This window comes from Argopecten irradians, chromosome 11 (genome assembly GCF_041381155.1).
Source record: "Argopecten irradians isolate NY chromosome 11, Ai_NY, whole genome shotgun sequence".
Lineage (NCBI taxonomy): Eukaryota > Metazoa > Mollusca > Bivalvia > Pectinida > Pectinidae > Argopecten > Argopecten irradians.
Window position 1 is genome coordinate 3,915,156 of NC_091144.1, and position 72,089 is coordinate 3,987,244.

General features: G+C 37.2%; 3 protein-coding genes across 3 annotated transcripts; 2 read left to right on the forward strand and 1 right to left on the reverse strand.

Annotated features, from left to right (window-relative positions):
- Positions 1-2,239: 2,239 nt before the first annotated feature.
- LOC138335684 (uro-adherence factor A-like) lies at positions 2,240-3,586 on the forward strand. The gene has a single exon (XM_069284846.1). It carries the CDS (start codon positions 2,240-2,242, stop codon positions 3,584-3,586), a length of 1,347 nt encoding a protein of 448 aa, XP_069140947.1.
- A 49-nt stretch (positions 3,587-3,635) lies between these two features.
- LOC138335685 (uncharacterized transmembrane protein DDB_G0289901-like) lies at positions 3,636-4,577 on the forward strand. The gene has a single exon (XM_069284847.1). The coding sequence runs from the start codon at positions 3,636-3,638 to the stop codon at positions 4,575-4,577; it is 942 nt and encodes a 313-aa protein (XP_069140948.1).
- A 5,657-nt stretch (positions 4,578-10,234) lies between these two features.
- Positions 10,235-30,054, reverse strand: LOC138335686 (BTB/POZ domain-containing protein KCTD9-like). The gene is made up of 8 exons (XM_069284848.1): positions 29,936-30,054; positions 25,334-25,461; positions 21,442-21,485; positions 20,759-20,924; positions 17,669-17,730; positions 17,011-17,142; positions 16,598-16,665; positions 10,235-10,264 (listed from the first exon to the last, which is right to left on the reverse strand). Exons 1-8 carry the CDS (start codon positions 29,981-29,983, stop codon positions 10,235-10,237), a joined length of 678 nt encoding a protein of 225 aa, XP_069140949.1. The 5' UTR covers positions 29,984-30,054.
- Between the last annotated feature and the right edge of the window lie 42,035 nt (positions 30,055-72,089).

The following is a 72,089-nucleotide window of genomic DNA, read 5'->3' on the forward strand; positions in this document are numbered from 1 at the left end:
AAGGTGACAAAGGACTGTTCATGCATTTGTAGCATGTATACATGTATATGCATTTAAATATTTCAAAAAAAAAATCTAAATTTACTGTATTTGATTGAAAAGATCTGTGACTTCTACGATACTTACCCAAGTGTGTATCTTGTAGATTTGAGAGAAAAGTGGTGGAGAATTTACTGTTTTTTCAAAACAATTTAATGAAAAAGCCATGTACACTGTAATACTCATGCAAAAATGCTTCATATCATAAAATGACATCAATTTCATATTCAATCGGAACATTAATAATAAATACACATAGTGCACAATACGTTCAAAACATGCTGACTATTAATTGTCACATCAATAAATAATCCATCCAGAATTCATCACATCTAGCATTATAAACTTTGGTTCTAATACCAAGAGACAGTCAGAATTCATCACATCTAGCATTATGAACTTTGGTTCTAATACCAAGAGACAGTCAGAATTCATCACATCTAGCATTATGAACTTTGGTTCTAATACCAAGAGACAGTCAGAATTCATCACATCTAGCATTATGAACTTTGGTTCTAATACCAAGAGACAGTCAGAATTCATCACATCTAGCATTATGAACTTTGGTTCTAATACCAAGAGACAGTCAGAATTCATCACATCTAGCATTATGAACTTTGGTTCTAATACCAAGAGACAGTCAGAATTCATCACATCTAGCATTATGAACTTTGGTTCTAATACCAAGAGACAGTCAGAATTCATCACATCTAGCATTATGAACTTTGGTTCTAATACCAAGAGACAGTCAGAATTCATCACATCTAGCATTATGAACTTTGGTTCTAATACCAAGAGACAGTCAGAATTCATCACATCTAGCATTATGAACTTTGGTTCTAATACCAAGAGACAGTCAGAATTCATCACATCTAGCATTATGAACTTTGGTTCTAATACCAAGAGACAGTCAGAATTCATCACATCTAGCATTATGAACTTTGGTTCTATAATACCAAGAGACAGTCAGAATTCATCACATCTAGCATTATGAACTTTGGTTCTAATACCAAGAGACAGTCAGAATTCATCACATCTAGCATTATGAACTTTGGTTCTAATACCAAGAGACAGTCAGAATTCATCACATCTACATATCTTGTTTTACAAGACAGTCGAATCCACATTAGCATTATAACTTTGTTTTACAGAGACAGTCAGATTCATCACATCTAGCATTATGAACTTTGGTTCTAATACCAAGAGACAGTCAGAATTCATCACATCTAGCATTATGAACTTTGGTTCTAATACCAAGAGACAGTCAGAATTCATCACATCTAGCATTATGAACTTTGGTTCTAATACCAAGAGACAGTCAGAATTCATCACATCTAGCATTATGAACTTTGGTTCTATACCAAGAGACAGTCAGAATTCATCACATCTAGCATTATGAACTTTGGTTCTAATACCAAGAGACAGTCAGAATTCATCACATCTAGCATTATGAACTTTGGTTCTAATACCAAGAGACAGTCAGAATTCATCACATCTAGCATTATGAACTTTGGTTCTAATACCAAGAGACAGTCAGAATTCATCACATCTAGCATTATGAACTTTGGTTCTAATACCAAGAGACAGTCAGAATTCATCACATCTAGCATTATGAACTTTGGTTCTAATACCAAGAGACAGTCAGAATTCATCACATCTAGCATTATGAACTTTGGTTCTAATACCAAGAGACAGTCAGAATTCATCACATCTAGCATTATGAACTTTGGTTCTAATACCAAGAGACAGTCAGAATTCATCACATCTAGCATTATGAACTTTGGTTCTAATACCAAGAGACAGTCAGAATTCATCACATCTAGCATTATGAACTTTGGTTCTAATACCAAGAGACAGTCAGAATTCATCACATCTAGCATTATGAACTTTGGTTCTAATACCAAGAGACAGTCAGAATTCATCACATCTAGCATTATGAACGTTGGTTAACCAAGAGACAGTCAGAATTCATCACATCTAGCATTATGAACTTTGGTTCTAATACCAAGAGACAGTCAGAATTCATCACATCTAGCATTATGAACTTTGGTTCTAATACCAAGAGACAGTCAGAATTCATCACATCTAGCATTATGAACTTTGGTTCTAATACCAAGAGACAGTCAGAATTCATCACATCTAGCATTATGAACTTTGGTTCTAATACCAAGAGACAGTCAGAATCATCACATCTAGCATTATGAACTTTGGTTCTAATACCAAGAGACAGTCAGAATTCATCACATCTAGCATTATGAACTTTGGTTCTAATACCAAGAGACAGTCAGAATTCATCACATCTAGCATTATGAACTTTGGTTCTAATACCAAGAGACAGTCAGAATTCATCACATCTAGCATTATGAACTTTGGTTCTAATACCAAGAGACAGTCAGAATTCATCACATCTAGCATTATGAACTTTGGTTCTAATACCAAGAGACAGTCAGAATTCATCACATCTAGCATTATGAACTTTGGTTCTAATACCAAGAGACAGTCAGAATTCATCACATCTAGCATTATGAACTTTCGTTCTGATACCAAGAGACAGTCAGAATCCATCACATCTAGCATTATGAACTTTGGTTCTAATACCAAGAGACAGTCAGAATTCATCACATCTAGCATTATGAACTTTGGTTCTAATACCAAGAGACAGTCAGAATTCATCACATCTAGCATTATGAACTTTGGTTCTAATACCAAGAGACAGTCAGAATTCATCACATCTAGCATTATGAACTTTGGTTCTAATACCAAGAGACAGTCAGAATTCATCACATCTAGCATTATGAACTTTGGTTCTAATACCAAGAGACAGTCAGAATTCATCACATCTAGCATTATGAACTTTGGTTCTAATACCAAGAGACAGTCAGAATTCATCACATCTAGCATTATGAACTTTGGTTCTAATACCAAGAGACAGTCAGAATTCATCACATCTAGCATTATGAACTTTGGTTCTAATACCAAGAGACAGTCAGAATTCATCACATCTAGCATTATGAACTTTGGTTCTAATACCAAGAGACAGTCAGAATTCATCACATCTAGCATTATGAACTTTGGTTCTAATACCAAGAGACAGTCAGAATTCATCACATCTAGCATTATGAACTTTGGTTCTAATACCAAGAGACAGTCAGAATTCATCACATCTAGCATTATGAACTTTGGTTCTAATACCAAGAGACAGTCAGAATTCATCACATCTAGCATTATGAACTTTGGTTCTAATACCAAGAGACAGTCAGAATTCATCACATCTAGCATTATGAACTTTGGTTCTAATACCAAGAGACAGTCAGAATTCATCACATCTAGCATTATGAACTTTGGTTCTAATACCAAGAGACAGTCAGAATTCATCACATCTAGCATTATGAACTTTGGTTCTAATACCAAGAGACAGTCAGAATTCATCACATCTAGCATTATGAACTTTGGTTCTAATACCAAGAGACAGTCAGAATTCATCACATCTAGCATTATGAACTTGTTCATACAAGACAGTCAGAATTCATCACATCTAGCATTATGAACTTTGGTTCTAATACCAAGAGACAGTCAGAATTCATCACATCTAGCACATGAACTTTGGTTCTAATACCAAGAGACAGTCAGAATTCATCACATCTAGCATTATGAACTTTGGTTCTAATACCAAGAGACAGTCAGAATTCATCACATCTAGCATTATGAACTTTGGTTCTAATACCAAGAGACAGTCAGAATTCATCACATCTAGCATTATGAACTTTGGTTCTAATACCAAGAGACAGTCAGAATTCATCACATCTAGCATTATGAACTTTGGTTCTAATACCAAGAGACAGTCAGAATTCATCACATCTAGCATTATGAACTTTGGTTCTAATACCAAGAGACAGTCAGAATTCATCACATCTAGCATTATGAACTTTGGTTCTAATACCAAGAGACAGTCAGAATTCATCACATCTAGCATTATGAACTTTGGTTCTAATACCAAGAGACAGTCAGAATTCATCACATCTAGCATTATGAACTTTGGTTCTAATACCAAGAGACAGTCAGAATTCATCACATCTAGCATTATGAACTTTGGTTCTAATACCAAGAGACAGTCAGAATTCATCACATCTAGCATTATGAACTTTTCTTTCAGTCAGAATACCAAGAGACAGTCAGAATTCATCACATCTAGCATTATGAACTTTGGTTCTAATACCAAGAGACAGTCAGAATTCATCACATCTAGCATTATGAACTTTGGTTCTAATACCAAGAGACAGTCAGAATTCATCACATCTAGCATTATGAACTTTGGTTCTAATACCAAGAGACAGTCAGAATTCATCACATCTAGCATTATGAACTTTGGTTCTAATACCAAGAGACAGTCAGAATTCATCACATCTAGCATTATGAACTTTGGTTCTAATACCAAGAGACAGTCAGAATTCATCACATCTAGCATTATGAACTTTGGTTCTAATACCAAGAGACAGTCAGAATTCATCACATCTAGCATTATGAACTTTGGTTTCTAATACCAAGAGACAGTCAGAATTCATCACATCTAGCATTATGAACTTTGGTTCTAATACCAAGAGACAGTCAGAATTCATCACATCTAGCATTATGAACTTTGGTTCTAATACCAAGAGACAGTCAGAATTCATCACATCTAGCATTATGAACTTTGGTTCTAATACCAAGAGACAGTCAGAATTCATCACATCTAGCATTATGAACTTTGGTTCTAATACCAAGAGACAGTCAGAATTCATCACATCTAGCATTATGAACTTTGGTTCTAAATACCAAGAGACAGTCAGAATTCATCACATCTAGCATTATGAACTTTGGTTCTAATACCAAGAGACAGTCAGAATTCATCACATCTAGCATTATGAACTTTCGTTCTAATACCAAGAGACAGTCAGAATTCATCACATCTAGCATTATGAACTTTGGTTCTAATACCAAGAGACAGTCAGAATTCATCACATCTAGCATTATGAACTTTGGTTCTAATACCAAGAGACAGTCAGAATTCATCACATCTAGCATTATGAACTTTGGTTCTAATACCAAGAGACAGTCAGAATTCATCACATCTAGCATTATGAACTTTGGTTCTAATACCAAGAGACAGTCAGAATTCATCACATCTAGCATTATGAACTTTGGTTCTAATACCAAGAGACAGTCAGAATTCATCACATCTAGCATTATGAACTTTGGTTCTAATACCAAGAGACAGTCAGAATTCATCACATCTAGCATTATGAACTTTGGTTCTAATACCAAGAGACAGTCAGAATTCATCACATCTAGCATTATGAACTTTGGTTCTAATACCAAGAGACAGTCAGAATTCATCACATCTAGCATTATGAACTTTGGTTTCTAATACCAAGAGACAGTCAGAATTCATCACATCTAGCATTATGAACTTTGGTTCTAATACCAAGAGACAGTCAGAATTCATCATCACATCTAGCATTATGAACTTTGGTTCTAATACCAAGAGACAGTCAGAATCATCACATCTAGCATTATGAACTTTGGTTCTAATACCAAGAGACAGTCAGAATTCATCACATCTAGCATTATGAACTTTGGTTCTAATACCAAGAGACAGTCAGAATTCATCACATCTAGCATTATGAACTTTGGTTCTAATACCAAGAGACAGTCAGAATTCATCACATCTAGCATTATGAACTTTGGTTCTAATACCAAGAGACAGTCAGAATTCATCACATCTAGCATTATGAACTTTGGTTCAATACCAAGAGACAGTCAGAATTCATCACATCTAGCATTATGAACTTTGGTTCTGATACCAAGAGACAGTCAGAATTCATCACATCTAGCATTATGAACTTTGGTTCTAATACCAAGAGACAGTCAGAATTCATCACATCTAGCATTATGAACTTTGGTTCTAATACCAAGAGACAGTCAGAATTCATCACATCTAGCATTATGAAACTTTGGTTCTAATACCAAGAGACAGTCAGAATTCATCACATCTAGCATTATGAACTTTGGTTCTAATACCAAGAGACAGTCAGAATTCATCACATCTAGCATTATGAACTTTGGTTCTAATACCAAGAGACAGTCAGAATTCATCACATCTAGCATTATGAACTTTGGTTCTAATACCAAGAGACAGTCAGAATTCATCACATCTACATTATGAACTTTGGTTCTAAGTTGGCCTGACTACAGCATGTGGATCCTTCCAGTATATAATTATTTAAATCTAAAATCACTTTCTAAGTTGGCCTTGAAATATCAGCAAGGATTCTCATAGTTATAATATTTTTACTAACTATAATAAAGTCATCCTTCTAAGTTGGCCTGACTACCAGTGCAGTTAGCCTCATAGAATAGAATTTGTACTATCTATAAATTCACCTTCTAAGTTGGTCTGAATACCAGATGGATCCTCATAAGTTTGAATAATTATTTTATATATAATAATTACCTTCTAAGTTGCCTGTCTACCAGGCAGGATCCTGTATGGTTAGATATTATATTTATATATATTAATTCACCTTAATGTTGGCCTGGACTCTCCAGCAAGGATCCGCATAGATATAATTATTATATAAATAAAACAACTTCTAAGTTGGCCTGACTACCAGCAGGATCATCATAAGATATATTATTATATAATAAATAAATCACATTCTATAGTTTGAACTGAAATACCAGCAGGTTCCTTCAAAGATTAATTATTTAGATATAATAAATCACCCTTCTAAGTTGGCCTGATCCTGCACAGAAGGATCCTTCCTGTATAATTATTATATATATAGAATTCACTCTCTAAGTTGGCCTGACTGCCAGCTGGATTCCTCACATTGAATTATTTGTATATATATAAATCCGCCTTCTTAATAAGTTGGCCTGACATACCAGGTGGGTACTCAGAGTGAAATTTTTTTGCGTGTATTTTCGAAAATTGACCTTTCTAAGTTGGTAGCCTGAGTATTTATAAGATGATGTTTGTAATGCACCTTTCATTATGTGTGGACGTGATATGTACCTTCTCAAGCTACTTGACTACCACCGACAGGAGATCCCTACTAGAGATATGATTTAGGATTGTAGGATATATATCATCTTTCTAAGTTGGGTGCCTGGTGAACTACCAGGAAGGATTGCCCTCATGGATAATCAGATTATTATCATATATTAATCATCTTTACTAAAGTTGGTGCCTGACTACCAGTGAGGATCCTCACAATATATATAATTATTTATAATATATAATATCACACCTTACTTGGTGGCCTGACCAATGCCAAGCAGATGATCGCTCATGGTTATAAATTATTAATATTATATAAATCACCTTCTAAGTTGGTCTATCTGACTACCAGCAGGATCCTCCTCATAGAGTGTATAATCTTTATATATACATAAAACACACCTTTAATAAGTATTGGTATTGATGGGGGCCTGACTACCAAGCAGGATCCTCATAGATATCATTTATTATATATATAAATCATCATCCCTAAGTTGGCCCTGAACTACATTACCAGCATGGGCATAGCCATAGTTATATCCATTAATATATATAAATCCTTCTTATGTATGCCTGACTATTAGTAAATCATATACGATCTTTCTCTGAATAAAGGTTATGGTTGCCCTGACTATACCAGCAGAGATCCCCTCATAGGATATAATTAATTATATATCGAATAAAGTCACCTTCTAAAGAATGTATGGCCTGACAGCCACGCAGATCCCTATAGAAATAATTAATATACTATATAAAATCCCTTTCTCACCTTCAAAGTTTGGCACTGACCTACCAGAGGATCCACTATAGAATAAATTAATATAATATATAAATCACCTTCTAAGTTGGCCCTGACCTTACCAGACAGGATCCTCAAGTTGATTAAATTATTATATCTATTAATCACACTTCTCTATAGTTGGCCTGCACTCACCAGCAGGATCGCCTTGCCTGAGATATAATTTTATATATATATAATATCACACTTCTAGTAGATTGGCCTGACTGCCAGCAGCTGATCCTCATTGGAGATAATGGTCACATTATATATATAAATTCCTGTATAAGTTGGCATGAAAACTACCAGCTCCTGGCGGTTATGAATTACTATATTAAGCACACCTGCTATAAGTTCTACTGACATATCAGCAGGATCCTCATAGATATACATTATGTTGGTTTATAGTGAATAATCACCTTTTGTCTAAAGTTGGCCTGGATCTATCCTTTGAGGATCCTCTAGTTATAATTCTCTTGTAAACAGGAATCCTCAGAGTTAAGGATCTGCAGCAATCCTCATAATTTATTATTAAATTTATAAATAAACACTTGCATCTAAGTTATGCTGCTGACTAGCACAGCAGAGCCATCTCTCATAGATAATATAATTATGTATGTTATATATAAATCACCTTCTATGTTGAGTCTCTGACTACCGAGCCAGGATCCTCATAGATATAATTGTATTATATTAATAAAATCACCTTCTAAGTTGGACCTGAATATTGGGTCCAGACGTGACCAGCAGGATCCTCCTCAAGAATCAGATTTAATTCATTATAATATATAAAATCACCTTCTAAGATTGTGGCCATGCAGTCTCTTTGCAACCATCAGGCTAGAGGTCCATCATTGTGTTGTGATATAATTAGCTATTATATAATAAAAATCACTCTTCTAAGTCTGGCCTGAACTACCGTTAGCCGGATCTGTTCACAGTTATGAATTTATGTATATATATAAATCCACCTTTTAAGTGGCCTGATTACCAGCTGGGTTCACCAAGATAATGTTTAATTGTCTGGCTACTTCACTTTCCTAAGTTAGGCCAGGGCTGCTCGTATAGATTCCTATTATGTCTATTTATAATACTATATAATGACTGTCTTAAGTTGGCCCGGACAAAAGCCATGACAGGCTCTCCTTCCGTAGACTATTAATTGTACATTATATTATTATAAAAATCACCTTCAAAGTTGTGGCCTGACTACCAGCTAGGGTCCTCCATTATATATAATTAATATATATATAATACATCACTTTCTAAGTTGGGTCCGTCTACAGAAAGGTTCCTCATTAGTTATAATTATTATTTTATATAAAATCACCTCTCTAAGTTGGCACCACACCCGTCTTGACTAGCAGGATCCCCTCATGGAGATAATTTATTATATATATATAATTACAACCTTTCTAAGATGGCAGCTGAGACTTACGCAGGAATTTCCTCAGGGTGTAGATAATTTATAATATATATGAATATTTAAATCACACTTCTAAGTTGGTCCGGAGATGCTAGCAGGATCATCATAGATATTAATGTATCTACATTATAAATTTAAATCCACCTTCCTAAGCTGGACGACTGCCCATGAAGGATCCTCATGGATTATAATAGTCATTTGTTATATATAAATCACCTGCTAATCTCGTTTGGCCTGATCTACCAGCAGGGATCCCCTCATGGATATAATTATTATATATATAAATCATCCCTCTACTGTTGGCCTGACTACGAGAAGGTTTCCTTCCAGTTTATAATTATTATATATATAAATCACTTCTATGTTGGCCTGAATACGACGAGCCAGGTACCTACAGTTATAATTATTATTTATATAATATCACCTTCTAAGCTTGGACACCGAACCTGCCAGCAGCCAGGACCTTCCAAGATATAATTTTTATATGATATATAAAATCACCTTCTAAGTTGGCCTGACTACCAGCAGGATCCTCATGGATATAATTATATATATATAAATCACCTTTTAAATATTATCATAATATAATTATTATATAATAAAAATCACCTTCTAAGTTGGCCTGACTACCAGCAGGGATCCTCATAGATATAATTATTTATATATATAATTGGCCTGACTGCCAGCAGGATATATGGATACATAACATATTATAGGTTATATAACTTAATAAAGTTGGCCTGACTACCAGCAGGATCAATTCATGGATAAAATTATTTATATATATAAATCACAATTCTAAGTTGGCACGACTGACTACCAGCAGGATCCTCATGGTATATAATATGATATTATATATATATATAAATCACCTTCTATAGTTGGCCCCGACTACCAGTACATCAGCAATATCTTCATATAAAGATAATTATTATATATATATAATCACCTTCTAGTTGGCATACTGACTACCAGCAGGATCCTACAGCATGGACAATATCATAATAATAGTTTATATAACATAAATCACTTTAAGTTGGCCCGACAAGAGGTCTTTACCAGCAGGATCCTCTGGATATAGATATAATTATTATATATATACAAAATCACCTTCTAAGTTGGCCTGACTACCAGCAGGATCAATATCATAATAAAAGATATAATTATATCATAATAAAGAGGTATATAAATCACTGCAGTGTGGTACCTTCTAAGTTGACAAAAAATATATATAAAAGAGTTGGGCCCGACTGCCAATCACCTTCTTAGTTGGCATCCACGAGCAGGATCATAATAAATTCTACCAGTCCTATATAAATACTATCATAGTATACAGGTACAGCTAGTGTTACAATATCATAATAAAGAGGTCTGGTATACATTTTCATACCCAGCAGGTATACATTATCATAATAAAAGAGGTCTCTACTACAGTACAGCATACAATATCATAATAAATGAGGTCTGCAACAGTACAGCATACAGACAACAGCAGTACAGCTACAATATCATAATAAAGAGGTCTATATATACAGTACAGCATACAATATCATAATTAAAGAGGTCTATATACAGTTACAGACATACAATATCATAATTAAAGAGCGTCTGTATACAGTACAGATACAATATCATAATAAAGAGGTCTGTATACAGTAAATTACATATATCTTAAAGAGGTACACATACAGCGTCAATCAATAAAGAGGTCTATATACAGTACAGCATACAATAATCATAATAAAGAGGTCTGTATACAGTACAGCGTACAAATATCATAATAAAGAGGTCTATATACAGTACAGCATACAATATCCATAATAAAGAGGCTCTATATACAGTACAACATACAATATCATATAAAAGAGGTCTGTATACAGTACAAGCATACAATATCATAATAAAGAGGTCTGTATACAGTACAGCAATACAATATCATAATAAAGAGGTCTTATATACAGTACAGCATACAATATCATAATAAAGAGGTCTATTTACAGTACAGCCTATACAGTATATACAATAATAATAGAAGGTCTAATATACAGTACAGCATACATATACAATATCATAATAAAGAGGTCTATATACAGTACAGGGTACAATATCATAATAAAGAGGTCTATATACAGTACAGCGTACAATATCATAATAAAGAGGTCTATATACAGTACAGCATACAATATCATAATAAAGAGGTCTGTATACAGTACAGCATACAATATCATAATAAAGATGGTCTATATACAGTACAGCATACAAAATATCATAATAAGAGGTCTATATACAGTACAGCGTACAATATCATAATAAAGAGGTCTGTATACAGTACAGCATACAATATCATAATAAAGAGGTCTATATACAGTACAGCATACAATATCATAATATCTGTATACATAAGCATTACAATATCATAATAAAGAGTACAGTACAAGCATACAATATCATAATAAAGAGGTCTATATACAGTACAGCATACAATATCATAATAAAGAGGTCTATATACAGTACAGCATACAATATCATAATAAAGAGGTCTGTATACAGTACAGCGTACAATATCATAATAAAGAGGTCTATATACAGTACACGTACAATATCATAATAAAGAGGTCTATATACAGTACAGCATACAATATCATAATAAAGAGGTCTATATACAGTACAGCACGTACAATATCATAATAAAGAGGTCTGTATACAGTACAGCGTACAATATCATAATAAAGAGGTCTGTATACAGTACAGCATACAATATCATAATAAAGAGGTCTGTATACAGTACAGCGTACAATATCATAATATAGAGGTATATACAGTACAGGTACTATCATAATAAACAGTACAGTACAGCATACAATATCATAATAAAGAGGTCTATATACAGTACAGCATACAATATCATAATAAAGAGGTCTATATACAGTACAGCGTACAATATCATAATAAAGAGGTCTACAGCATATACAGTACAGCATACATAATAAAAGAGGTATCATAATAATCATAATAGAGGTCTGTATACAGTACAGCTACAATATCATAATAAAGAGGTCTATATACAGTACAGCATACAATATCATAATAAAGAGGTCTGTATATACAGTACAGCGTACAATATCATAATAAAGAGGTCTATATACAGTACAGCATACAATATCATAATAAAGAGGTCTGTATACAGTACAGTACATATCATAATAGGTCTATATACAGTACAGGCTCAATATCATAATAAAGAGGTCTATATACAGTACAGCGTACAATATCATAATAAAGAGGTCTATATACAGTACAGCATACAATATCATAATAAAGAGGTCTGTATACAGTACAGCATACAATATCATAATAAAAAGGTCTGTATACAGTACAGCATACAATATCATAATAAAGAGGTCTATATACAGTACAGCATACAATATCATAATAAAGAGGTCTATATACAGTACAGCATACAATATCATAATAAAGAGGTCTATATACAGTACAGCATACAATATCATCATAATAAAGAGGTCTATATAAGTATCAGTACAGCATACAATATCATAATAAAGAGGTCTATATACAGTACAGCATACAATATCATAATAAAGAGGTCTATATACAGTACAGCATACAATATCATAATAAAGAGGTCTGTATACAGTACAGCATACAATATCATAATAAAGAGGTCTGTATACAGTACAGCGTACAATATCATAATAAAGAGGTCTGTTACAGTACAGTACAATATCATCATAAGAGTGTCTATACAGTACAGCTATATCAATATCATAATAAAGAGGTCTATATACAGTACAGCATACAATATCATAATAAAGAGGTCTGTATACAGTACAGCATACAATATCATAATAAAGAGGTCTGTATACAGTACAGCATACAATATCATAATAAAGAGGTCTATATACAGTACAGCGTACAATATCATAATAAAGAGGTCTGTATACAGTACAGCATACAATATCATAATAAAGAGGTCTATATACAGTACAGCATACAATATCATAATAAAGAGGTCTGTATACAGTACAGCATACAATATCATAATAAAGAGGTCTATATACAGTACAGCATACAATATCATAATAAAGAGGTCTATATACAGTACAGCATACAATATCATAATAAAGAGGTCTATATACAGTACAGCATACAATATCATAATAAAGAGGTCTGTATACAGTACAGCATACAATATCATAATAAAGAGGTCTATATACAGTACAGCATACAATATCATAATAAAGAGGTCTATATACAGTACAGCATACAATATCATAATAAAGAGGTCTGTATACAGTACAGCATACAATATCATAATAAAGAGGTCTATATACAGTACAGCATACAATATCATAATAAAGAGGTCTATATACAGTACAGCATACAATATCATAATAAAGAGGTCTATATACAGTACAGCATACAATATCATAATAAAGAGGTCTATATACAGTACAGCGCATACAATATCATATAATAAAGAGGTCTGTATACAGTACAGCGTACAATATCATAATAAAGAGGTCTATATACAGTACAGCATACAATATCATAATAAAGAGGTCTGTATACAGTACAGCATACAATATCATAATAAAGAGGTCTATATACAGTACAGCGTACAATATCATAATAAAGAGGTCTGTATACAGTACAGCATACAATATCATAATAAAGAGGTCTATATACAGTACAGCATACAATATCATCATAATAAAGAGGTCTATATACAGTACAGCATACAATATCATAATAAAGAGGTCTATATACAGTACAGCATACAATATCATAATAAAGAGGTCTATATACAGTACAGCATACAATATCATAATAAAGAGGTCTATATACAGTACAGCGTACAATATCATAATAAAGAGGTCTGTATACAGTACAGCATACAATATCATAATAAAGAGGTCTATATACAGTACAGCATACAATATCATAATAAAGAGGTCTATATACAGTACAGCATACAATATCATAATAAAGAGGTCTATATACAGTACAGTACAATTTCATATAAGAGGTCTATATACAGTACAGCATACAATATCATAATAAAGAGGTCTATATACAGTACAGCATACAATATCATAATAAAGAGGTCTGTATACAGTACAGCATACAATATCATAATAAAGAGGTCTATATACAGTACAGCATACAATATCATAATAAAGAGGTCTATATACAGTACAGCATACAATATCATAATAAAGAGGTCTATATACAGTACAGCATACAATATCATAATAAAGAGGTCTGTATACAGTACAGCATACAATATCATAATAAAGAGGTCTGTATACAGTACAGCATACAATATCATAATAAAGAGGTCTGTATACAGTACAGCATACAATATCATAATAAGAGGTCTATATACAGTACAGCATACAATATCATAATAAAGAGGTCTGTATACAGTACAGCGTACAATATCATAATAAAGAGGTCTATATACAGTACAGCATACAATATCATAATAAAGAGGTCTATATACAGTACAGCATACAATATCATAATAAAGAGGTCTATATACAGTACAGCATACAATATCATAATAAAGAGGTCTATATACAGTACAGCGTACAATATCATAATAAAGAGGTCTATATACAGTACAGCATACAATATCATAATAAAGAGGTCTGTATACAGTACAGCGTACAATATCATAATAAAGAGGTCTATATACAGTACAGCATACAATATCATAATAAAGAGGTCTGTATACAGTACAGCATACAATATCATAATAAAAGAGGTCTATATACAGTACAAGCGTACAATATCATAATAAAGAGGTCTATATACAGTACAGCATACAATATCATAATAAAGAGGTCTATATACAGTACAGCATACAATATCATAATAAAGAGGTCTGTATACAGTACAGCATACAATATCATAATAAAGAGGTCTATATACAGTACAGCATACAATATCATAATAAAGAGGTCTGTATACAGTACAGCGTACAATATCATAATAAAGAGGTCTATATACAGTACAGCGATACATAATATCATAATAAAGAGGTCTATATACAGTACAGCATACAATATCATAATAAAGAGGTCTCATATACAGTACAGCATACAATATCATAATAAAGAGGTCTATATACAGTACAGCGTACAATATCATAATAAAGAGGTCTATATACAGTACAGCATACAATATCATAATAAAGAGGTCTATATACAGTACAGCATACAATATCATAATAAAGAGGTCTGTATACAGTACAGCATACAATATCATAATAAAGAGGTCTGTATACAGTACAGCATACAATATCATAATAAAGAGGTCTATATACAGTACAGCATACAATATCATATAATAAAGAGGTCTATATACAGTACAGCATACAATATCATAATAAAGAGGTCTATATACAGTACAGCATACAATATCATAATAAAGAGGTCTATATACAGTACAGCATACAATATCATAATAAAGAGGTCTATATACAGTAAAGCATACAATATCATCATAAAGAGGTCTATATACAGTACAGCATACAATATCATAATAAAGAGGTCTATATACAGTACAGTACAATATCATATAAAGAGGTCTATATACATACAGCGTACAATATCATAATAAAGAGGTCTATAACAGTATACAATACAGTCTATATACAGCATACAATATCATAATAAAGAGGTCTATATACAGTACAGCATACAATATCATAATAAAGAGGTCTGTATACAGTACAGCATACAATATCATAATAAAGAGGTCTATATACAGTACAGCATACAATATCATAATAAAGAGGTCTGTATACAGTACAGCATACAATATCATAATAAAGAGGTCTATATACAGTACAGCATACAATATCATAATAAAGAGGTCTGTATACAGTACAGCATACAATATCATAATAAAGAGGTCTATATACAGTACAGCGTACACTATCATTAACAAGATATAGATACAGTACAGCCTGATATTTCGCAAAAAAAAATTGTGAAACTAGAAAATTAAATTTTAGCAAATCAAAATGACTCTATATAGCTTTGAGGGTAAATATAATCAAGCTAATTCTTTGTATTTTAAGGATCAAAATTTCAAAACCATGCCAATGACCCTTGAAATTGTAAAAATATCATCCCCGCAAAAATAACTGGAAGTATAATATATGTGCAGAAATCTAACTAATCTGTATTTACTTTTAATTTTAGAAAAACATTTTTGCAGACGACCAACAAATCATACTTTCACAATGGTTATACATTGTACATATATGTATTTGGATAGAACTTACCTCTATGATTTCCTCTAGAGAATCCATCAGTGACGTCAAACCAAAGAACCGAGCCTCTTCTAGGACACCTAATACAATCAATGTGTTACAGAATTATCAGTATCAACAAGTCTGGCAGGAGTTCAATTAAACACTCTGTTAAACCTGTTTGTTCTCAAAATTGTAAACTCAAAACACAGCCCAATTAAATAAGTATGATATTAACTGCGTGTTCCCAGCATTAACTATCTAAAATATATTTCCATATACATGTATTGCAGCTGCAGAAGTGTTCAATCAGATATCAAACAGTGTCACTAATTGTCAAGATCATCACATTAATCTGGTAAGCTAATTATAATATTAGCTATTAAAGAAATGTAAATTTTCAACACTAAATAGAATTAAAACAGACACAAGATGTCACTAGTTACCTTGGGGGTTGATATTTTTGTCGAGGACAAGCTGTCCATGACGGAGGTAGTTTAGTATTGGTTCAAAGTATCGTGGACTGCGGTCTATGAGGTACGCCCCACTCTCATCCACACTACTGTGCCATGTCACAGCTGTAACAAGTCAAACATGCACTGATCAACTAAAACTGTAAGTTAAATTTCCTTTACACAGTATCAACTAAAACCATGAGTTAAATTTCCTTTGAACAGTATCAACTAAAACCATGAGTTAAATTTCCTTTACACAGTATCAACTAGAGAAAAAAAAATGTCTGAAGCAGTGTTCAAGGTATTTGGTAGCTAGTTACACATGTATTATCAGCTTTAGGGTTTCTATAAAGAAATAAATTTAATGTTTATCATAATTATTAGTAACTAGCACAGATTAAGGTGGTCATTATATTGCTGGCTGAGGGCTACTTCACATCTATGCATGTACTATTCCTACATCATATGGATATGATTGGAGATATTTATATATTCCATTGTATACTCAATATCAACATTGAATATGACTTTGACAGGAAAAACAAAACTCGTCAGTCAAAAGATTACCAGGTACAGTAAAACTATAATCTATTTCGTGCAAAGATAAAAACAAAGTCTTGGATATTAATTTTTTATCTCCATGACTTACTTTTTTCTTCTCCAAACATCCTTGCTAACATACTTCCAGAATCTTGTTGTGTCAAGGTGCTTCTGTAATCAAACAAACATCAAAACAATTAACAAATGACTTGTATTAACTACCTTAATCACAAACACATGTTAATCTTTGTATATTAAGGAGTTGTCTCCCTTATGGGATTAGGTACCTCTTACATGTATGACATCATTTTTTATTGTGTGTGAATCTCACATCATTTTTTCAAAAAAATATTGCATCATGTTCACAAATATATCACCAAAAAAATGTATACCCGCAAGGGCAGATAACTCTTTAATCAAAAAATGTTTTTGTCCTTTATCAGTCCGGGTCATTTAAGGACATGACAGCTAATATGAAGGCAGAGGAGAGCTGAGATATACAATGTACCTTGAAAAAAACCCACCAACAACATAGGTAAATGATCAGAATTTGGCAACTATATATACATGTAATGTCCCATATATGGGTGGGCTCAGGTGGTAGGAAGACTAAACACTGTAAGGCTTTGACCATTCAGTCACTGCAGCCCTTGTTTTTTGATGAATTTTTTCAATTAAATAATATTAAACAACTTCATAGAGCTCATTAGAGTTAAAGTTTACACGGAATGGTTTGGTATATAAGGCTTCATAAATGCGTCTTTGGATAAAATTTAGAATGGGGAAAGTACGAGTTTCATAGCGATTACTGTATTAGAGATAATGCGACTTTTCTCTAAAACACACCTGAAGCCCCAAGCCATTGACCCCGATTCGGGACCCCTGACCTGTGACGTCACGAGGACAACGGGACCTATTCTACTCGCATAAGATAGAGAGGCGATTTTTGGTGTCTGCCATCAAATATAAACTATCTGTTTGTAAATATCGATTTTGAAGACACAAATACCTGTGTTTATGTCCGATACCTATTTAATATTATCCTTAATCACAGATATGAGTTTGAAAAACGCTTGAAAACAGGGATTTATGCCATGCATACACGTATATTGATGTACCTGTCTTAGATAAATGAACATCTCTACGCAATTACTGCATAATTTTACACAATAAAATGTTCATAATAATCCGCTTATGTTGTATATCTGCAAGGTTGGAACCACATATATGTGAATATTATATCAAGGATTCTTGATTATGTTATCCAAAGCCTAACTGGGGTCTTTGAATGTCTACTTGTCAAACCCGCTTCACAGATTTCTGACTTTTTTTTTTTTATAAAACCTGCCCATATGATTAAGTTATGATTCCAAACAGAATTTTTTGCATATATGTAAATGCATCTACATCTGAAATCGATCTATTTGTTTTTTGACGAAATATAGTCAGCTTACATTATATAATACAGTACACTCGGCGACTTGTTGATATTTCGCTCAAGTTCATTCATTAGTGTCTTTAATTGAAAAATAAATCATGCACGGGTCAGACAAAAACAATGAGACTGAAGATGTCTAAGTGACAAGTCTAATCCAAGTAGCAGATATCAAGTACAGAACAAAAACAGAACTGTCATTCCGAATAGCCAATGTCGTGCTGCGTTAATCTCTATACCTGTATACTGCAGTAACTAAACCGTGTGGTCAACCGAGACTAATGAGGGGGCTACCCAAATTACGTAAGAAAGGTGTTTAGTGACCTGTCACGCTTTGTTGATAAGCTCGCGTCAGCTGTCAAAAGTAAGATCACAGGTAAGTTAGCGATGGACCATCATGTAATTGTTGTATAATGTAATATTTGTTTACACTTAAAAATCCCTGGTTTACAGTAAAATATACCGTTCTAACATAACATATAACAAGTGTATCAATTACTAGATGTACAGTATATATTTCAGAAAGACTCATTATACATTTGTCTTGTTTATATGTTCTGGTTACACGTAAATGTATTTTTATAACAAAAACTACAAAATTATTTACAAATGGCATGTCGAGAAAGAACAATGAAAATATAATGCTCAATGTCAGAATTTTGATATTTCTGATAGTTGCTAGATTTCGGATATCCATTTTTTACTCCCCTCCTAATTTATGTCTATGATATCTACGTGTATTGAACTATGAAATACATTTAAAACATTTTCTTTTCGTTATGTTGGTTCTTGAAATCAGAAACATATATACATATATATTTCTGTTGAAATCCATAGGCCTAGAGAGAATTTTTATTTATACAGAAACATATTCAAATGAATAATTATATAACCATCATTTTTCTAATTCGTCTCTTTTTAGATCACATTATGAAAATGGAATATGAAAATGGAATATTCCCGAGGTTTGATAATTTAGAAAGTTGTTAAAACAGAGATAACATCTCTAGTTAAATGTACCAGAAACATAATAACGTATACATGTTTCCGCTTATCTACATATGTATTTAGCCTGATTTCAGTTGTAATATTTCCTATTATATATATAATTAAATCGTCAACATAACTGTATACTGTATATATTTGTAAAATTCTCCTAACCCCATTTCAGGAATACATATATGTCCCCCTTTTTGCTATAACCCCACTACCAAACACCTCACTGCCGTTGTCCTCGTGACGTCACATCCGGTTATTCCCCAATTCAGCGTGAGCGGCCGATTCCCTGATTAGCAGTCGATATACAGGTAAAAATCGAGCACTTCGGAGGGCTGTATCTCAGTACTGAAGCGGCCGATTTTGATGCGGTTTTCAACATTCTTGTCAGGAGATCAAACAGAATAACATATCTAAATATTATTTTCCGTTCCGTGTACACTTTAACATATATATATAACTATGGCTTCATGATAAGCACATGTTGATCATGTTATAGTCACCAAAACATCAGGTACACTTGTATTTTTATAGTTATCTCCCTTGGACTGGACAAAATATTCATATGTACAAGCTGTATGATTAATATTGTATTTAATGTTTACACAGAAACAAGTTTTCCAACTGTATAATCATGGAAAATTATTTTCATGGTTTGACAGAAATTTCTTTTGCTAATTAACCAGGCTTTCAGAGATAAAACTGGTTAATCCTTGACTGGGTCGCATTCCAGGTAAAATATTCCCTGAGTTCTGAAATAGAACTTACCGTGTGGTGGTGAATATTTGTCCACCGACATTGAGCGTTACCCATTCAGTGGTATGGCATGCCGAGGTAGTTCCCGAGGACATTTTCCTTTCGTGGCCTTTTATAAACTTCTTAGTAATATCTGACGCAGGCTCAGAAACAGTGGACGCTGATTTTGACCCTGGTTCTAAATTAAAACAAAATTTTGTTTGTTCGAATTTATATATATATAGAAGCATTAAAAGAACGTTTCAATATTAAATTGATCTTTACAAAATGTGGCGCAGTGGTAGAAGGCGCAGCTATGTTTGGCTAGGCCATTGGTTGCTGTAGATCGTGAGTTCGAGGCCCGGATAGGGCACGAGTGAATAAATTGTCATGCTTTGTTAAATTGTGTTAAAACCTCACCATAACAGACATTACTCCATTTATCTGGCATCATATACTAGTACTATAATATGACAATTACATATTCTCACCAAACAGATGTCATAACCATTGTTACAGAAACGTTAATTTTTAGCAAGCAAAAAAGGGTCTCTCTGCTTCAATATACATGTACCTTCTGTATCTATAATCAATGTAACAAGGGGAAGGGGCCCTTATTCTTCTTTTCCATTTTTCAAAACTATGCATGCATCATAATTTTTAAATCATGACTATGGTAAATCAGTCTGGTCAAGGTTCAAGGGGAGATAACTTACTACGAAAAGGCTCCCCAGTGGATATATAGAACACATCTTCATCTCTGAAAAAGAAAACAATCACTAGATAACACAAACTACCCTCAAATGGAAACAAACAAATCATACAACAGATTTTATGAGTGTGTTTTTTGTTTAGCAATTAACAAATATTTTGACCCAATATGCACCCATGGTGCTTAAGAAATTGAAAAAAATAAGGGGAAACTTAAACGACCCATATAATTATGTACTTACCTTTCATATAATTATATTAGTAATTATATACATGTTTATAGTCATAAGTCAATTGCAAAAGAAATCAAATACAGAAACCTACAGTTTTTTATATTTTCAGTCTGCATTTATTTCAAAGTACAGAGTGCTGATATTGAGGTCTAAAAACAAGAGGCCCATGGGCCTTAACGGTCATCTGACTCATGGCACAAAACAACAAAGTCACAGTATAAAGTATTGGTTAACGATTAATATAAACAATACAAGGAACTCCTTAGTTGAATATGTAAGTTTCTGAAAAAGGTAAATGTCATTTGTTGAACAAACTTGGTAGCCCTTCATCCAAATATGGTCGAAACCCATTCAAGGATTAATATAAGGAGGAGTCAGATTTTAAAGCCATTTCAGCAAAGCTCCCATTTTGGACCTCGGTCATACTATCCCCATGGGTCTTACCTCGGTCCTTTATAAAATATGATTGTCCTTACCTAAAGTTCCCCCTTCTGAATCAATTAAAACCACTATAGACCAATTTTCATTGAGATCGGAGACTGAAACCTTAAAACAGGAAGTGGGCCAGCGGCCATCTTGGAATACCAAAATCTTTACGAAAATGTTTGCATGTTGTTCGGCATCAATTAAAACCCCTATAGACCAATTTTCATTGAGATCGGAGACTGAAACCTTAAAACAGGAAGTGGGCAAGCGACCATCTTGGAATACCAAAATCTTTACGAAAATGTTTGCATGTTGTTCAGCATCAATTAAAACCCCTATAGACCAATTTTCATTGAGATCGGAGACTGAAACCTTAAAACAGGAAGTGGGCCAGCGGCCATCTTGGAATACCAAAATCTTTACGAAAATGTTTGCATGTTGTTCAGCATCAATTAAAACCCCTATAGACCAATTTTCATTGAGATCGGAGACTGAAACCTTAAAACAGGAAGTGGGCCAGCGGCCATCTTGGAATACCAAAATCTTAACGAAAATGTTTGCATGTTGTTCGGCATCAATTAAAACCCCTATAGACCAATTTTTTTTGAGATCGGAGACTGAAACCTTAAAACAGGAAGTAAGCCAGCTAAAATTAAGAAAATTTGCCCTTTTGGGGCCCCACCCCTCAGTTCCTAGGGTTCAGACCAGACTCATTTATATAAAATATAATTGTGTTTCCCCAATGATGCTTCACACCAAATATGGATAAAATTCATCCAAGGATGGAGGAGGAGTAGGACTTTAAAGCTAAAATTAAGAAAATTTCCCCATTTGGGGCCCCACCCCTCAGCCCCTAGGGGTCGGACCAGGCTCATTTGTAATATGATTGTCCTTCCCCAATGATGTTTCACAACAAATATGGATGAAATCCATCCAAGGATGAAGGAGGAGAAGGATTTTAAAGCTAAAATTAAGAAAATTTCCCCATTTGGGGCCCCACCTCTCAGCCCCTAGGGGTTGGACCAGGCTCATTTATATCAAATATGATTGTCCGTCCCCAATGATGTTTCACATCAAATATGGATGAAATCCATCCAAGGATGAAGGAGGAGTAGGATTTTAAAGCTAAAATTAAGAAAATTTGCCCATTTGGGGCCCCACCCCTCAGCCCCTAGGGGTTGGACCACGCTCATTTACATCAAATATGATTATCCTTCCCCAATAATGTTTTACACTAAATATAGATGAAATCCATCCAAGGATGAAGGAGGAGTAGGATTTTAAAGCTAAAATTAAGAAAATTTGCCCTTTGGGGGCCCCACCCCTCAGCCCCTAGGGGTTGGACCACGCTCATTTATATAAAATATGATTGTCCGTCCCAAATAATGTTTCACACCAAATATGGATGAAATCCATCCAAGGATGAAGGAGAAGTAGGATTTTAAAGCTAAAATTAAGAAAATTTGCCTTTTTGGGGCCCTACCCCTCAGCCCCTAGGGGTCGGACCAGGCTCATTTATATAAAATATGATTGTCCATCCCAAATGATGTTTCACACCAAATATGGATGAAATCCATCCAAGGATGAAGGAGGAGTAGGATTTTAAAGCTAAAATTAAGAAAATTTGCCCTTTTGAGGCCCTGCCCCGCTGACCCTAGGGGTCGGACCAAGCTCATTTATATAAAATATGATTGTCCTTCCCTAATGAAGTTTCACACCAAATATGGATGAAATCCATCCAAGGATGAAGGAGGAGTAGGATTTTAAAGCTTAAAATAAGAAAATTCGCCCTTTTGGGGCCCCACCCCTCAGCCCCTAGGGGTCACACCTATCTCAAATATATAAAATATGATTGTCCTTCCCTAATGATGTTTCACATCAAATATGGATGAAATCCATCCAAGGATGAAGGAGGAGTAGGATTTTAAAGCTAAAATAAGAAAATTTGCCCTTTTGGGGCCCCACCCCTCAGCCCTTACGGGTCGGACCAGGCTCATTTATAAAAATTATGATTGTCCTTCCCCAATGATGTTTCAAACCAAATATGGATGAAATCCATCCAAGGATGAAGGAGGAGTAGGATTTTAAAGCTAAAATTAAGAAAATTTGCCCTTTTGTGGCCCCGCCCCTCTGACCCTAGGGGTCGGACCAGGCTCATTTATATAAAATATGATTGTCCTTCCCTAATGAAGTTTCACACCAAATATGGATGAAATCCATCCAAGGATGAAGGAGGAGTAGGATTTTAAAGCTTAAAATAAGAAAATTCGCCCTTTTGGGGCCCCACCCCTCAGCCCCTAGGGGTCACACCTATCTCAAATATATAAAATATGATTGTCCTTCCCTAATGATGTTTCACATCAAATATGGATGAAATCCATCCAAGGATGAAGGAGGAGTAGGATTTTAAAGCTAAAATAAGAAAAATTTGCCCTTTTGGGGCCCCACCCCTCAGCCCTTACGGGTCGGACCAGGCTCATTTATAAAAATTATGATTGTCCTTCCCTAATGAAGTTTCACACCAAATATGGATGAAATCCATCCAAGGATGAAGGAGGAGTAGGATTTTAAAGCTAAAATTAAGAAAATTTGCCCTTTTGAGGCCCTGCCCCGCTGACCCTAGGGGTCGGACCAAGCTCATTTATATAAAATATGATTGTCCTTCCCCAATGAAGTTTCACACCAAATATGGATGAAATCCATCCAAGGATGAAGGAGGAGTAGGATTTTAAAGCTTAAAATAAGAAAATTTCCCCCTTTGGTGCCCCACCCCTCAGCCCCTAGGGGTCGGACCAGGCTCATTTATATAAAATATGATTGTCCTTCCCTAATGATGCTTCAAACCAAATATGGATGAAATCCATCAAAGGATGAAGGAGGAGTAGGCTTTTGTATAAATAGTCTTACGCACGACGCACGGCGCACGGCGCACGGCGGACGGCGGACGGCGGACGGCGCACGGCGCACGACGACGGACGAAACACGATGACAATAGGTCATCCTGACCTTCGGTCAGATGACCTAAAAAGAAAGGGGAATGCAGATGTGTTATGCTTCTTACATTTCGCAATTATAAGTTTCAGTTTTATTCTTACATTTTTTTTTTATTAATTTCTGTTCAACTATCCAAGGTTGCATTGTATTAACATATCTTAATCAAAAAAGCATTGTACTGCATTACTATCCAAATATATAAATTTAGAATCTACAGACTAAGAGAAACATCTACTACAGTTACCTGATAAAAAGAACATCATCTAGGACTGCTCCTTTGGGGGTGTATATAAGCTGAGCGTCAATTCCAAGTTTTTTGTTGGCTTCTTGTAGAATGTCCTGTAACGTTGTACTATGGGTAACAGCAACAAGCTGAAAAAAATAATTCAAGGTAAAATTTTGTAAGTATACTGTAGAGGAATAGCGGAGCTCCGTCAACGATAATTATAAAAATGGAGAGGAATATTAACACTGGAGCTCCGTCAACAATAATTATATAAATGGAGAGGAATATTAGCACTGGAGCTCCGTTAGACTGGCTACCAGTCTCTAGAATATTAAACAAATCACTAAAAATTGGCTTGATTATTTTTGTCTCTACTACATGCCTAAGTTTTAAACTAGGGGGAGATAATCTAGTAAAGAACTCTGCTGAGAAAGTCTTATCAGCAACTTAGGGCCTGGTGGCCAGTCTAGAGCTCCGTCAACAATAATTATATAAATGGAAAGGAATATTAACACTGGAGCTCTGTCAACAATAATTATATAAATGCTAAGAATGTTGCAGTCACTTGTAACCACCTTGTAAACTTCAAATGGCCACATTATTCATATAATTTTGGCACCAATTTACGTCGAATTTTGCAAAAAGGTGAATTGCGGTACTCACTATTATATGTGAATCACGATAATGCATCTCAACATACCGGTACATGTATGTATGTTTAATGTAACAGATTAAAATTCCATGAGTACATAAAGATTTAAGATATAGATACATACAGTTGGTAGTAGACTAAAGGTTACACCCTTGTGCACACGGAGTGCACTACGTTTAGACTACAGGTAGACACGGAGTGCACGAGGTTTAGACTACAGGTAGACACGGAGTGCACAAGATTTAGACTACAGGTAGACACGGAGTGCACAAGATTTAGACTACAGGTAGACACGGAGTGCACTCCGTGTGAACACGGTGTCCACTACAGGTGGACATCGTGTCCAGGTACATTGAGACCTAGACAGACAAGGTACGGTGATGTGTTACAGTTAGGGATCGGGGAAGAATAAGTTCTTCAATTTGAAATAATACATAATTATAATTTTTTAGTGTTTATTTTTTTTTAATTACAACATCTACAATTTAATGTACAGTATATATAACTATCATGATATAACTATATAATACAATATTTTTTAGTATACACGAATAAAACCTTTTCACTGCAAAAGTAATAAAGATTGATTTATATTCATTAAGTATATATATATTATTTACATCAAGCATTTTCACAAGTTAAAAACAACTTTGAATTGCAGCAAAAACCAGTCCTAATGTGCTTTTGAGACACTTTTTCTTTTATAATAAGCTATCAGTAATACAATCATATACCGGGTAATACATAGCTTTTAAACAAAAAGATTTGGTGCCTATCAATCAGTTGTCTAGCGATACCCTTGTAGATCGTTTTTCATTAAAATATATACACTTTAATAATATTTTTCTTGCTATTTTTAGTTCTAAAAGTATTGTACGTAAAAATAGCTTAATTACATATTCTTTATTAAAAACTGAACGTCTTTAAAAGATCATGCAGAATTAAATCCATTTCAAACTATACGACGTCGGACGTCCTCCACATATTGGTGGCTAGTCTACCTACAAGTACCCAATTCAGCTTGTTTTGATTCTTAATTACCGGTACACACAATAAGTTTATGATCCCAACCCCGCAAGTTATCTTGATCGTATATTGCGTCATGGTTCAATAATTATAACTTGTCAAACATACAGGTAAGCCACAGTATCCAGCTATACAGGTGCCTCAAGGTGCCAGAGGCAGAATCGTTACCTTCTGTGTTTGCACGGCTTTATGAGAATGGGGGCAGTATCTTTATATAATATTTGATTTTAGAATTGTTTCTATGGAAGTTTGTTAAGACAAACAAATATACTTTACCGTTTAAAAATCATATAGGTTCATGAGTTTGAAACACACAAGTACCATTCTTATTAGATACTTAGAGTAGAGCCTGGGTAAACATGTACACGGGTTCCCGGGGGGAAGGGGGGGGGGAATTGGGATGAGGTATGAGGGTAAAAACTAGCTGGCAAAACATATAGTAAGTGATGCTGAATACACCTCAATTATTGTCATGACAGGCAGCCGTGAAGTGGAGCTGACGGTAGCTGTACAATGCGTAAATCATGAATGTCTGTCACAACCTTGAATTTACCAATAATACATGTATATATTATAATCAAAATTAATGTAGATTAGGCACTTATTCAACCTTGTAATATGATATTTTATATACATAGTCATGATAATCAGGTTTCTGATATATGTAAAAAGCCAGTGTACAAAATTAAATTAATGAAAAGATATTGGATGAAATATGATATTCCAATAATCTTGAAATAAATGTTTTAGTTAACTATACACTTGGTAGGCCTATTTAGATTATTTTTAATTTTAATATATAAAGCTTCATTAACAAATAAATTAAAATGCACTACCAGTTAAAACACATATCCCTATATTGACTTGCATTGTTGTATAACTGTACGTATTTATGTGATGAGTACAATGTATGTATGTAGAGAGGCTGCCACCTAAGTACAGCTATAAATGGACCTCCTGGGGTTGGGATAAGGTACTACATGTACATGTATACAGGTGTTGTTAGTCTGTGATACACTTGACTGAACATATTGAAGGGTGCACAAAGAAGGCCCCAGGCCCCTGGCCCCACTCTGACCAATGTTAGGTAATTTAGAATATCATACCCGTGTGGTTGATGGAACAGTATGAAGTCCAAGTGACCATGGCAACTGCAGTCCTAGCCTAGGGGTCTACCTTTCGAGCAGGCAAATTTAAGTGTACAATATACTACATGTATGGATCATACATTAATATATATATATATAGTTATCATATAACTCACGCGGTTTGTAAAAGAAGGTCAGAATAGGATATTGTCAAATTATCAAGGTTTCTAGAATTGAAATAATTATGACAAATTAAGAATCTAATCAACAACTATGAATCTACAGTTTAAATGGGTAGAAGTTGGATTGATTTTGATTCTGTCTGTTTGATTTGTTATCAGACATGTGACCTGCATTTAAGCGATCGGTCCTTTGAACAGTGTTGATGATCACGAGCAGCCACATGCCCGATAATAAATTTTTGCTTTCCTAAGCCAGTGCTTACAGGTTTCTCAATCGCTTTAGTGTAATAAAGTGTAATTTCTAATGCCGATTTTTAACGTCTATGGACGATTTCTCATTTTCCCAATGTTTTGCAACGCGCCAGGTTCCATGTAGCAAATATTATACAAACTATTTCGCGCACCTTGCCGTTTAGAAAACTATATTCCATACATACATAGTTAAACATTTTATAAAGAATTTAATTTGTTTATGTTTATATGTCCTTGCTTTTATTATGCCCATCAATATATTCTTTTTAATCAAAATAATTTTACTTTATATGTATCTATTCAAATAAACATTACAGTATGAATGATTTCCAGTAATTAACGGCAATTTTTATGTTGCAATGAAAATTATGTTTCTGATCGCAATAACTATTTCTATCTGTCAAAGTCCATATAGACTGCAGAATCAATACATATTTTCTCATATTTCTGTGGCACATCATCTAGTCTGTCTGTGGTCTGGATGTAGTGGACATTTTACCTGGACACGATGCATGTTTAATGTCCACCTGTAGTGGACACCGTGTTCACACGTAGTGCACTCCGTGTCTACCTGTAGTCTAAATCTTGTGCACTCCGTGTCTACCTGTAGTCTAAATCTTGTGCACTCCGTGTCTACCTGTAGTCTAAACCTCGTGCACTCCGTGTCTACCTGTAGTCTAAACCTCGTGCACTCCGTGTCCACTCGTAGTTCACACAGTGTGCACAATGTGTAACCTTTAGTCTACTACCAACTGTAGCTATTCCTCCATCCTTTCTCACACAATACCATAATATAACACCACTGTGGATATTTTAATTTATTTTGGCTACCAAAATGCATGTTTTTATAGACTAGCCATGGTCGCACATCAGCAACCAGGTATAGAGCTACATGTATCAAACTCTCAATCGGTAGAGCTTTCGGCTAGAGTTATGTTATGGGTAGTGTTTTTGATGTCTCATGAGGTTTGAGTCTGGCCTGCCCCACCCAGTCTAGCCACTACATTTTCTCTTATCATGATACACACACATATATACTCTATAACTCCAATATACTTGTGTAAAAGTATACATGTATGGAGAACACGATACACATATTATATACTCAATAACTGCAATATAACTGTTACGTATAAAATGTACACAGCTGTTCTTAGGCTACAGTATAGAATCTAAGACCATCGTATGCTGCTTAAATGTATGTGTTTTGAATATCGAGTTACAATACGTTTACAATTTAGGTCTATAAATGGTTACAATCAGTGCATCAATACATGATTACATGTACATCTCGCCATCTGTATTACACTGTAACGCAATGTAACGTAAACAGCCAGAATGGTTTTGCATGGTTAACCTATAACGTTACACACAATGCAAGTTTGTTTGCAATTGCGCTCACTAATCTATTTCTACAAACCTTTCCGTCGATATCAGATCCATTTCGGAAAAGGGTTACTCTCTTCATGATGGATTCATATCATTTCGGTAAGCTAAACACAGACTGCATTATTTAATGTATCGTAATTGAAGCGGATGAGCCGATTACGCATGCGCATGATATAAAATGAAAGTAAGTCATGTTTATTTTTAGAAATTCTATATTAGAAATTCTATAAATAGATTGAATTAAACCCTATATATATATCAACCATATGCTCCACCGCTGACAAATGGTATTTTTTCACTATCAAAAACAGGAGCAGACGATTTAGTATTGCTATTCAGTTACAAAAGTTACTTAATTAACACCATTACCACCATTGGAAAGTTTAAGCTTCTAATTTTACTTCAAGTTAAAATTACGAAAAATAATTAATTGCACCCCGGAAAAAATTCCTTGGCACTATATCCTATATGGAATGAAGTACTGATTGGGCATGCACCAAAGGCAAAATAAATTATTTTATGTAATATACACGATTAAACACCAATTATTGTTCAAGTGATGAATATCATTTTATGCTCTGTCGGCGGTACGTGGATTATCTTTATAGTACAATGTAGTATTCCGTAGCATAATGTTACTTAATTATTCTCCCAATTTTATCTACGTGTGTGTATAGCCGGTCTGTATTTAAAAGCGTTTACCTTAATTTGTGCTAAAACAATTGACATTTGCAGGAAGCTAGTGTTCAATCATTTCTTAAGAATGTCCATTCTGAAAAGCTGTAGAAATATATTTCAATGGATACCCCACCCTCACAGTCGGCTAGCCCGAGATACTCTGGTCCTGACACCAAACTTAGACATTATGATAGAAGATAAATGTCTGGTGTAGGGCCAGAGCCTGCGCAGTGCTATATCAAAAGGTGGAACTCGTCGACACCGTTTGGTATCGGGCCAGGTAATCTCCTTTTCAGACTGACCTCCGAGAAGCCCAACTTACCTTGGTCTTTTCAACAAATGAATAATTTATCTACCCAAATATAGCAATCCGTCGAAATTAGAGGCGATTTACATACTACGAGAAAATGGCGACAACGAGGAGAAATAGATAAAGTTGTGTAAAGATTTGTTTGATTAATTAACGTCCTATTAACAGCTATGGTCATGTGAGGACGGCCTCCCATGTATGCGGTGTGTTGCGTGTATGTTTTGCGAGTTGTCCGCTAAACCTGCCTATATTATTAGGCTTTTTTAATCTTTTTCTTTTTTGCCTAATATGTATGACTATATATTAGGCAATTTTTTTTATAAAAAAAAAGCCTAATAATATAGGCAGGTTAAGCGGACTAGTTTTGCGAGGTGTGTGTTTTGGGAGACTGCGGTATATTCATGTTGTGTCTTCTTGTATAGTGGAACTGTTGCTCTTTTTTATAGTGCTATATCACTGAAGCATGCTGTCGAAAACACTAAGCAGCAAACCCCACCCGGTCACATTATACTGACAACGGACGAACCAGTCGTTCCACTCCCTGTATGCTGAGCGCTAAGCAGGAGCAGAAACTATCACTTTTATAGACTTTGGTGTGTCTCGGCCAGGGGACAGAACCCAGAGCCTTCCTCACAGGGGCGAACGCTCAACTCAAGGCCAAATGTGAGGCGGTGCAGAGGGAGGCATTAGGAAAGATAAAGTCAGTTAGGAAAAAGAGAAAAGATAAGATCCTAAATTTACGATCATGCAATAGGGGCAGCAGGTACAATTCTAACGCCCAACCTGCAGGGCCAAAAGTAAAGGAAACTACCGTATTGACATAATATAAGTAACGTGCATCCATGATAAAATTGATTGCTATGAGTAGATAAATTAGTCATTAGTTGAAAAGACCAAGTTAAGTAACGATTCTCCGTGGTAATGTTTTGTAAGCAGCTCAATCGGAGATGACCTGGGGCCGATACCAAGCGGTTTCGGCGTGTTCCACCTTTTGATATAGCACTGGCCCTACACCAGACATCTGTCTGTCATGTTGTCTAAGTTTGGTTTCAGGGCCAGAGTATCTCGGGCTAACAGTAGGCGAACTAATGATCAACTTTCTAAATACCTGATGTTGCGTCCGCCGAAGTGAGAGACTTGTTTTGAAAACACAGTATGCATGTGATCAAGGTCAAGTTTTCGATACTTTCCCACGATTACGAATGTTAATTGTTGCAAAATATATAATAGTATAATATATGTAGTTTTAACACCTAATATAATAAAATATTATATACACAGTGATTTCAAACACCGCGATATATATATATATATATACATTATCCTTTGATACTAATTTGTACTTCTTCGAAAATGACACCTAGAATTACCTGAAAATAGATCGAATTATTGCCAGTAGTACTCTCAGTGACCGATAGTCTCGCGAATGGTTTGAATAATTAACTCGTAGGGACAATCACTGGCACTAGCAGTGTCCTGCTCCGAGTCACCTACACTACCTATATGTCACCGTGGTAATTGAGGTAAACCTATAATTTTTCACTGTAGTGACCAACCCCTGGCGCGCTTGCCAGTATGGAGTCTGACGGACAGTGTCCTGCTCCGAGGTAATGAATACAACCACCAGTACCAGAATGTTGCAGGTCAGGGCGTTTCAGAGCAGCCTTTTCAGGCGACCCCTTATGCAGGAGCTTCTGGCACCAGTAATTTGCACAGTGACTGATCTCAATCCCAAAGCATATTATTGTTTGTCAACGTATACTTTGAGCAGAATATCCAGCCCAACACAGGATTGATTGATTGATGGGGCTTAACGTCCTTGTTCCGGTTATGACCGAGCCTAGGACACTAAACCAGCCCCACACATAAGTTCGGAGCCCGCGAAGGGCCGTGAAAATATATTTATTAATTCGTGCACACGGATTAGTAAACCGTGTGCACGGATTCACAAACCGTGTGCACGGATTAGTAATCCGTGCGAGCGGATTGACAAACCGTGTGCATGGATTAGTAAACAGTGCGGACGGATTGGCAAACCGTGTGCACGGATTAGTAAACCGTGTGCACGGATTAGTAAACCGTGAACACGGATTCACAAACCGTGTGCACGGATTAGTAATCCGTGCGAACGGATTGACAAAGCGTGCGGACGGATTGGCAATCCGTGTGCACGGATTCTCAAACCGTGTGCACGGATTAGTAATCCGTGCGAACGGATTGACAAAGCGTGCGGACGGATTGGCAAACCGTGTGCACGGATTCTCAAACCGTGTGCACGGATTAGTAATCCGTGCGAACGAATTGACAAACCGTATGCACGGATTAGTAAACCGTGTGCAAGGATTAGCAATCCGTGCGAACGGATTGACAAACCGTGTGCACGGATTAATAAATATATTTCCATTTCCCTTCGCGGGCTCCACTTTTCGTCCTACATAACAAAAAATTTTCACCATACATAAAAAAATATTTCTTGTCTTACACAAACTGTTTTACGTGAGCACGTAAACGTTTTACGTACTCACGTAATAAGTTTTACGTGAGCACGTAAAAGAAAAAAAATATTGTTCACCCTACATAAAATCCTTTTTTTTGTCCTACATTAAAAAAAAAAATCGTGTCACTTCTGTGCCGCCGTACTCATATGTACGGAGCCCGCGAAGGGACATGGAAATATATTTATTAATCCGTGCACACGGTTTGTCAATCCGTTCGCACCAATTACTAATCCGTGCACATGGTTTGAGAATCCGTGCACATGGTTTGCCAATCCGTCCGCACGCTTTGTCAATCCGTTCGCACCAGTTACTAATCCGTGCACACGGTTTGAGAATCCGTGCACACGGTTTGCCAATCCGTCCGCACGCTTTGTCAATCCCTTCGCACGGATTACTAATCCGTGCACACGGTTTGTGAATCCGTGTTCACGGTTTACTAATCCGTCCGCACTGTTTACTAATCCGTGCACACGGTTTGTCAATCCGCTCGCACGGATTACTAATCCGTGCACACGGTTTGTGAATCCGTGCACACGGTTTACTAATCCGTGTGCACGAATTAATAAATATATTTTCACGTCCCTTCGCGGGCTCCGTACTACATTTCACTGTAAATTACCTGATATGATGATCAGTAGCTACATGTTATAGAAACAGGAAGAGCACACTAGATCGTTATAATCGTGACGACATTATAGAAACAGGAAGAGCACCATTGATCGTTATAATCGTGACGACATTATAGAAACAGGAAGAGCACATTGATTGTTATAATCGTGACGACATTATAGAAACAGGAAGAGCACACTAGATCGTTATAATCGTGACGACATTATAGAAACAGGAAGGACACCATTGATCGCTATAATCGTGACGACATTATAGAAACAGGAAGAGCACACTAGATCGTTATAATCGTGACGACATTATAGAAACAGGAAGGACACCATTGATCGCTATAATCGTGACGACATTATAGAAACAGGAAGAGCACACTAGATCGTTATAATCGTGACGACATTATAGAAACAGGAAGAGCACCATTGATTGTTATAATCGTGACGACATTATAGAAACAGGAAGAGCACCATTGATCGTTATAATCGTGACGACATTATAGAAACAGGAAGAGCACCATTGATTGTTATAATCGTGACGACATTATAGAAACAGGAAGAGCACCATTGATTGTTATAATCGTGACGACATTATAGAAACAGGAAGAGCACACTTGATCGTTATAATCGTGACGACATTATAGAAACAGGAAGAGCACCATTGATTGTTATAATCGTGACGACATTATAGAAACAGGAAGAGCACCATTGATCGTTATAATCGTGACGACATTATAGAAACAGGAAGAGCACCATTGATTGTTATAATCGTGACGACATTATAGAAACAGGAAGAGCACACTAGATCGTTATAATCGTGACGACATTATAGAAACAGGAAGAGCACCATTGATCGTTATAATCGTGACATTTTAACGTTTCAAAAGAAAGTATAGTTTATTAGTTACAACAATTCGATTTTAATCGTCTATGTGACAAAGGGGGGGAGGAAATGGCATGCATTAAGTAGTCTCCAGATCTCATATCGATTCTCGGTGTACGTATACTTACATGATGATTGTTACAGACCGTGTATGTAGGTGGCACTCAATGTCTTAGATTACGGAATGATCTTGAACTTGAAAATTGGAATCATCTGATAGAAGTATACACCCACATAATCTCTTGATTGGCGACGGAAAAGAAGACAGTGGTGGGCTGAACTCGTGTCCACGAACAGGCGTCGTTGTATAAAGCAATTAGATCCGCATTAGATGATCCACGTAGGAATTATAGTACTGTTGGCGACATTTTAATGCCACACGTAAAACGTCTGTCGGCCAATAGGGACGCATTTCTAACCCACGGTCTTAGGAGAGGTTACCTGTTACATCTACCACATACAGTTAATTATATAGAGATTGAACAGTGTTTTGATTGCGTTAAAAGTGGTATGAACGCAATGGGAAACAGACATATTCAATGTAGCGCGTTAGCCAAATCATACCATATTTAATTAGATATTATTACAAAAGGAAGTGAATGCCATTACAGAAAAACAGATAATTTGGTGCATTAATAGCAAGAATCAGCAAAATGAAGTTTATAAGGTCTAACAGAAAATAGTTCAAATAGAAACATATTTGAAAACATGTCAGGGGTATTGTTTCTTTTTTCTCAAAACCTAACAATAGTAGTTTAAGTCTAGGTCAGATTGAAGAATAGTACATTGTTTCATATACCTCGATGTCTGACATGAGCAGTTGCATATCTGCTGCTTATTGTGTTACTTATGCTAGGTTAACACTATGTTCCCGGCGGCCACGGCAGCCCCGTTTCAGACCACCGTGGACAAAACGTGGTGACCGCGAGACAACGTGAGACAGCGCAGAAGGACGTGATAGACAAACGTAAGCGGTCGTGAATACCGTGGATGCCGTGCCAGATTTTTAAACTGTCAAAAAATTTGCCACGGCAGTCACGGTAAAGATGGTGAACGCAACAGGACTTAATAAAACGGGATTGACGTAACAAAACGTAACAGTGCGTACGAGGCCGTAACAAAACTTCCAGACGGTCCGTGGTGGAACGGGCAGCAAGCACGATCCGTGGAATCTCACGGTGATTTCAAGTTTTGTGACGTTCTGTTGCGTTTCTTCCACGTTTTATGTAGATTGGCTGCACGTTTTGTGCCGTTTTGTCCAGGTTTGTTAAGGTATTGACGGCAAGCTAAGGTTGATGATAACCGTTTTGATGCGTTCTGTCAAGGCACATCACGGCTTGTAGCTGTTGAAAGCCCGACGTGATACGGCTTGTTACGTCTTATTACGGTCTTACGTTGCAAGTAAGACATGATGGAGTATCATTGTCTGGCCTGGTACATATTTGCTACTTCATGGAGTTATTTGTATTAATGAATAGAAATAGTCATTATCAAACACATTTAAACCATCAAATTACACCAAAGCTATTATTGCAAAAGGCAGCTTAAGTGAGAACCATTACAAAAAAAATATTTGCGTAGAAACACTTGGCTATAATAATTATAATTTTGTAATTAAAACATTTTGAAATGACATTTTCGCCAATAAATATTGTTTCATTTGCTCCAAAAGAGCCCAGCATGAGACTTTCATCCCTAGTAAGCCTTGACGGACCGTGAAAAACGTATCGATGCTTGATCGAAACGTGTAAAACGTAGCAGACCTCATCAGATCGTAACAGGCCTAGAGAGAACGTAGTGGTATCCTTGATAGACCGTGCTAAAGCCGTAGTGCACCTTTAACCTCCGGGAACAGCACTTTCCCCTATATCCACGGTCCACCACGTAATCCGTAAAAGACCGTGGCAAAACTTCACAAGACCTAGCTCACCTTGAATCACTGTGGGTACCCGTACGCGGGATATTGGTATCGACGAGGCGGTGACCTGTCACAGCAAGGGGAAGTTTTGCAATATTTTCACAGTTTTAATGTAATTAATGTATCTGTAACTATTGGTCAGTTCAAGCTAAGTATATATCGCGTCCGTATGCGATCTGTCAGCCCCCAGCGTCATATAGTTATTGAGGAATAGACAGGAATCCAAGGTCACATGCAGGGGGGTACCGCAGTGAAAAAGGCGGTTCAAAATAAATCACTGATATGAATATTTAATGCTTTTCTGAAAACGGAATTCATTTTCTATGGCCAATTCTCAACATAGGAAAGCAACTCACGCCCCGATGACAAATTTTGAGGTCATGAAGATTGCGAAATAAATCAGTGAAAATCACGTTGTGTACGGGGGCTTGCTTGTTGTTAAAAATCAAGTGTACAGGGGCTTGGATGTTGATTGTACGGCAGCATGGTTGAAGATTGCACGGCGAATTGGTTGATGAGTTGAGAAACGCAGCTTTTAAGCCAAATATTCCTTTTTAGATATCAATATATAGCGTTCTATATGATTATCAAATTACTGATTGAAAGGATACGCTATGTAGAATGATTAATCATTTTGATTTTGATCAATTCAGGCAAAAACTGTTCTTTTCAATTAATTTTTAAGTCTGGGCAACCAAAAGTATTAACGTATTAAAACATTATCTTCAGATAAAGATAAATAACAGCAAATGATAAACAATAAATCTGACAAATAAGGATAGGATGCAAAATTAAAACGGAAAATGTAAGAAACGGAACCATATCAGTAAAGGGTGACATCTGGACAAGTGTGCATTAAACTGAAGTTCCGTGTTGTATTCTCGAATTATAGAGTTCTTTGGCATGATACATCGTCAATATTTAAAACTGTAATTACGAGTTTTGCAGCTGCTGAGAGTCACAGACTTTCCGTCAAACATTGCACCGTAAATATCATTACATATTACAATTAACTATGCTAAAATATACTACTCACCTTCGTTGTGTTGGAGCATTGTGGAAAATACCTGATTGGAGTTACAACGCTATGACAAATATGTGTTCGTAGTCATGGTTCACAATTCAAAAGTAAAATTACTTGAATCCCACCAGATGAAGTTATATTTTTTTATCGAAATCGGCGCTATATTTTTGTGTAATACAAGTACAGGAATTCCTTCCTCAAAATGATCCCCTCCGTTAAAGAATTTAACAAAATTGCCAGCAAACAAACTGATCTTGTATGTATACAGAATCTACAGACCAACCAGCATTCATCATCTTCGTATGAAGGCCTACTATTCCATTGACATCTTTACATGAGATCTACGAAGACATAGACGTCGGAAGAAAACTTAACATCTGTCTTTTGGACGACTAGACGCTATTTGTTTTAAACATATTGTGAAGATTGTCATTTTAATGATGCCAAGCCCCCGTACACCATTTTTATCACATAAACCAAGTCCCCGTACACCAGTTTAGCAAGCCCCCGTACAAAAGCTAAATTTTCAGTCTTCTTGTTGAAACATCCATGGCCGCCACGACAATATGAAATTGGCCTAAACATAAACTTCCATATCATAACCCGTCTATACAACCCTAACATGATAACCTGGAACAATCTAATAATTCAATATCACGAACAATAGTTCACAGTCGTTTTCATTGCGGTACCCCCCTACAGGTGACCCTGGATTCCTGTCTATTCTTCCATAAATATATGACGCTGGGGGTTGACAGATCGGATACGGACGCGATATATATTAAGCTTGAACTGACCAATAGTTACAGATACATTAATTTCATTAAAACTGTGAAACTATTGCAAAACTTCCCCTTGCTTTGACAGGCCACCGCCTCAAAAAAATTCTCCCATTGCTTACCAATATCCCGTGTACGGTTACCCACAGTGTTGAATACAGAGACAAAAATAGCCAAAATTCCACGTCGCACCACGTTTCGAGCAAACGGGGCTACCGTGGTCGCCGGGAACATCAGTGGCGTAGCGCCCGTGCATGCTGGCATGCTCAAGCATGCAAAAAATAATCTGACTTACATTTAAATTTTTGTACAGTCAGAAAAAAACACAACGTTTGAATACACGTAACGCTGCTGAATATAAATTACGTATAAATACATATGATATGTCCAACTGTATGCCTAACATAACTTTGTGCACATTTGACAGACTTGAAGATTGACCATTCTGGAAATTTATTAGAATAGTCTATATATTTCCGGTTACCACGTGCATTTAGTTGTTAAATTTGATTGTTTGAATCTTGTCGAAGACAATATTAGACTTCTTCACCAAATTCCCTCAAGCAAATGTGGATTTTGAATCGGGAAACACTTACGAATACCAAAATAAACAACATCGCATGAAAAGTAAGAAATATTCTAAAAACATATTACTATATTAAAATGATAGCAAATCAACTGAAATAGCAATTGGAATATGTTCTTGGCCAAAGTGATTTTTTCAATTTTAGTTCACTTCCCGCCCCGTTAAAACGCGTGTTATTCCATGTTTTCGGTGTCTACTCACGAAATAGTTGACTTTTATTTTTGTAGAATATGAACAGATTTTATAGTTGACTTTTATTTTTGTAGAATATGAACAGATTGCTGATTAAGAAAATAATTTTTGTTATTGTAATTGTTAGAAATAGAACAGAATATGTAGAAAAATAGGTCATATACTATATTTATTTTTTTTATTGAGGTGGTCGAGGACTGGTCCCTTCTTACGCAATTACGTAAACTTAATTTCAATTTTGTTTAAAATATTCGCCATAAGTTTTTCATCAGTTGAAAATACAAAATTCTCCCATTGCTTACTATTTTAATTTTTACAGACAAAAATCCGTTGTTTTTTGTTCGAGCACTTGTATATAAGTAAATCACCACAGTTCTAATTTTGTGTATAGTTTTGCATGGTTATCACCTAAATATCGTGACCTCCATTTAACCATTGGTATATACTTTAAAAGTTACCATAGAAGTAAAATGGTTACTACATTGTAACAATTTCCCGTCAGCTTTTGGGGGGGCTTCGCCCCCCATACCCCCTACCGGGGCTTCGCCCCTCGACCCTGAGCAGGGGGCTTTCGCCCCCTCCACCCCCAGGCATGCAGACCTATCCAGACCTTGCTACGCCACTGAACATAGTGTAAACCTAGCATTAACTGCTATACAACACATTGAATATACATCAGGGGCGTAGGAAGCGGGGGCAGGGGGGGGGGGGGCAACTGCCCCCCCCCCCCCGTTCCCCAGGACGGGGGGGGGGGGCAAACATGTCTTTTTGCCCCCCCTCCCCCATTTTCGCCGACTGAAATTTTCTAAAAATGCTTATTTGAAAGAAAAAAGGGTCCTCCTGCACATTTTTCGTACTTCATTCTAGAACATTTTCCACTGCGTGGCGCATTTCCTAAAACGTAAACGTAAAAATTCAATACACACAAACGAGACTAAAATGTCCATCAAGAGAGTCTATGTACTATTTAAAAAAATGTCTCTTAAAAGATCAATTTGTCTTAGCGAGAAAATTATTCATTTTTTATGTTACACAACAATGTGCCGATGGTGTGAAGCCTGTATATTCAGATCGAGAAGGGTTGCAAAATGTTATGACGACACAATTATCATTTCTAAATGCAGGTAGCTTTAAATCGAAAAACTACCATGTTCAGAACGCTTCATTATCATTAAAATACATCGTAAAACTCATCCCAGCCATTCTAAATCGTATTTTTTTCCCGGGGAGACCCCCGGATCCCATAACACCAAGTTCTCGCGCCTTTGGGCGCTCGCAAATTCATCGAAATGCATCGTAAAACTCATCTTAGCCATTCCAAATCGTATTTTTTTCCGGGGGAGGCCCCGGACCCCCAAAACACCGAAATCTCGCGCTTTCGGGCGCTCGCAAATTCATCAAAACTCATTTAAGCTATTCTAAATCATAATATTTTTCCCGGGGGAGGCCCCGGACCCCCCCAAACACCAAAATCTCGCGCTTTCGGGGCACTCGCAAAATCATCAAAATACCTTGTAAAGCTCATCTCAGCCATTCTAAATTACAATATTTTTCCCCGGGGTCACCCTCAGACCCCTAAAACACCAAACTTTCGCGCCTTCGGCGATCAAACGCTAATTTGGCCAATTTGCGTATTCTTTAATTTCCTTTTAGCGGGGGGGGGGGGGGGGGGGGGGTTACAAAAAATATTGAGGACCTTTGCCCCCCCCCCCCCCCCCCCCCATTACGTTTCATCTTCCTACGCCACTGTACATGTATAACAGTTATATATTTCTACTAAATATAGTTTATATTTTATTTTCTTTTAACACATTTTGTAATTGAAATGTGTTTTAAATGAAAATTTAGGCATTAAATATTGTTTCATTTATTCGAAAAAAGCACTTCATCAGACTGTCATCCCTAGTTAGCGTTACCGGACCGTGAAAAACGTATCGGAGCTTGATCAAAACATGTAAAACGAAGCAGACCTCAGATCGTAACAGGCCTAGAAGGAACGTAGTGGTATCCTTGATAGACCGTGCTAAAGACGAAGTGTGGTACCGTTAACCTCCGTGAACAGCCAATTCCCTTATATCCACGATCCACCACGTAATCCGTAAATGACCATGGCAAAACTTCACAAGACCTAGCTCAACTTGAATACAGAGACAAAAAAAAAAAAAAAATCCACGATGCACCACGTTTGGGTCAAACGGGGCTACCGTGGTCGCCGGGAACATAGTGTTAACCTAGCACAAGTATTAGCTTCCCAAAAAGCTAAGAAGGCTACCATACAGCATTATTTATTAGGGAGCAATAATAGGAAAGCTTGGCGCATTGTTCTGTTCACAGTTAGCTGCCATAGTTCTTATGACAATTCATTTTTGAATAATGATAATTTAAATGCTTTCGCATTCAATGTAAAAAATAATCAACTTCATGATATTCATGAAAGGGCCACTAGGTGCCTTTCCAAAAAAAAAAGTTTCTTTAAGTCAGAAAGCAAAGTCTTGTGGAATTGGTCAATAAAAACACACAATATACAAAATGACAATTAGAGGATCTCATACAATGTTCACAACTATTTGTTTTCATAGTTTTTATGCCAAGATCGTAGATGATAATTGATCTTGGTTAGCCATTATGAAACAAAATTTGCCGTACGACAGATCAAGAGTGGGATACGTACATGGTAGCACTCAATTAACGATGGCTTTCGGTTTCGTATTTTGAAAAAGAAATACGTTTATTTACTATTCTTAACTTAAAAATATATGTAAAAACACCTATCAAACATAACAAACGAAGTATTTATTATAATTCACGTATATATTACATAAAAGCCTATCATGCATAGATTACAAGGTAAAGGGGGGTAACTCGTACATCACAATTTAATTGACTAAGAACACGGAATTCGGCAGTCCGGAAAAACTCGTAATCCGGACGGTTTTGGGCTGGGAACAAAGGTGTCCGGATTATCGAGGGTCCACTGTACATGTAAAATGTATCCCTCCCTCACATACAATACATGTTACGTTCAACGTCAGTTGCCATAATAAAGTACGCAAGTGATTTTTTTCCTATATAGTATTAAGTAATTTTACGTATTTTTAATTGTTATTCCTAAAGTAATTTTACATTCAATCGTAACAAGATTTTAAGTACAGACTAAGGATATTTTTTGCATCGTATATATATTATCTAAAATATATTCCGTACCATATTTATCGATAAATCGATCTTCAGTGTAGACATGTAATTTTTTAATGACGCCATTTTACTATAGACAAAGAAGTAAATGGCGGCGTCATCAAACGTTGTTTGCATGTAATCGGTCACAACTCACACATATTGCAACGGAAGAACATGTACATTTTTTTAAATTAAGCGTTAGATAAGTAGTTTTTGTGTTGTCAATTTTGAAGTTTTTATAGTTGCAATTGATTTCTGGAGAGGAGTTTTAAAAAATGTAAAATTACTAATGATATATTGTATTTAGAATCGCTTGCGTATTGTATTATGGCTACTGACAAAGAGAGAGTGATTTAGATTTTGATGTTTAATACGTTAACTGTATACTATGCTAACCCATTCTCATCTGCACATGTGTTAGAATGTATAAAAGTATACATGTACAGTACACGTAAATGTTTCCATAATGAACAAATTAATTAAATGCAGGTACATTGTACTATGACTCTCTTATGAATTTACATTTTTTTTTAATCTACACAATCACAATTTTGGAACCATATACACTTGACAAACAGGAATATACAATGTATTTCATACCTAAAAATTTGCAACGACATAATGATATAAATAAATCTAACTCTTTGCTGTGTCATAGTTATGCGTATACCCTGAATAGGAATTTATAGATTCTTTAATTTTAATATATATTATTATATAAAGCTAGTCCCTTAAAGTTGTTACATTAAATTCCTATGTGATAAAATGTCAGAAGAACAAGATGCTTTGTGGTTTGTTTAGTATTTTTTTCAAGATGTAGATGGTGCTATAAACATACCTACGTGTACAGGAACCACCAATGTGAGAAGAAGGTTACACCGATCTTGGATAAAGGTTACACCAATGTGGGAAGAAGGTTACACCGATCTTGAATGAAAGTTTCACCGATTTGTGATGAACGTTACACCGATCTTGGAGTAACGTTACACCAATTTGGGAAGAAGGTTACACCGATATTGGATGAAGGTTACACCAATTTGAGAAGAAGGTTACACCGATCCTGGATGAAGGTTACACTTTTTTGGATGAAGGTTACACCTTTTTTGATGAAGCCCAATTTAGGAAAAATGTTACACCTATTTTGGATGAAGGTTACACCGATTTGTGATGAAGGTTACAACTATCCTGGATTAAGTTTACACCAAAAAAGGCGGCACCACAGCTGCCTCCGTTTTTGGTGTAACTTAACACCATTGGTGTAACTTTACACCAGTGATGTAACTAAAAAATTCGGTATAACGCTGCACCAAAAAAACCTAACACTCAAAAGTTTACAGTGTAGCCGCTGTCCATGGTATGGTTTTTTTAGTTGCTGTCCAAGGTATGGTTTCTTTAGTCACTGTATATTGTAATTTCTATATTTGCTGTCCATTGTATGATTTCTTTAGTTGCTGTCCATTGTATGATTTCTTTAGTTGCTGTCCATTGTACGATTTCTTTAGTCATTGTATATTGTATGATTTCTATATTTGCTGTCCATGGTATGATTTCTTTAGTTGCTGTCCATTGTATGATTTCTATATTTGCTGTCCATTGTATGATTTCTTTAGTTGCTGTCCATTGTATGATTTCTTTAGTTGCTGTCCATTGTATGATTTCTTTAGTTGCTGTCCATTGTATGATTTCTTTAGTTGCTGTCCATTGTATGATTTCTTTATTCACTGTCCATGGTATGGTTTCTTTAGTTGCTGTCCATTGTATGATTTCTTTATTCACTGTCCATGGTATGATTTCTTTAGTTGCTGTCCATTGTATGATTTCTTTATTCACTGTCCATGGTATGGTTTCTTTAGTTGCTGTCCATTGTATGATTTCTTTAGTTGCTGTCCATGGTATGATTTCTTTAGTTGCTGTCCATTGTATGATTTCTTTAGTCACTGTCCATGGTATGATTTCTTTAGTTGCTGTCCAAGGTATGATTTCTTTAGTTGCTGTCCATTGTATGGTTTCTTTAGTTGCTGTCCATTGCATGATTTCTTTAGTTGCTGTCCATGGTATGATTTCTTTAGTTGCTGTCCATGGTATGATTTCTTTAGTTGCTGTCCATGGTATGATTTCTATATTTGCTGTCCATGGTATGATTTCTATATTTGCTGTCCATGGTATGATTTCTATATTTGCTGTCCATTGTATGATTTCTTTAGTTGCTGTCCATTGTATGATTTCTTTATTCACTGTCCATGGTATGATTTCTATATTTGCTGTCCATTGTATGGTTTCTTTAGTTGCTGTCCATTGTATGGTTTCTTTAGTTGCTGTCCATTGTATGATTTCTTTAGTTGCTGTCCATGGTATGATTTCTATATTTGCTGTCCATTGTATGATTTCTTTAGTTGCTGTCCATGGTATGATTTCTTTAGTTGCTGTCCATGGTATGATTTCTTTAGTTGCTGTCCATGGTATGATTTCTATATTTGCTGTCCATTGTATGATTTCTATAGTTGCTGTCCATGGTATGGTTTCTTTAGTTGCTGTCCATTGTACGATTTCTTTAGTTGCTGTCCATTCTATGATTTCTTTAGTTGCTGTTTATTGTACGATTTCTTTAGTTGCTGTCCATTGTATGATTTCTTTAGTCACTGTCCATGGTATGGTTTCTTTAGTTGCTGTCCATTGTATGGTTTCTTTAGTTGCTGTCCATGGTATGGTTTCTTTAGTTGCTGTCCAAGGTATGGTTTCTTTAGTCACTGTCCATTGTATGATTTCTTTAGTTGCTCTCCATTGTATGATTTCTTTAGTTGCTGTCCATTGTATGATTTCTATATTTGCTGTCCATGGTATGGTTTCTTTAGTTGCTGTCCATTGTATGGTTTCTTTAGTTGCTGTCCATTGTATGATTTCTTTAGTTGCTGTCCATGGTATGGTTTCTTTAGTTGCTGTCCATTGTATGATTTCTTTAGTTGCTGTCCATGGTATGGTTTCTTTAGTTGCTGTCCATTGTATGATTTCTTTAGTTGCTGTCCATTGTATGATTTCTTTAGTTGCTGTCCATTGTATGATTTCTATATTTGCTGTCCATGGTATGATTTCTTTAGTTGCTGTCCATTGTATGATTTCTTTAGTTGCTGTCCATGGTATGGTTTCTTTAGTTGCTGTCCATGGTATGGTTTCTTTAGTTGCTGTCCATTGTATGATTTCTTTAGTCATTGTACATTGTATGATTTCTTTAGTCACTGTATGATTTCTATATTTGCTGTCCATGGTATGGTTTCTTTAGTTGCTGTCCATTGTATGGTTTCTTTAGTTGCTGTCCATTGTATGGTTTCTTTAGTTGCTGTCCATGGTATGATTTCTTTAGTCACTGTCCATGGTATGATTTCTTTAGTTGCTGTCCAAGGTATGATTTCTTTAGTTGCTGTCCATTGTATGATTTCTTTAGTTGCTGTCCATGGTATGGTTTCTTTAGTTGCTGTCCATTGTATGATTTCTTTAGTTGCTGTCCATTGTATGATTTCTTTAGTTGCTGTCCATTGTATGATTTCTTTAGTTGCTGTCCATTGTATGATTTCTTTAGTTGCTGTCCATGGTATGATTTCTTTAGTTGCTGTCCATGGTATGATTTCTTTAGTTGCTGTCCATTGCATGATTTCTTTAGTTGCTGTCCATTGTATGATTTCTTTAGATTTCTTTGTCACTGTCCATGGTATGATTTCTTTAGTTGCTGTCCATTGTATGATTTCTTTAGTTGCTGTCCATGTATGGTTTCTTTAGTTGCTGTCCATTGTATGATTTCTTTAGTCACTGTCCATGGTATGATTTCTTTAGTTGCTGTCCATGGTATGATTTCTTTAGTTGCTGTCCATGGTATGGTTTCTTTAGTTGCTGTCCATTGTATGATTTCTTTAGTTGCTGTCCATGGTATGGTTTCTTTAGTTGCTGTCCATTGTATGATTTCTTTAGTCCTGTCCATGGTATGATTTCTTTAGTTGCTGTCCATTGTATGATTTTCTTTAGTTGCTGTCCATTGTATGATTTCTTTAGTTGCTGTCCATTGTATGATTTCTTTAGTTGCTGTCCATGTATGATTTCTTTAGTTGCTGTCCATTGTATGATTTCTTTAGTTGCTGTCCATGGTATGATTTCTTTAGTTGCTGTCCATGGTATGATTTCTTTAGTTGCTGTCCATTGTATGATTTCTTTAGTTGCTGTCCATTGTATGATTTCTTTAGTTGCTGTCCATTGTATGATTTCTTTAGTCACTGTCCATGGTATGATTTCTTTAGTTGCTGTCCATGGTATGGTTTCTTTAGTTGCTGTCCATTGTATGATTTCTTTAGTTGCTGTCCATGGTATGATTTCTTTAGTTGCTGTCCATTGTATGATTTCTTTAGTTGCTGTCCATTGTATGATTTCTTTAGTCACTGTCCATGGTATGATTTCTTTAGTTGCTGTCCATTGTATGATTTCTTTAGTTGCTGTCCATTGTATGATTTCTTTAGTTGCTGTCCATTGTATGATTTCTTTAGTTGCTGTCCATGGTATGATTTCTTTAGTTGCTGTCCATGGTATGATTTCTTTAGTTGCTGTCCATTGTATGATTTCTTTAGTTGCTGTCCATTGTATGATTTCTTTAGTTGCTGTCCATGGTATGATTTCTTTAGTTGCTGTCCATTGTATGATTTCTTTAGTTGCTGTCCATGGTATGATTTCTTTAGTTGCTGTCCATGGTATGATTTCTTTAGTTGCTGTCCATTGTATGATTTCTTTAGTTGCTGTCCAAGGTATGATTTCTTTAGTTGCTGTCCATTGTACGATTTCGTTAGTCATTGTTCATTGTATGGTTTCTTTAGTTGCTGTCCATTTTATGATTTCTTTAGTCACTGTCCATGGTATGGTTTCTTTAGTTGCTGTCCATTGTATGATTTCTTTAGTTGCTGTCCATTGTATGATTTCTTTAGTCACTGTCCATTGTATGATTTCTTTAGTCACTGTCCATGGTATGATTTCTTTAGTTGCTGTCCATTGTATGATTTCTTTAGTTGCTGTCCATTGTATGATTTCTTTAGTTGCTGTCCATTGCATGATTTCTTTAGTTGCTGTCCAAGGTATGATTTCTTTAGTCACTGTCCATGGTATGGTTTCTTTAGTTGCTGTCCATGGTATGGTTTCTTTAGTTGCTGTCCATTGTATGATTTCTTTAGTTGCTGTCCAAGGTATGATTTCTTTAGTCACTGTCCATGGTATGATTTCTTTAGTCACTGTCCATGGTATGGTTTCTTTAGTTGCTGTCCAAGGTATGATTTCTTTAGTTGCTGTCCATTGTACGATTTCTTTAGTTGCTGTCCATTGCATGATTTCTTTAGTTGCTGTCCAAGGTATGATTTCTTTAGTCACTGTCCATGGTATGGTTTCTTTAGTTGCTGTCCATGGTATGGTTTCTTTAGTTGCTGTCCATTGTATGATTTCTTTAGTTGCTGTACATTGTGTGATTTCTTTAGTCACTGTCCATGGTATGGTTTCTTTAGTCACTGTCCATTGTATGATTTCTTTAGTTGCTGTCCATTGTATGATTTCTTTAGTCACTGTCCATTGTGTGATTTCTTTAGTTGCTGTCCATTGTATGATTTCTTTATTCCACTGTCCATGGTATGGTTTCTTTAGTCACTGTACATTGTATGATTTCTTTAGTCACTGTACATTGTGTGATTTCTTTAGTTGCTGTCCATTGTATGATTTCTTTAGTCACTGTCCATTGTATGATTTCTTTAGTCACTGTCCATGGTATGGTTTCTTTAGTCACTGTCCATTGTATGATTTCTTTAGTTGCTGTCCATTGTATGATTTCTTTAGTCACTGTCCATTGTGTGATTTCTTTAGTTGCTGTCCATTGTATGATTTCTTTATTCACTGTCCATGGTATGGTTTCTTTAGTCACTGTCCATTGTGTGATGTCTTTAGTACATCTGCTATCCATAACTCTTACAAAATTATTAACAGCATTTTCAGCATTAAAAGCCGGTTTTGTAATCCCATTTTGTCAATGTAGTCTGTCATTGATGGATCGATAGTGGTGGCTGCTGCCTACATAGTGATCTTGAACTTGAGTGTGAATCTAATAAAAACAAAGTTATGGGGCTATGTAGGAGACAACAGCGTGGGTTGACAATGAACTTGAAAACTTATACCACAAATGGGCGGTTACGAGGCCTTAGACAATAAAAGGAACAAATGACGAGATAGTAGGCTTTATGGCTAATAACATACGTTGTTGTTACATAAACGTGTAAATAGCCGATACGACTATTTTAGAACAGTTATAGGCGGCAAAACTATATACAGAATCTAAACGTAGTCTCAGTGATTACTTACACGGTTAAATCTATAAAGGTGAAGATTAATATTATATATAAAGTTATTCTTTCATTCGTAGTCATCACATCAATGTGAATTGAAATATGGATATTAGTGTCGCTAATAAAACCATCTAATCATCAACACTTTACAGCACGATTCTTAGAAACACATGTCGCCAAGACACAGATACCAAACGATAGCCCGGTACAGATACCAAACGATAGCCCGGTCCTTACCAACACCTGACACCAAGATACAGATACCAAACAATAGCCCGGTACAGATACCCTGAACGATAGCCCGGTACAGATACAAAACGATAGCCCGGTACAGATACCCTGAACGATAGCCCGGTACAGATACAAAACGATAGCCCGGTACAGATACAAAACGATAGCCCGGTCCTTACCAACACATGACACCAAGACACAGATACCAAACGATAGCCCGGTACAGATACCAAACGATAGCACGGTACAGATACAAAAGGATAGCCCGGTACAGATATAAAACGACAGCCCGGTACAGATACCGAACGATAGCCCGGTACAGATACAAAACGATAGCCCGGTACAGATACAAAACGATAGCCCGGTACAGATACCCTGAACGATAGCCCGGTACAGATACAAAACGATAGCCCGGTACAGATACAAAACGATAGCCCGGTACAGATACAAAACGATAGCCCGGTACAGATACCAAACGATAGCCCGGTACAGATACCAAACGATAGCCCGGTACAGATACAAAACGATAGCCCGGTACAGATACAAAACGATAGCCCGGTACAGATACCAAACGATAGCCCGGTACAGATACAAAACGATAGCCCGGTACAGATACCAAACGATAGCCCGGTACAGATACCAAACGATAGCCCGGTACAGATACCAAACGATAGCCCGGTACAGATACAAAACGATAGCCCGGTACAGATACAAAACGATAGCCCGGTACAGATACAAAACGATAGCCCGGTACAGATACCAAACGATAGCCCGGTACAGATACAAAACGATAGCCCGGTACAGATATCAAACGATAGCCCTGTCCTTACCAATACATGTCAACATAGCCCGGTAGAGATACCAAACGATAGCCCGGTACAGTTACCAAACGATAGCCCGGTACAGATACCAAACGGTAGCCCGGAACAGATACCAAACGATAGCCCAGTGTAGATACCAAACGATAGCACGGTACAGATATCAAACGATAGCCCGGTCCTTACCGACACATGTCAACAGAGAAAAAGAACAATAAACGATAACCCGGTACAGATATCCAAACGATACACCAAGACACAGATACCAAACGATAGCCCGATCCTTACCAACACATGAATGACACCAAGAAACAGATACCAAACGATAGCCCGGTCCTTACCGACACACGGCACAGAGATACAGATACAATAAACAAAATAGGTTCCCCAACAACATCAAACGAACCCGACACAGGCCTACCAACAACATAGCCCGGTCCTCACCAACACATGAATGTCACACCAAATATCAAGTCCCACCAACAACACATCAAGGTCCTCACCAACAACATCAAGGTCCTCACCAACAACACATCAAGGTCCTCACCAACAACATAATCAAGGTCCTCACCAACAACAACATCAAGGTCCTCACCAACAACAACATCAAGGTCCCTCACAACAACAACATCAAGGTCCTCACCAACAACAACATCAAGGTCCTCACCAACAACATCATCAAGGTCCTCACCAACAACAACATCAAGGTCTCACCAACAACAACATCAAGGTCCTCACCAACAATCATCAAGATCCTCACCAACAACATCAAGGTCCTCACCAACAACAACATCAAGGTCCTCACCAACAACAACATCAAGGTCCTCACCAACAACAACATCAAGGTCCTCACCAACAACAACATCAAGGTCCTCACCAACAAATCAGTCAAACAACATCAAGGTCCTCACCAACAACAACATCAAGGTCCTCACCAACAACATCATCAAGGTCCTCACCAACAACATCATCAAGGTCCTCACCAACAACAAATCAAGGTCCTCACCACAACAACATCATCAAGGTCCTCACCAACAACAACATCAAGGTCCTCACCAACAACAACATCAAGGTCCTCACCAACAACAACATCAAGGTCCTCACCAACAACAACATCAAGGTCCTCACCAACAACAACATCAAGGTCCTCACCAACAACAACATCAAGGTCCTCACCAACAACAACATCAAGGTCCTCACCAACAACATCATCAAGGTCCTCACCAACAACAACATCAAGGTCCTCACCAACAACAACATCAAGGTCCTCACCAACAACATCATCAAGGTCATCACCAACAACAAATCAAGGTCATCACCAACAACAACATCAAGGTCCTCACCAACACCAACAACAAATCAAGGTCCTCACCAACAACAACATCAAGGTCCTCACCAACAACAACATCAAGGTCCTCACCAACAACAACATCAGGTCTCACCAACAACAACAATCATCAAGGTCCTCACCAACAACAACATCAAGGTCCTCACCAACAACAACATCAAGGTCCTCACCAACAACATCATCAAGGTCCTCACCAACACAACAATCAAGGTCCTCACCAACAACAACATCAAGGTCCTCACCAACAACACATCAAGGTCATCACCAACAACAAATCAAGGTCCTCAAAAACAACGTCAAGGTCCTCACCAACAACAAATCAAGGTCCTCACCAACAACAACATCAAGGTCCTCACCAACAACAACATCAAGGTCCTCACCAACAACAACATCAAGGTCCTCACCAACAACAACATCAAGGTCCTCACCAACAACAACATCAAGGTCCTCACCAACAACACATCAAGGTCCTCACCAACAACAACATCAAGGTCCTCACCAACAACAACATCAAGGTCCTCACCAACAACAACATCAAGGTCCTCACCAACAACACATCAAGGTCCTCACCAACAACAAACATCAAGGTCCTCACCAACAACAACATCAAGGTCCTCACCAACAACATCATCAAGGTCCTCACCAACAACAACATCAAGGTCCTCACCAACAACAACATCAAGGTCCTCACCAACAACAACATCAAGGTCCTCACCAACAACACATCAAGGTCCTCACCAACAACATCATCAAGGTCCTCACCAACAACAACATCAAGGTCCTCACCAACAACAACATCAAGGTCCTCACCAACAACAAATCAAGGTCCTCACCAACAACAACATCAAGGTCCTCACCAACAACAACATCAAGGTCCTCACCAACAACAACATCAAGGTCCTCACCAACAACAACATCAAGGTCCTCACCAACAACACATCAAGGTCCTCACCAACAACAACATCAAGGTCCTCACCAACAACATCATCAAGGTCCTCACCAACAACATCATCAAGGTCCTCACCAACAACAACATCAAGGTCCTCACCAACAACAACATCAAGGTCCTCACCAACAACAAATCAAGGTCCTCACCAACAACAACATCAAGGTCATCACCAACAACAACATCAAGGTCTCACAACAACATCAAGGTCCTCACCAACAACAAATCAAGGTCCTCACCAACAACAACATCAAGGTCCTCACCAACAACAAATCAAGGTCCTCACCAACAACAACATCAAGGTCCTCACCAACAACATCATCAAGGTCCTCACCAACAACACATCAAGGTCCTCACCAACAACAACATCAAGTCCTCACCAACAACACATCAAGGTCCTCCACAACAACATCAAGGTCCTCACCAACAACAACATCAAGGTCCTCACCAACAACAAATCAAGGTCCTCACCAACAACAACATCAAGGTCCTCACCAACAACAACATCAAGGTCCTCACCAACAACAAATCAAGGTCTCTCACCAACAACAAATCAAGGTCCTCACCAACAACAACATCAAGGTCCTCACCAACAACATCATCAAGGTCCTCACCAACAACAAATCAAGGTCCTCACCAACAACATCAAGGTCCTCACCAACAACAAATCAAGGTCCTCACCAACAACAACATCAAGGTCCTCACCAACAACATCATCAAGGTCCTCACCAACAACAACATCAAGGTCCTCACCAACAACAACATCAAGGTCCTCACCAACAACATCATCAAGGTCCTCACCAACAACAAATCAAGGTCCTCACCAACAACAACATCAAGGTCCTCACCAACAACAAATCAAGGTCCTCACCAACAACAACATCAAGGTCCTCACCAACAACAAATCAAGGTCCTCACCAACAACATCAAGGTCCTCACCAACAACAACATCAAGGTCCTCACCAACAACAACATCAAGGTCCTCACCAACAACAACATCAAGGTCCTCACCAACAACAACATCAAGGTCCTCACCAACACAAATCAACCAACAACAACATCAAGGTCCTCACCAACAACATCAAGGTCCTCACCAACAACAACATCAAGGTCCTCACCAACAACAACATCAAGGTCCTCACCAACAACAACATCAAGGTCCTCACCAACAACAAATCAAGGTCCTCACCAACAACAACATCAAGGTCCTCACCAACAACATCATCAAGGTCCTCACCAACAACAACATCAAGGTCCTCACCAACAACAACATCAAGGTCCTCACCAACAACAACATCAAGGTCCTCACCAACAACAACATCAAGGTCCTCACCAACAACAACATCAAGGTCCTCACCAACAACAACATCAAGGTCCTCACCAACAACAACATCAAGGTCCTCACCAACAACAACATCAAGGTCCTCACCAACAACAAATCAAGGTCCTCACCAACAACAACATCAAGGTCCTCACCAACAACAACATCAAGGTCCTCACCAACAACAACATCAAGGTCCTCACCAACAACAACATCAAGGTCCTCACCAACAACAACATCAAGGTCCTCACAACAACAACAAATCAAGGTCCTCACCAACAACAACATCAAGGTCCTCACCAACAACAACATCAAGGTCCTCACCAACAACAACATCAAGGTCCTCACCAACAACAACATCAAGGTCCTCACCAACAACAACATCAAGGTCCTCACCAACAACAACATCAAGGTCCTCACCAACAACAACATCAAGGTCCTCACCAACAACAACATCAAGGTCCTCACCAACAACAACATCAAGGTCCTCACCAACAACATCATCAAGGTCCTCACCAACAACAACATCAAGGTCCTCACCAACAACAACATCAAGGTCCTCACCAACAACAACATCAAGGTCCTCACCAACAACAACATCAAGGTCCTCACCAACAACAACATCAAGGTCCTCACCAACAACATCAAGGTCCTCACCAACAACAACATCAAGGTCCTCACCAACAACAACATCAAGGTCCTCACCAACAACAACATCAAGGTCCTCACCAACAACAACATCAAGGTCCTCACCAACAACAACATCAAGGTCCTCACCAACAACAACAACATCAAGGTCCTCACCAACAACAACATCAAGGTCCTCACCAACAACAACATCAAGGTCCTCACCAACAACAACATCAAGGTCCTCACCAACAACAACATCAAGGTCCTCACCAACAACAACATCAAGGTCCTCACCAACAACAACATCAAGGTCCTCACCAACAACATCATCAAGGTCCTCAACAACAACAAATCAAGGTCCTCACCAACAACAACATCAGGTCCTCACCAACATCATCATCAAGGTCCTCACCAACAACAACATCAAGGTCCTCACCAACAACAACATCAAGGTCCTCACCAACAACAACATCAAGGTCCTCACCAACAACAACATCAAGGTCCTCACCAACAACAACATCAAGGTCCTCACCAACAACAACATCAAGGTCCTCACCAACAACAACATCAAGGTCCTCACCAACAACAACATCAAGGTCCTCACCAACAACAACATCAAGGTCCTAACCAACAACAACATCAAGGTCCTCACCAACAACAACATCAAGGTCCTCACCAACAACAACATCAAGGTCCTCACCAACAACATCATCAAGGTCCTCACCAACAACAACATCAAGGTCCTCACCAACAACAACATCAAGGTCCTCACAACAACAATCAAGGTCCTCACAACAACAACATCAAGGTCCTCACCAACAACAACATCAAGGTCCTCACCAACAACAACATCAAGGTCCTCACCAACAACAACATCAAGGTCCTCACCAACAACAACATCAAGGTCCTCACCAACAACAACATCAAGGTCCTCACCAACAACAACATCAAGGTCCTCACCAACAACAACATCAAGGTCCTCACCAACAACAACATCAAGGTCCTCACCAACAACAAATCAAGGTCATCACCAACAACATCAAGGTCCTCACCAACAACAACATCAAGGTCCTCACCAACAACAACATCAAGGTCCTCACCAACAACAACATCAAGGTCCTCACCAACAACAACATCAAGGTCCTCACCAACAACAACATCAAGGTCCTCACCAACAACAACATCAAGGTCCTCACCAACAACATCATCAAGGTCCTCACCAACAACAACATCAAGGTCCTCACCAACAACAACATCAAGGTCCTCACCAACAACAACATCAAGGTCCTCACCAACAACAACATCAAGGTCCTCACCAACAACAACATCAAGGTCCTCACCAACAACAACATCAAGGTCCTCACCAACAACAACATCAAGGTCCTCACCAACAACATCATCAAGGTCCTCACCAACAACAACATCAAGGTCCTCACCAACAACAACATCAAGGTCCTCACCAACAACAACATCAAGGTCCTCACCAACAACAACATCAAGGTCCTCACCAACAACAACATCAAGGTCCTCACCAACAACAACATCAAGGTCCTCACCAACAACAACAACATCAAGGTCCTCACCAACAACAACACATCAAGGTCCTCACCAACAACAACATCAAGGTCCTCACCAACAACAACATCAAGGTCCTCACCAACAACATCATCAAGGTCCTCACCAACAACAACATCAAGGTCCTCAACAACAACAACATCAAGGTCCTCACCAACAACAACATCAAGGTCCTCACCAACAACAACATCAAGGTCCTCACCAACAACAACATCAAGGTCCTCACCAACAACAACATCAAGGTCCTCACCAACAACAACATCAAGGTCCTCACCAACAACAACATCAAGGTCCTCACCAACAACAACATCAAGGTCCTCACCAACAACATCATCAAGGTCCTCACCAACAACAACATCAAGGTCCTCACCAACAACAACATCAAGGTCCTCACCAACAACAACATCAAGGTCCTCACCAACAACAACATCAAGGTCCTCAACAACAACAACATCAAGGTCCTCACCAACAACAACATCAAGGTCCTCACCAACAACAACATCAAGGTCCTCACCAACAACAACATCAAGGTCCTCACCAACAACATCATCAAGGTCCTCACCAACAACAACATCAAGGTCCTCACCAACAACAACATCAAGGTCCTCACCAACAACAACATCAAGGTCCTCACCAACAACAATCATCAAGGTCCTCACCAACAACATCATCAAGGTCCTCACCAACAACAACATCAAGGTCCTCACCAACAACATCATCAAGGTCCTCACCAACAACAACATCAAGGTCATCACCAACAACAACATCAAGGTCCTCACCAACAACAACATCAAGGTCCTCACCAACAACAACATCAAGGTCCTCACCAACAACAACATCAAGGTCCTCACCAACAACAACATCAAGGTCCTCACCAACAACAACATCAAGGTCCTCACCAACAACAACATCAAGGTCCTCACCAACAACAACATCAAGGTCCTCACCAACAACAACATCAAGGTCCTCACCAACAACAACATCAAGGTTCTCACCAACAACAACATCAAGGTCCTCACCAACAACAACATCAAGGTCCTCACCAACAACAACATCAAGGTCCTCACCAACAACAACATCAAGGTCCTCACCAACAACAACATCAAGGTCCTCACCAACAACAACATCAAGGTCCTCACCAACAACAACATCAAGGTCCTCACCAACAACAACATCAAGGTCCTCAACAACAACAACATCAAGGTCCTCACCAACAACAACATCAAGGTCCTCACCAACAACAAATCAAGGTCATCACCAACAACAACATCAAGGTCCTCACCAACAACATCATCAAGGTCCTCACCAACAACATCATCAAGGTCCTCACCAACAACAACATCAAGGTCCTCACCCAACAACACATCAAGGTCCTCACCAACAACAACATCAAGGTCCTCACCAACAACAACATCAAGGTCCTCACCAACAACAACATCAAGGTCCTCACCAACAACAACATCAAGGTCCTCACCAACAACAACATCAAGGTCCTCACCAACAACAACATCAAGGTCCTCACCAACAACAACATCAAGGTCCTCACCAACAACAACATCAAGGTCCTCACCAACAACAACATCAAGGTCCTCAACAACAACAACATCAAGGTCCTCACCAACAACAACATCAAGGTCCTCACCAACAACAACATCAAGGTCCTCACCAACAACATCATCAAGGTCCTCACCAACAACAACATCAAGGTCCTCACCAACAACAAATCAAGGTCCTCACCAACAACAACATCAAGGTCCTCACCAACAACAACATCAAGGTCCTCACCAACAACAACATCAAGGTCCTCACCAACAACAACATCAAGGTCCTCACCAACAACAACATCAAGGTCCTCACCAACAACAACATCAAGGTCCTCACCAACAACAACATCAAGGTCCTCACCAACAACAACATCAAGGTCCTCACCAACAACAACAACATCAAGGTCCTCACCAACAACAACATCAAGGTCCTCACCAACAACAACATCAAGGTCCTCACCAACAACAACATCAAGGTCCTCACCAACAACAACATCAAGGTCCTCACCAACAACAACATCAAGGTCCTCACCAACAACAACATCAAGGTCCTCACCAACAACAACATCAAGGTCCTCACCAACAACAACATCAAGGTCCTCACCAACAACAACATCAAGGTCCTCAACAACAACAACATCAAGGTCCTCACCAACAACAACATCAAGGTCCTCACCAACAACAACATCAAGGTCCTCACCAACAACAACATCAAGGTCCTCACCAACAACAACATCAAGGTCCTCACCAACAACATCATCAAGGTCCTCACCAACAACAACATCAAGGTCCTCACCAACAACAACATCAAGGTCCTCACCAACAACAACATCAAGGTCCTCACCAACAACAACATCAAGGTCCTCACCAACAACAACATCAAGGTCCTCACCAACAACAACATCAAGGTCCTCACCAACAACAACATCAAGGTCCTCACCAACAACAACATCAAGGTCCTCAACAACAACATCATCAAGGTCCTCACCAACAACAACATCAAGGTCCTCACCAACAACAAATCACCAACAACATCATCAAGGTCCTCACCAACAACAACATCAAGGTCCTCACCAACAACAACATCAAGGTCCTCACCAACAACAACATCAAGGTCCTCACCAACAACAACATCAAGGTCCTCACCAACAACAACATCAAGGTCCTCACCAACAACAACATCAAGGTCCTCATCAACAACAACATCAAGGTCCTCACCAACAACAACATCAAGGTCCTCACCAACAACAACATCAAGGTCCTCACCAACAACAACATCAAGGTCCTCACCAACAACAACATCAAGGTCCTCACCAACAACAACATCAAGGTCCTCACCAACAACAACATCAAGGTCCTCACCAACAACAACATCAATGTCCTCACCAACAACAACAATTTACTAGAGTATATGTAACACTAACAATAATTCGCTGCAAACCACTAGCGACATTTTGCTTTTTTGTTATTTGTTTATATTTGTTTTTTTCCAGATGTCCTTACATTGTTTTTGTTCATGTTCACTTGATAAACTGTCGTATTATATCTCACACTTTACAAAATTCACTATAGTAAAAGAAAATCGTATTCGGTGCTCAATAAAATAGTTTAATGTCCTTCTCTACTGGTACCGAAACATGTGTGGGCAGCACCAGTGTCAAGTTCACGATCGATATGGTACTCCCACATCTATGACACCTGTCAAACACAAAAACTGACGACAATACCAGTAAAGGTCTGCTTATTTGTGATCTGTTACTGTTTCGTTTGATTTTTGTTTCATTTTGAAAATCTCCAGTAACATTGTCCAGTATTTGAATGAGTTATCATTACTTTGTATACAAAGGTCACAATGTTATACCTTTTGGAGTGGGCGCACCTTATATGTTACACAATCAGCGCGTGATAAGTACGTGTACCTCACCGATATTGGTGCGCGTAGGCTTTCAATGTCAAGTTCAAAAGAAATTGACACCCACTCTTCCAAACAAGTCACTTTATTGTCTTCCTCAGGGCGACTTTTCTTCAAAACTGTCATTTTCGCATCTCGTCGATAATTGGTATGTGGTCGTTATGTATTATGTGTAATTCTGAAAAACATCATGTAACGCATTGTTAATGCCGAAGCTTAGGAATTTCAAAAAAAAACAAAAAAACCAAACAAACAAAAAATTACAGAGTGATCGCTTTAAACAGAAAAAAACACTAACCTCTAGGACAGTGATTTATTGCATATTATAGTTTCTTGTACTTTATCGAATAGTTGTTTCATCTGTTTTATCGACGATTTGTTTCTGCTGTTTTATAGACCATTTGTTTCTGCTGTTTTATCGACCATTTGTTTTTGCTGTTTTATCGATCATTTGTTTTTTAACTTCTAGGATTGAATATTATAGTTTCTGGTACCTTATCGATAGTTGTTTTATCTGTTTTATCGACTAATTGTTTCTGCTGTTTTATCAACCATTCGTTTCTGCTGTTAGTTTTGCTGTTTTGTCGACCATTTGTTTTTCTGTTTTATCGACCATTTGTTTTTGCTATTTTTTAAATAATTTTATTTTTATTCAGGTTTTTCATCATTGTAATTTACAAATTAACTTAACTATCAACTTGTTTACTCTCACACTTACTGGTACAAGAAATTCAAAAATCCTTTGTCAGAAAATACATACATACTCACACTTGTATTACATGAACAAACATTACTGCCCACTCATTTGACTGGCTATAACTACTGAATAACAGGTATAGGAAGAATTTATATATATCCATTTCCAAATAAGTAAACACCTGATTCAGAGAGTATACTCTTATCCATCTGATTCATACAATTGGTATAACAATAACAAGCAGGACCAGTTTTTGCTATTTTATCGACTATTTGTTTCTGCTGTTTTATCGACCATTTGTTTTTGCTGTTTTATCGATCATTTGTTTTTTAACTTCTAGGACTGAATGTTATAGTTTCTGGTACCTTATCGCATAATAATTGTTTCATCTGTTTTATCAACCATTAGTTGATGCTGTTTTATCAACCATTAGTTGATGCTGTTTTATCAACCATTAGTTGATGCTGTTTTATCGACCATTTGTTTTTGCTGTTTTATCGACCATTTGTTTTTTAACTTCTAGGATTGAATGTTATAGTTTCTGGTACCTTATCGCATAATAATTGTTTCATCTGTTTTATCAACCATTAGTTGATGCTGTTTTATCAACCATTAGTTGATGCTGTTTTATCAACCATTAGTTGATGCTGTTTTATCGACCATTTGTTTTTGCTGTTTTATCGATCATTTGTTTTTTAACTTCTAGGATTGAATGTTATAGTTTCTGGTACCTTATCGCATAATAATTGTTTCATCTGTTTTATCAACCATTAGTTGATGCTGTTTTATCAACCATTAGTTGATGCTGTTTTATCAACCATTAGTTGATGCTGTTTTATCGACCATTCGTTTTTGCTGTTTTATCGACCATTTGTTTTTGCTGTTTTATCGACCATTTGTTTATGCTGTTTTATCGACCATTTGTTTATGCTGTTTTATCAACCATTAGTTTATGCTGTTTTATACATTTATTGGTTTCGCTTTCTTTTAAGCTCTCGCCTTTAAACGAGAGCCTTGTCCGAGGCTTACCGTAAAAAAAATCTGTAAAAAAAATTCATAGGCTGATAAAATTACAGCCACAAAAGCATTGTCAGTCACACCTGGATAACGATAATTGATTTAAGTTAAAGACATTACAAATCAACATTCTTTAAGATACCGCTATGTACGAGGAAGATGCATTGTGCTTTTTGCACGCAGCCGTCCATGTTTGCTTTGGGGCGCCGTAGTACTATTTTCTCCGCTTTTTGGAAATCCAAAATTCGAATTCTTGATATCCAAAATTCAATTTATTGATATCCAAATTACAATCAATTCTTGATACATGTATCGAATATTTGAAATTTGAATATCAAGAATTGATTTTTGGATATCAAGAATTCGAATTTTTGATATCAAGAATTCGAATTTTGGATGTCAAGAATTTGAATTTTGGATATTAAGAATTATTTTTGGATATCAAAAAATCATTTATTGATATCCAAAATTTGAAATATTGATATCAAGAAATGATTGTAGTTGTTGGGTATCAAAAAATCAAATTTTGGATATCAAGAAAGCGAATTCTTCTTTTACAAAATCATAACTTATCCCTTGTTTTACCAGTGTTGAAACGATAATTTTGGATATCAAGAATTCGATTTCATGATGTCCAAAATAAAAAACTACTTATAAATATCCAAAATTCGAATTCTTGATATCAAAAATGTATTTGACCTGAATTCAAGGTCGTAGGAGACCAACACACCTAATACCTTTAAACGACTTCCTGTCAATGCGGGAACGTCTAGAGACCTAAGATTGGGTTTGCGGCAAGCTGAACTAAAGGGGTACCAAATATGTTCATATGAATGACCGTGACCTTCATTCAAGGTCACATGGGCCAAATAACCATAAAATCAACTTCTTTTTAAGTTCCGAAAGACATTGAAACCTGATATTGAACCGGTACCATGCTGAGATAAAGTGCTAACAAGAATGAATGAACATAATTTCTTGTAGGTAAAAAGCCGGGCCGTCAAATTATCTAAATTCTAGTTCGTGGTTATTTTTCTTCTGGTAACTGTTGCTGAAATGGATTCATTTGAAACTTTTCGTTAGCCACCATATGATTTTTATTCCATTTTGACCATGGTTTAAACTTTCCAAACATTTATGATAAACAAATTTAGTCATAGGAAACTTTGTCATTTTCAGCATTGAGAGAAGATATTTAATTTCTGCAGATTGCAGGAATTTTCTCCGAATGGTTGAAATTGTATTTCCGCCAGACTGCAAAACATGTAAATCATAAAATGACATTGAATTTTCTGATTATGAGACCCATGGCTACTATTTTGAGAAATTCAGCATTCTAGTGTTTTCTTTTCTTTTCGGTGGTCTTAACGAAACTCGACTTGTCCTTTGTTAGGAATAAAACACGGAATCAAATATGTAGGACATTAGGAATGTCACGGTTAATGTGTTTATATTTCGAAAACCATTATCAGTACGCTATGGACTACAAGAAGAACACACGTTTCAGATGTATGTTGTCAATGGTGTATTCACTCTGTTTTCTACAACAGTCAATAATAATTTTGTTTGTAACCAACATTTTCATTGGATTAAAAATTTACTTTATCAGTCGATAAAGGAAACCATAGCGCAGCCGTTTGTAACTTCGCTTCTGATTGGCTGAGATAACGGCGAAATAATTTCATAGAAAAAAAGAGTCCCACAATAATTTTAGAATTTTGAAGAAATTAGCTGTAGTTATTTGAATTATAAGGATTAATTTAAATGGAGGTTTTATGTTATGGAGAACACAAGCATCTGAGTGAACTCTCATCACAAACCGCTTTGCGGCGTATTTAGAGTACACTTAGAGTTTTGTGTTATATCTCCATAAAAACATAAAATTTCTATTCAAGTTAATCCTTAATCACGGTACGGAGAATTGTGAATAAGGCCAAAAGAAAATATGTCGAAAATTATCTTAACGTTTATTGGACTTAGACGTACGATACCAGATTGATTGTGTGAAGGTTTCTTAAGAATATTTGTCCTCCGATGAAATCTGCACATTACTTAAACAGATACGTAGACTATAGAATATGAGACCGCTCCCAGGTATCTTTCTTAAGGTCTATATATAGTACATATCCGCTGTTTGATTATGAATTGACGAGCTCTGACGTATGTATGCGATCTCTTTCAGTTGATGATGCAGATGATTTCAATCGATACGGGAGATAAAAAATATCTATCGATCTTTATAGACGCACGACACCTATAAATAGCACACGATCACCCACAGGCGCGCTAAATCAGGCTACAAAAATGCCGAGATTCGCTCAGTGACCCATGCTTATTGATCATTGTCGTAATTAATACGTAATTTGCTGCGTCTCCATGGGATGCGGAAAGCGGACGGAACCAGAGCTATTTATAGGGCACCGGAAGTGGAAGATGCCAGAACTGTTAGCGTAAATCAGACAGATAGAGCATGCCCATGTCACAAGGAAATATAACTGCATCTTTGTCAAATGAAAAAAAGATACATATATATGTCACCACGTAATGATTTCATGAAAAAAGAGTTAAAAATGATTACGGAATTTTCAAGAAATTATCTGTAGTAAATTGAATTATAAGAGCGAATTTGATTAAGTTTTCATTTTGAGATATAACACAAAACTCTTCAGTGCACTCACAACATAAACGGTTTATTTAGTGTACACTCAGAGTTTTGAATTATATCTAAATAACATAAAAAAACTATTCAAGTTAATCCTTAAATTTCGGAACAGGGTCTGATGTTCTTACTGTATTTATACGTAGAGAATGAAAATGAAATCTAATAAAAAAAACAAATTTAGAAGACAATCTCTCTAAGCAAAAATCATATAAGTAGAACGTCTTATAAAACTATTGCTACAAGGTGATCAAGTGTGGCTGGAAGCCATTCATAGATTTCCATGAATGAACATTTAGATAAGCTCCTCGGATTGATCGATATTGTTTGTTGAATGGCGGAACATCATCGCACGCTACCGACGGCTAACAGCCAGCGTTGTCACTAGAAAGTTATGATTGGATATATGGTGGTGGTAAGGCGACGTGGATAAGCTGTCTTATTGATTCAGACACGAATAAAAAAATATCTTATCTACCATGGTGTACGGAGAGATGTGTACGTAAATCTCTTATCTACCATGGTGTACGGAGAGATGTGTACGTAAATCTCTTATCTACCATGGTGTAGAGAGATGCGTACGTAAATATCTTATCTACCATGGTGTACGGAGAGATGTGTACGTAAATATCTTATCTACCATGGTGTACGGAGAGATGTGTACGTAAATATCTTATCTACCATGGTGTACGGAGAGATGTGTACGTAAAATATCTTATCTACCATGGTGTAGAGAGATGCGTACGTAAATATCTTATCTACCATGGTGTACGGAGAGATGTGTAGGTAAAATATCTTATCTACCATGGTGTACGGAGAGATGCGTACGTAAATATCTTATCTACCATGGTGTACGGAGAGATGTGTAGGTAAAATATCTTATCTACCATGGTGTACGGAGAGATGTGTACTTATCTACCATGGTGTACGGAGAGATGTGTACGTAAAATATCTTATCTACCATGGTGCACGGAGAGATGTGTACGAAAATATCTACCATGGTGTACGGAGAGATGTGTACGTAAAATATCTTATCTACCATGGTGTAGAGAGATGTGTACGTAAATCTCTTATCTACCATGGTGTAGAGAGATTTGTATGTAAATCTCTTATCTACCATGGTGTAGAGAGATTTGTATGTAAATCTCTTGTCTACCATGGTGTACGGTAAGATGTGTACGTAAAATTTCTTATCTACCATGGTGTAGAGAGATAGGTATTAAAATCTCTAATCTACCATTGTGTAGAGAGATGTGTATGTATGTTTTTTTCTCTTCTGCTTTAAACCTGTTGCAATACCTATTATTTTTTCTGTCGTTATATCGTCTATGCATAAAGGCCTATATAAAACGACGTTAGAATGGTAGAATAAATCGTGCTATTACAACTAACTTGCCCCTTTTCATTTATTCTTAAATATATGTAAAGCCAGCACGAGGACGATAGACTTGTACTTTATTTCAACACCCTGATATCATTCTATAAAGAAGTGCATGGTAGCAAACCATATTACCCGCATGTCCCATGATAAGGAAAAAAGCCATTATAAGTCATCAGACTGCTTGCTATATTTTAGCATATCACTATGGTATGGTCAGTCATTTGAACGAGCTTGGTGTCCTAACGTCAGCCAAATACAGACCGAGCACCAAGTGCGTTTGACTTTTTGTTGAATAGCTGTTTGGAGATCCAGCCATCGGTCATATATATGACTCCTGTCTCTAACTTAAATATTACTTTCGAAGGGACGATGTTTCGATTAATATTGAATGAAGGTTGAAATATTTATTTGACCAAACTAGACATCGTTTTTACCCAGCATGCCACAGGCCAAAAGTCAGATCTAATGACTTATTACTACGGTGCATCCTTTTTCCTTCCGTTTGAGCCAATTTGATCGCTTAGATCTAGCTTGAAGGTAAATGTAAGTGAACTGAGACATGAGATTTTCAAACAAGTTATATAAAAATTATGAGATGAACAGGGTAAACCACGAGTTAAAGGTAGCCTCCAACCCGGATATACCATTTGAGGCCGATTGAACAGTGGTCGATAGGTGGTCATCTTGGATTGTGTAACCTACCATTGTCAGAAGATAATAGTCCAATATATCCGCTATTAATTGAAAAGCGCACTCTCTGTGTCCTAGGTTTGGTACTAGCCAACGTTTAATTTTGAAAAGAAAGATGAAAAGTACGAGAAAAACACCGGAAAATCAGTTTCGTTACATTGACTAACATAGCACACTAACTGAGAAGTTGACTAACATAGCTCACTCACTCAGTGGTTGACTAACATAGCTCACTCACTCAGTGGTTCACTAACATAGCTCACTCACTCAGTGGTTCACTAACATAGCTCACTCACTCAGTGGTTGACTAACAAAGCTCACTCACTCAGTGGTTGACTAACATAGCTCACTCACTCAGTGTTTCACTAACATAGCTCACTCACTCAGTGGTTGACTAACAAAGCTCACTCACTCAGTGGTTGACTAACATAGCTCACTCACTCAGTGGTTCACTAACATAGTTCATTCACTCAGTGGTTGATTAACATAGCTCATTCACTCAGTAGTTGACTAACATAGCTCACGCACACAGTAGTTGACTAACAAAGCTCACTCCCTCAGTAGTTGGCTAGAATAACTCATTCACTTAGTGATTGAATTACATAGCTCACTCACTCAGTGGTTGACTAACAAGGCTCACTCACACGGTAGTTGACTAACATAGTTCACTCACTCAGTAGTTGACTAACATAGCTCACTCACTCAGTAGTTGACTAACATAGCTCACTCACTTAGTAGTTGACTAACATAGCTCACTCACTCAGTAGTTGACTAACATAGTTCACTCACTCAGTAGTTGACTAACATAGTTCACTCACTCAGTAGTTGACTAACATAGCTCACTCACTCAGTAGTTGACTAACATAGCTCAATAACCCAGTAGTTGACTAACATAGCTCATTCACTTAGTAGTTGACTAACATAGCTCACTCACTCAGTAGTTGACTAACATAGCTCAATAACCCAGCAGTTGACTAACATAGCTCATTCACTTAGTAGTTGACTAACATAGCTCACTCACTCAGTAGTTGACTAACATAGCTCAATAACCCAGTAGTTGACTAACATAGCTCATTCACTTAGTAGTTGACTAACATAGCTCACTCACTCAGTGGTTGGCTAGAATAGCTCATTCACTTAGTAGTTGACTACCATAGCTCACTCACTCAGTAGTTGACTAACATAGCTCAATAACCCAGTAGTTGACTAACATAGCTCACTCACTCAGTGGTTGACTAACATAGCTTACTCATTCGGTGGTTGACTAACATAGCTCAATAACCCAGTAGTAGACTAACATAGCTCATTCACTTAGTAGTTGACTAACATAGCTCACTCACTCAGTAGTTGACTAACATAGCTCAATAACCCAGCAGTTGACTAACATAGCTCATTCACTTAGTAGTTGACTAACATAGCTCACTCACTCAGTAGTTGACTAACATAGCTCAATAACCCAGTAGTTGACTAACATAGCTCATTCACTTAGTAGTTGACTAACATAGCTCACACACTCAGTGGTTGGCTAGAATAGCTCATTCACTTAGTAGTTGACTAACATAGCTCACTCACTCAGTAGTTGACTAACATAGCTCAATAACCCAGTAGTTGACTAACATAGCTCACTCACTCAGTGGTTGACTAACATAGCTTACTCATTCGGTGGTTGACTAACAAAGCTCACTCACACAGTAGTTTACTAACATAGCTCAATAACCCAGTAGTTGACTAACATAGCTCACTCACTCAGTGGTTGACTAACATAGCTTACTCATTCGGTGGTTGACTAACAAAGCTCACTCACACAGTAGTTTACTAACATAGCTCAATAATCCAGTAGTTGACTAACATAGCTCAATAACTCAGTAATTGACTTACATAGCTCACTCACTCAGTGGTTGACTAACAAGGCTCATTCACACGGTAGTTGACTAACATAGCTCACTCACTCAGTAGTTTACTAACATAGCTCAATAATCCAGTAGTTGACTAACATAGCTCAATAACTCAGTAGTTGACTAACAAAGCTCACTCACTCAGCTCACTCAGTAGTTGACTAACATAGCTCATTCACTCAGTGGTTGACTTACATAGCTCATTCATACAGTAGTTGACTTACATAGCTCATTCACTCCGTAGTTCACTAACATAGCTCATTCACTCAGTGGTTGACTAACATAGCTCACTCACTCAGTTGTTGACTAACATAGCTCACTCACTCATTAGTCGACTAACATAGCTCACTCACTCATTAGTCGACTAACATAGCTCACTCACACAGTAGTTGACTAACATAGCTAACTCACTCAGTAGTTGACTAACATAGCTCATTAACTCAGTAGTTGACTAACATAGCTCACTCACTCAGATGTTGACTAACATAGCTCATTCACTCAGTGATTGACTAACATAGCTCACTCACTCAGTGGTTGACTAACAAGGCTCACTCACACAGTAGTTGACTAACAAAGCTCACTCACTCACTAGTTGATTAACATAGCTCACTCACTCAGTAGTTGATTAACATAGCTCACGAACTCTGTAGTTGACAAACATAGCTCACGAACTCAGTGATTGACTAACATATATGTAGCTCAATCACTCAGTGGTTGACTAACATAGCTAACTCTTTCAGTAGTTGACTAACATAGCTCATTCACTCAGTAATTGACTAACATAGCTTACTCACTCTATTGACTAACAAGGCTCATGAACTCAGTAGTTGACAAACATAGCTCAATAACTCAGTAATTGACTTACATAACTCACTCACTCAGTGGTTGACTAACAAGGCTCATTCACACGGTAGTTGACTAACATAGCTCACTCACTCAGTAGTTTACTAACATAGCTCAATAATCCAGTAGTTGACTAACATAGCTCAATAACTCAGTACTTGACTAACAAAGCTCACTCACTCAGTAGTTGACTAACAAAGCTCACTCACTCATTGGTTGATTAACATAGCTCATTAACTCAGTAGTTGACTAACATAGCTCATTCACTCAGTAGTTGACTAACAAAGCTCACTCACTCAGTATTTGACTAACATAGCTCACTCACTCAGTAGTTGACTAACATAGCTCATTCACTCAGTAGTTAACTAACATACATGTAGCTCATTCAATCAGTATTTGACTAACAAAGCTCACTCACTCATTGGTTGATTTACATAGCTCATTCACTCCGTAGTTGACTAACATAGCTCATTCACTCCGTAGTTGACTAACATACCTGTAGCTCAATCCCTCAGTGGTTAATTAACATAGCTCACTCACTCAGTAGTTGACTAACATAGCTCACTCACTCAGTAGTTAACTAACATACATGTAGCTCATTCAATCAGTATTTGACTAACAAAGCTCACTCACTCATTGGTTGATTAACATAGCTCATTCACTCCGTAGTTGACTAACATTGCTCATTCACTCCGTAGTTGACTAACATACCTGTAGCTCAATCCCTCAGTGGTTAATTAACATAGCTCACTCACTCAGTAGTTGACTAACAAAGCTCACTCACTCAGTAGTTGACTAACAAAGCTCACTCACTCATTGGTTAATTAACATAGCTCACTCACTCAGTAGTTGACTAACATAGCTCATTCACTCAGTAGTTAACTAACATACATGTAGCTCATTCAATCAGTATTTGACTAACAAAGCTCACTCACTCATTGGTTGATTTACATAGCTCATTCACTCCGTAGTTGACTAACATAGCTCATTCACTCCGTAGTTGACTAACATACCTGTAGCTCAATCCCTCAGTGGTTAATTAACATAGCTCACTCACTCAGTAGTTGACTAACATAGCTCACTCACTCAGTAGTTAACTAACATACATGTAGCTCATTCAATCAGTATTTGACTAACAAAGCTCACTCACTCATTGGTTGATTAACATAGCTCATTCACTCCGTAGTTGACTAACATTGCTCATTCACTCCGTAGTTGACTAACATACCTGTAGCTCAATCCCTCAGTGGTTAATTAACATAGCTCACTCACTCAGTAGTTGACTAACAAAGCTCACTCACTCAGTAGTTGACTAACAAAGCTCACTCACTCATTGGTTAATTAACATAGCTCACTCACTCAGTAGTTGACTAACATAGCTCATTCACTCAGTAGTTAACTAACATACATGTAGCTCATTCAATCAGTATTTGACTAACAAAGCTCATTCACTCAGTGGTTGACTAACATAGCTCAATCACTCAGTCGTTGGCGCCAAATGTACTCTTAATGCCTCCGTCTTTTCGCCGTTTTGATTCCCCGATCGTTATTGTCGTGTATCTCAGCTATCTCGATATCTGCAAACAATATCACAAAAACCGCTAATCAATCGCAAACAAATTTATATGTGTACTTGATAGCTACGTGTGACGTAGATAAGATTCATATTTATGACGCAAACGGTTCATAATTAAGCCAGATCATTCCAATCCGAGACGCTGGATCAGCGAGACATCCCACCTAGTGCTGATGATTACTGCTGAGTGTAGCAGGCATGATCTCGATCGTATCCGCGTTTTAATTAATAGTTTCGTCAAATCTGTCTTTCATAACAGTACAGCAAATGTTTTCCATTTAGGCGTTGATGTCATCATCGGGTATGCAAATAATGACTGCAAATTGTGTCTAAAACGTTGATGATTTTTATTACCCAATTAAATTATGCACGGTTGCCATACAATCATTCGTTATTCAACCATGACAATCCACGGTTGTCATACGATCATTCGCTTTTCAACCATGGCAACTCAAGGTTGTCATACGATTATTCGCCATTCAACCATTACAATCCACGGTTGTCATACGATTATTCGCTTTTCAACCATGGCAAATCAAGGTTATCGTACCATCATTCGCCATTCAACCGCAATACAACGTTGTCATACGATCATTCGCTTTTTAAACATGACACCTCAGGGTTATACGATCATTCGCCATTCAACCATGACAATCCACGGTTGTCATACGATCACTCGCTATTCAACCATGAAAATTCAAGGTTGTCGTACCATCATTCGCCATTCAACCGCAACACAACGTTGTCATACGATCATTCGCTTTTTAAGCATGACAACTCAAAGTTGTTATACGATCAGTCGCCATTCAACCATGACATCTCAACGTTGTCACACGATCATTCGCCATTCAACCACTACAATCCACGGTTGTCATACGATCATTCTCTATTCAACCATGACTACTCTAGGTTGTCATACGATCATTCGCTATTCAACCATGACTACTCGAGGTTGTCATACGATCATTCGCCATTCAACAATGACAACTCAACGTTGTCATACGATCATTCGCTATTCAACCACTACAATCCACGGTTGTCATACGATCACTCGCTATTCAACCATGAAAACTCAAGGTTGTTGTACCATCATTCGCCATTCAACCGCAACACAACGTTGTCATACGATCATTCGCTTTTTAAGCATGACAACTCAAAGTTGTTATACGATCAGTCGCCATTCAACCATGACATCTCAACGTTGTCACACGATCATTCGCCATTCAACCACTACAATCCACGGTTGTCATACGATCATTCTCTATTCAACCATTACAACTCAAGGTTGTCATACGTTCATTCGCTATTCAACCATGACTACTCGAGGTTGTCATACGATTATTCGCCATTCAACAATGACAACTCAACGTTGTCATACGATCATTCGCTATTCAACCACTACAATCCACGGAAGTGATAATGCGGGGATACAATACTGACGTGTAGGTGCTTCAGCATTTGATATAGATGAAAAAGCATCCGGAGTATGTATGACTGCCTTCTTATAATCCTTACAATAGATTAAACTAAAACACGATTTTTGTAATTATTCATTACCATACATTGATATGATTAACATTTACATGGCACAGTTTTCGCACATTTTATTGAAATCACGATGAGATTTTCCTGCCCGTATTACAGTACTGTACACACGAAGCCTACACATGGTACACTTACACTATCTCTTCTGTTATTTACAACTAATTCACGTAATAGAAATATCCGCGGGTTATCTGTTGTCGATATTGATTGCATTCTCATGTGACACATCGATGATGCCAGCTTCACATACGAAGATTTGTGGCGATTCCAGACAGTCAAACACCGCTGCCTGCTTGGAGGTGAATGGCGCTTGTGACAGACCGGCGTACAATACCGCCCACGCACGCTCTGGTCCGGACAAATCCGATCGTAGCCGAGCAGGAGTGGGCGGGAGAATACGGCAATCCTAAGAACCTGTTAAAGTAAAGCAGGAAGGACCCAAGTTTGATGCAATTACCATGGAAACCCTATTCAAAATCCTGAAACCCTCTGGTTCCAATATATTGGAACTCCCCTCCAATTCTACGTCATAATGTTAATCT

Bases quoted from the DNA above. Each gene is read 5' to 3' on its own strand.
- LOC138335686 (XM_069284848.1), bottom strand. From the start codon at position 29,983: ATGAAGAGAGTAACCCTTTTCCGAAATGGATCTGATATCGACGGAAAG. The intron at 16,666-17,010 runs GTAACTAGTGAC...TGATTGTATTAG, and splicing joins CAAAAATATCAACCCCCAAG to GTGTCCTAGAAGAGGCTCGG. The intron at 10,265-16,597 runs GTAAGTTCTATC...TCCATGCTGTAG, and splicing joins CTCTAGAGGAAATCATAGAG to GATCCTGCTGGTAGTCAGTA.
- LOC138335684 (XM_069284846.1), top strand. From the start codon at position 2,240: ATGAACTTTGGTTCTAATACCAAGAGACAGTCAGAATTCATCACATCT.
- LOC138335685 (XM_069284847.1), top strand. From the start codon at position 3,636: ATGAACTTTGGTTCTAATACCAAGAGACAGTCAGAATTCATCACATCT.